The 71785-nt window shown below is 40.1% G+C and overlaps 2 protein-coding genes across 3 annotated transcripts; both read left to right on the top strand.

Annotated features, from left to right (window-relative positions):
- The first annotated feature begins 1438 nt into the window (after positions 1-1438).
- On the top strand, positions 1439-12265 carry ARGLU1 (arginine and glutamate rich 1). Of its 2 annotated transcripts, none has more exons than XR_014619199.1 (4): positions 1439-2038; positions 6144-6369; positions 8206-8780; positions 10065-10130. XR_014619199.1 is itself a non-coding variant. In XM_084303188.1 (4 exons), exons 1-4 carry the CDS (start codon positions 1683-1685, stop codon positions 10227-10229), a joined length of 831 nt encoding a protein of 276 aa, XP_084159314.1. In that variant the 5' UTR covers positions 1439-1682; the 3' UTR covers positions 10230-12265. The 2 variants fall into 2 exon arrangements, 1 of the variants encoding a protein (XP_084159314.1); XM_084303188.1 differs by having other exon boundaries at positions 8697-8780; positions 10065-12265.
- Positions 12266-18107: 5842 nt separating this feature from the next.
- On the top strand, positions 18108-62485 carry EFNB2 (ephrin B2). The gene is made up of 5 exons (XM_084285197.1): positions 18108-18890; positions 39802-40085; positions 56139-56231; positions 56991-57104; positions 58691-62485. The coding sequence occupies exons 1-5, from the start codon at positions 18763-18765 to the stop codon at positions 59071-59073; spliced, it is 1002 nt and encodes a 333-aa protein (XP_084141323.1). The 5' UTR covers positions 18108-18762; the 3' UTR covers positions 59074-62485.
- Positions 62486-71785: the final 9300 nt, after the last annotated feature.

The following is a 71785-nucleotide window of genomic DNA, read 5'->3' as shown; positions in this document are numbered from 1 at the left end:
TTAATAAGAGTTCTTTTCCAGGGGTACTTTCTCACTTACAAAGACTAGATTCTGGTAAGAGGCCTGTCGTTATCCTAGTACAGGTACTTAAATTGTGCTCCTATTAATTCAGAAGTTTAAACAAGCAGACATGGAGCAATATAATAATGATTTAGAGCAATTATTTCATTTTATCATTTAATTCTACTACACAAGCTGACCATAAATTGTATACTGCATCTGTATGCTTCTGAAGGAAAAATCAGTGATTTTAAAAAGGAATAGAATTCTGCAGTTCTAATTAGTATTTCTTCAAAAAGTTAAATACTCTGCTAACACTGCCCTAACAAGGATAAAACTATGCTTACAGTGCTTACTTTTAAAACATATTTATGACCCATAACTGATACTAAAGTAATTACTGGGTCCCATTTTTTCCCCCCTATATTCCAAGCCAGGCCCAGCACATCCAATACTGAAGATAAGAAATTTAGAAAGTTTCTGTAATTACACTTGTTGAAAATTCACCAATTTCATCAGAAATAAAGGACAGTATCAGATGCAAATTTTGTTATGACAGAAAACATTAATGACTTCACGGCAGAACAAGGTTAAAAAAAAACTCATACATGGATGCTCACTGAACCACTAGTTCATACTTTCCACCTGACTTGAACTGGCTTTTGTCAACGTAACTAATTAACAAAAGACAGCAATATATACATGTAGTCACCCCCAAGCAGGTATCAAACCAGACATCCACTGGTGCCAAGCTGGAGATTAGCTGCAGTAAAACAAATCCCAGTAAGTATGCAGTTCACCAGAGAAATGACAAAAATAATTTTCAAAATTTTATTGGGGGGGGGGGGGAGGGTTAAGGGTTTTTTTTTTTTTGTAACTTCTATAATCTGCAGGGGAACAGTACCTCCTATATTGCCATAACGTAAGTTAATTAAAAGAACAATCAGGGCCTGTTAAAGTTTCTGGTAACACAAGCGCAGTAACTCCGCTGCGCAGCACCTCGCCACAGGACGCGGTGGTTGCTGAAGTAAATCCCAACCCCCTGGAGAAGGGGGCGGGGGGGAACACCTGAGGGCGGCTCTGCCACGCTTCCCGCCTGCGGTCGGCACCCAGGACGACGCCCGGGGCCGGGCGGCCCTCCGTGAGGCCGACCGCCCCCCTTATCCCCCTGCCCCCCGCCACACGGCCCCACAGGGCGCCGGCCCCACACGACCGCCCCCGAAACGGGTGGCGATTGCTGCGCAACGGCCGGCAGCCCCGCGCGTGCGCAGAGCGAAACGCTGCCTGCCGGGCTCTCACTCCCGCAGCGCCGCCTCTCATTGGCTACCGAAGGCTGCCGAGCGGCTTCGTGCACCTCCGGAAAGCCGCCGGAGGCGGGGGTGGCGGGGAGGGGGAGCAAACGGCTCGAGCTGCGGCGCGGTGCATTGTGGGGCGGGCGGAGAGTCACCGCTCTGCTAAGGGCCGCCATCTTGTCTGCGCCCGGACTTGCTGCCGCTCTCGGGGCCCGCTCCTCGTCCTCGCCCTCGGCGCGCGGAGCGAGGGGACAGAGAGGGGACGAGGCGCCCGGCCGGGCGGCGCTGATGCGCCCGGAGCCTCCCCGTGCCTTCCACGGGCGCTGCTAGCGAAGGGGGCGGGGGTAGTCGGGCGGCCGCCGGCGCGGCCTTTTCCTCTCCTCGGCCGGGATGGGCCGGTCCCGCAGCCGCAGCTCGTCCCGCTCCAAGCACACCAAGAGCTCCAAGCACAACAAGAAGAACCGGAGCCGCTCGCGGTCCCGCTCGCGGGAGAAGGAGCGGGCGCGGAAGCGCTCCAAGTCCCGGGAGAGCAAACGCAACCGGCGCCGGGAGTCGCGGTCCCGGTCCCGCTCCAACACGGCCCCCTCCTCCCGCCGCGACCGGGAGCGCGAGCGCGAGCGCGCCTCGTCCCCGCCCGACCGCATCGACATCTTCGGGCGCACGGTGAGCAAGCGCAGCAGCCTGGACGAGAAGCAGAAGCGGGAGGAGGAGGAGAAAAAAGCCGAGTTCGAGCGGCAGCGGAAAATGTGAGTGCTGGGCCTGGGCTGGGGGCATCCCGGGGGGGTTGGGCGAGGAAGGGGGTGCGCTGTGCCGCAGGGCCTGTCTCGCCTCGCCTCCCTCCCCCAGGCTGGAGTCGTTTGCTCGTGGGGAGAAGGCGCCTAGGCCCTCGCTGAGGCCTAACTTCTGCCTGTTTTCCCGCCATCCTCCCCTCTCCTAAAGGCTCAAGAGTGCTAAAGCCGCCCACTCAGAGCGAGAGCCTGCTGCACGTCGCCTCCCTGTCACCCAGACGCGCTGCTCACTTCCTATCTGTCGCTCTCCTGTGCTGCTCTTAAACTTCTTTCTGCCTCTGAGGCCTCCGCGCCCCGCAGGCTTTTGTGCTGCACTGCCACACTTTCTGCCCCTCCCCTTCTGTGCGTGGTACTTATTATGCGTCGAGCAAAGGCATTTGGAGCTGCCCATCTTAGGGTTTCAAGAAGTGCTAAGCAACCATTGTTGTAACCTTGTGTTTTACTTTACTTTTTTCGTTCCTCTTCAAATGGGACAGTGAGATCCAGAGATTTGTTTTATATAAAGCTTTTCCTTTTTCAGTTTTCATTGTGGGGAATATAATAAGTTTCTGAAGTCCATAAAGATACGTAAATCATGTTTAATGTTGGGTGTACGTTTTAAAGTGATTGTTGCTGTACATTAAAGATGTCTTGCAATGTCCTTAAGAAAGGACAGTTAGGAAAGAGACCTTCAGCAGAGGTAACAACAGCTGTAAGAGTTGTGCTAAAGTAATTCTTCTTTGATGCAGCCCTCGCTCCTTAGAGCACCAAGTCTAGAGATAGCACTTGTATGTGTGAAGTCAACTAGTTCTGTTAATTTTTCGGTGGAGGTTGGAGTTTTATTTCAGTTGTGCTACTCTAATGAAATACTATTTGTAGTTCAGAAGGTCTGATCACCCTGAATTGTCACTTTTTTTTTTGGATTATTTCCTTTCCTAACTTCAGAATTTGACAGTGATGTCATAGAAACTTAATGTAGCAATACAAATGTACACAAAAACATCACATGCTTTTTGAATCATTAGCCCTAATTTTGCAGTTTACATTTTTTTTCAGAACCAAAATTATTAAAAAAAAAAAAAAAATCCACGCACCTTCGGAATGTGCTTAACAATATGTTTAAAATATTTGATCTGTTTTGCTTCAGTGGAGTGCTTTGATTGAAAGTAGCCTGTTCATTCAATGAATTTGATGTAGCAACATACATTTCAAGTCTATTTTCTGCGATGTTTTCTATGCAAGTCAGAAAACTTTGAAATTATACTCATGAAGTCTCTGCAGCACGAGTGTTTGGTTGATATTGGCAACAGAATAGTAAACTATTGAGTGAGAAACAACATTGGAAAAGATTAGACATAGAATTTTGATGTTTCCAAAATGTACTTCAAATTTCAAAACCAATATCAAACAATAAATCTTAATGCAGCATACAAGTGTGATATCTGAACTCATTTATAAATTGTGTTACATATACTCAGGAAATAAAATAAGTAATTTCTTGCTGACTAAATTAACTAGCAGACAATTTATATATCGAAAGTGACTTTCTTCTTGTGTCTGTTCAAATCTTAACACAGCCTAACTCCTGATTTTACTTGTAATTATAGTTTTCTATAGCAAAGTTTTCATAAAAATGATAAATAAGCGTTGTTGTTGTTGTTTTCCTCAGAAATCTGCCAACTGCTAAGCATTTGCTTTTTTTTCAAATTTTCTAAAATTAGTTTTAGGAATTAAATGGAGCATACTAAAAATATTTTTACATTAATGGCCTCTCTGTTTCTCTGGGGTTCTTGCTCAGTAAGTCAGGGTGATAAACTTAAATCTGTATATAATGTACTATAAGTGATTAAAAAAAAAATAGTTGATATCAACTATTAAATCACTGAGATATGTATCTTTGTTTGTAACTTGATTTTCTTGAGACACCCAGTAAATGGTTAGAAGTATATTGTCATTATCCATAAACATATTCATTATAAATGAATTTTGTAAATAGATTTTGATCTTACTCTGTTTCACTTCTTTTTGTTTCCAGTGCTCCAAGAAATGTAGTCCTGTATATTGAACAGTTATATTTATAAAACTGTCATTGCCTATGCTTGCAAAAAGATGTATTTGCTCAGTTTAGTGGAATACAAATGGAATTTGTGGAGGCGAGAAGAATGAAATTTGTGCAACGCACAGTGCTTGATTTGAATGCATCATTGATTGCTGAGGATATTTGAAAAGTTACTTTAGGCCTGAGCGTTAGGGTTTTTTTATAACTTTGTACTATCATTATTCAATTAGCTAACTTTTATTCTCATTTTCCTTAATATTAAAGGAAAGCTAAAATAATTGAATAAACATTTGATTGTGAGCTTTCTGAAAAACAGATTTCTAGAAAAGACTTATGTATCATTTCAGGACTGTAAAAGTACTTGTGACTGAATAAATAATGCTAAGAGGGAATATTTTTTTCTAAAAAAAGAAAGTTATTTGGTATATAAAGGGTATTAACCAATATATATATGTGTGTATATAAATAAAAAAAACTTTTGACCGTTATCCAACTTCCATCCAAAAAAGGCCTACAAGTTACTGACTTGGCAAAGACATGTCTGATGTATTTTTCTGGATACTGATGGGGACCTTTTTTCCCTTCAGAAAATTACCTCAGGATACTTTGTCACTTTAGAAAAAGTGAGCGCTGGCCCAATGTGTCATTGGAAAAATTTGCTATCTACTGAGAAATGGAAGAATAAATTTAGTCTTCTGGGGTTGAATGTCTAAGTTGGGATTTCCAAAACTTTTCAATAAAGGAGAGGGACTACGCGTTTGGTTGAAAAGATGTGTGAACAATTTCTGAGCCTTTCACCTTGGTATTTCAGCTGACTGTCTAGATTTGCAGTCTATACTTCATAATCTCCTATACATAAAGTTTTTTTTACGTGTCTCGGTATAAATAGAAATATGCAAGAATTATGAAAATTACAGGATATTAGGATACTAACAATGATTGATGTCATTCTAAATTGTGGCTTTCTGGTGCTGACAGGCCACAAGATAGGTTTATAAGATTGTTTTGTATTTTATAGAATATTTAAAATGAAGGTTCAGTTTCAAGGTTTAAAAAGAGCAGCATTCTCCCCCAAAGCCTGTAATAATCCTAAATGAATAGTGCCATCTGAAACATAGCTATACAGTATTCACTCTGTAAAAAGAACATAGTTAATATTTGGATATCTAATTGCTGTACTGTACTAGTGATTACTACCTGGAAGATATTCTTTCTTCATTTCATAATAAACCTGGGAATTGACCTAATCATTCTGTATCCTTTTTAATGAAAACTTAAACAGTGATCAATCTAAGTAATAATGTTGTTGCTAAACATATGTAAAGAAAAGTTGACATTTAAAAATGCTTCAAAATTTCAGGACATGAAAGACCGTAAAGGTTGCAAGTATTTTTTTAGTGCTTGGTGTTGGTATATTGTGTTTTGGATAATTATGGTGGAAACAGAGTGCTGCAGTAGACAAGTTAGAGGAGAGCTGAAGTATTTGAAATTTGATGAGATATTGGATAAGTAGATTGCAGAAACAACACCTAGAATTCTTAATAAATACTCAAATTACAAAATGTATCACTTCTGATTAGCTTGGTGCCACTGAGATGTTTGTTTTAAGACAAGATTTTGCAATATATTATGACTACATTTGAAACCATTTAAATTCCTAAAGGGTGAAGGATGACCAAACGTGGTGGAGAGGTGTTCTTTCCCTAAAAACTATGGGTTTTCGTCTCAAGAAGTAGTATGATAAGCTGTCTTCTTAAGCTTAACAGTCTAGAGATAAGGAGAGATGCTAAATATGGTATGATCTTAATGGTCCCTGTGGTTGAAACACAGGTTGCCTGAACGTTCACTACAATATGTTCTTCAGTGTAGGGAAAAACATTGAAATATCCAACGTATGTGAGAAAAGCATAAAACCATTAGAAGTTGATTCAGTAGTGTGGTTGGTGCTTTGCATTTGCAGGAGTTCATTTTACTGCAACCCTTTTTATTGATTAAAAAGGTAATCTTCATGTTTGCATTTTCTAGCCGTCAACAAGAAATTGAAGAGAAACTAATAGAGGAAGAAACTGCTCGAAGAGTGGAAGAGCTTGTGGCTAAACGCGTAGAAGAAGAGTTGGAGAAACGGAAGGATGAGATTGAGCGAGAGGTTCTCCGCAGGGTGGAAGAGGCTAAGCGCATCATGGAAAAACAGTTGCTCGAAGAACTCGAGCGACAGCGACAAGCTGAACTTGCAGCACAAAAAGCCAGAGAGGTAACGCTCGGTCGTTTGGAAAGTAGAGACAGTCCATGGCAAAACTTTCAGTGTCGGTTTGTGCCTCCTGTTCGGTTCAGAAAGAGATGGAATACTGCAAATCTAATTCCCTTCTCGTACAAACTTGCATTGCTGCGAAACTTAATTTTTAGCCTATTCAGAGGAGCTCACTGATACTTAAACAGTTACTCTCCTAAAACCTGAACAAGGATACTTGATTTTTAATGGAACTGACCTACATATTTCAGAATTGTTTGAAACTTTTGCCATGGCTGCAGGATTTATCAACGGTCCTTTCTTTTTTGGGGAAGGGTATTAAAAATCTGTAATTATGTATCCTTCATTTGTTTCATTTTGTTTACCTAGACTGTAAGAGGCTTTTGCCTTCAGTCAGGCAAAGAGCAGGGTCCAGCACTGAGCTGCAGTACCTGTCTTTAACAAATAGGTTTCTTACTCTCCATTCAAAACAAACATTTTCCTTGAGCATACATTGGACTAATTCTGGGACTTCGAGCATAAGCCCATCCACGTCTTCACGAAGGATCTATGTCCAAATCATTATTTCCATTTTTAATATCTACTAACAATTCCTTTTTTCCCTAGAAGTTATAAAAGAGCAGGTTGCCCATGTCTGAAGTCAAGCTGAACATGTGACTTGGGTTGTGTTTTTTTTAATCAGCAGCTGGAGCAGAAGCTGAAAATGTCTTTCTGTGAGACAGTAATTTGCTACTAAAGGCTTTGCCTGCCTGCCTGCACCAGTCATTCCAGGATCCAGAAATGTCAAGACAAACTTTAAATTGTGTGAAGAAAATTTGCAGTAAACAGTCATGTGTCAAGCACTTTTTTTACTCTGCACTTCATGTACAGTTTATTTTAAATGAATATATTGATTGGCTTACAAAAGGAGAGAGAGTAGCAATGAAGTTTTGCCCTTCGTACTAAATGTGACCTGTCTGTCACAGAGTCTTTGAAATTAAAAAAAAAAAAATTACAACAAATATTAGGGATATTAAATAACATCTGTTTTTTTAAGTTCAAACCTTGACTATAAAAGAATTGAAGTTGAATTTAGATATTTAGATGTGTATATTCAGCAAATGCTTTATATATACAGGTTTTTGTTTGATCAGATTGATGATTTTTTTTTTTTAAGTGTTTTTGCTATAGTCAATATGATGTGGAGACGCCCCATCAGTTCTTTGCAATGCAGAATAAACTTCCATGCCTGGAGTGAAGTGTGCTAGCTAGTAGCTGGTTACTAGTCATAGTAAGAAGTTTTCTCTTCGTTTGCTTGCTTTGTTCATATTAACTTTTTTTTCTTACACAGACACAAACCTCTGGCTAACTTTAAATCTTCCAAATATTCAAATAATTTGGATATATATTATGTGAACTGAAACACCTCAAAATCTTTCACGCAGTCTTCATATTTATGGGTTGCATAAAAGAGTTCCATAAAATTCACCAAGAAAACAACAATTACAAGGCGTTATTTCCTGATCTTGCCTTTCCTGGATTCCAGAATTCCAAGTTCAGACTGCAAATGACAGTTTCATCTGTCTTAAAATTGTCAAAATATTGAATGTTAAGTCCATTCTCCCCATGAAGGAAGCCCATAGCTCCATGAAGTATGGATTACCATTTGTATTTTTCACTAACAGTAAATGTATTTTTCTTATTAATTGTTTGCCTTAGGAATGATTTACATATTTTTGTTCCTTCCTATCATAAACATCTGCATTCCTCAGCTCAGCCTTCCTTGTATGTTGTTTCTTTATAAATGGTTGAGCTGCTGATGCAGGTATTGCCAAGCTAACAGTACAAATCATTTTAAAGAGGAAGCTGGCGCGTATGGCAGCCGAGGAGCACACTCTGCAGGACACTGGACAAGACAGTAAATATTCAACTTTTAATGCTGATTAAAGGAGTATAGGTAAAGAATACGTAGGTATACTTAATTGGTGAGACAAACTATTCACTTTATTTATATTTTATATATTACTTTTTAATTTGGTAAATACTATCGAGTTTTTGTAGTTGTCCTTGTTGATTTGTGTGATATTAAAATTGTAGTAATAAACTGTCAGGATTCTGTGCTTAGGGAGGGTTTAGTTGGTTGCTGTTTGGACTGGGCGGGGATGATTTAAATTTAGTATGAGAGATGAGACCAGTTTTAGTGGCTGCACAATGTACCGTTGTGAGACGAGATTGGTGGCTGTAAAGCTGCCACTTTAAGTCAGTTCACGAAAGAATTCTGAGAAAGATTAGTGAACAAACGGAGTTGAATGTTATACTTTACTAACATCTTGCCCTGTCCTCCCGTTTAGGAAGAAGAGCGTGCAAAGCGTGAGGAACTAGAACGAATACTAGAAGAGAATAATCGAAAAATTGCAGAAGCACAAGCTAAACTGGTATGTAAAGACGTAGTTAACAGTTTTATAGAGGAATACAGGTCTCTCTGCCTGATTTGCAACATAATTAAAATAAGCAAATCAAAGCTTTCTAGAGTTTAACTTCTCTGTTGCCGGTTATGCTAGTAGCATTGCTGTTTCCCTTGAGAATAAGAAACCAGACACTTAGAATAACATTAATTGAAAAAATACTTCTAGCTGTTTATTAATTTGGAGGAAGATTGCTGCCTTCAGTATTTAAAAAATATGTTTTTAACTGTATTTCATGGGGAAGGGTGAAATAAGTTTGCAAACTTACTCAGCTTCTAGAACAGAAGTAACTTACTCTATCTTGTTGAGCAGGACAAGTATAAACTGGATTTGAGACTAGTATGTTGATAATGCAAAGTGCTGAAAGAGAATTTCAATGTGTGCTTAAAACTTCTAAGTTACAGAAGTCCGTTTTATGTTGATCTCCAAAATTATTTAAGCAGGTTGCTTCTTCATGCAGATATTCAGTATCATTTAGCTGATTCTAATCAATTAAACCAAACTCATTAATCAAATTAATCAAACATTAATCAGATAAACCAAACTAAGCTTTTTTTATCCTGTTTGAATGTTATCAGTTTGAATTGCTGAAGTGTTTATAACCTTCTTGAGTAAATATGATGTTTCTTAAAACTGCTTGAGCTATGTCTCGTTCAGATCACACTCTCCACTGGTGTTTGTGCTTTATCCTTTTTCCAACCTTATATGGGGGAAACAGGATAATAAGGAAATTTGTTAAATGGTGTAATTAACAAAGTAAGATTCAGAAGACCATTGGAATAGCTCTAAGAATCTTAAGTCAGTATAAAGACTGACCGTGTTATAAATCAAATAGAAATTGCTTTGAATTAGGAGGGTCTTACAGATAGATCTTGGAGGTGGAGACCTTTGTTTGAAGGTCTGTTACTTTGTTATATTATGACTTCATCTGACATGACAGGTGTCAGGAAGATTTCTCTATTTATACACTGATTTTCATATTTCAAATGTAATGCATTGTTTGCATAGCAATGCTGAAAAACATTGTAAATAAGCATTCAAGATTTTGATAATGTTAGCTATGAATGTTAAAACTTTGAGTGTTTCTTCTAAACTCACTTTGTCACCATTTTATAAATAGTTCCATTGAACCAGCTATGGCATCTAGCTCAAATATGCTTGCAGTATGCAGGATTGGATATTGGATACAGACTTGTAAATTGCTGTTATGACTACAAAATATGTTGGCCTAAATTCTACCATTTTCATATGTAGGCTGAAGAACAATTGAAAATTGTTGAAGAACAAAGAAAGATTCATGAGGAGAGGATGAAACTAGAACAAGAGAGGCAACGTCAGCAAAAGGAAGAGCAAAAAATTATCTTGGGCAAAGGAAAGTCTAGGCCAAAACTGTCCTTCTCACTAAAGAGCCAGGATTAAATTGCAACTCTGAACTCTTACAAGAAAAAAAAAAAAAAGGAAACAAAAAACAACAACAACAAAAACTTTGTATGGTAGCTTCATGTTGAAGTGTTTTTTTTTTCTCTCAATTTTTTTTTTTTGTCTTTTTTTGAAAGTCTGGAAAGTTAGCTTGTTCTAATAGGGGCTGTGCTCTGCAATTCTTAATTTTTTTTTTTTTTTAAATTCCATTAAGTTAAACCCTTATCAGATCATTGTTGCCTTTTAGAGGGAAATCTGTTCTCACATGTTTTGTTTCTGTATTAGTGGTCTGAAAGATTAGGTCACTATGAATTGTGGATGATCTGATAAGGTTTTAATTGACCTACTCATCAGAGTTTGACTCTGATAATTGACAGAACTTTATACTGGGTATTGCTGACTCTTTTTTTTCTTTTTTTTAAGTCAGTAAATACATGAGTAAATTGCCATGGTATTACTGGACCTCTGTGGCTTATTGTTAAATCAGTGTCCTATGATACTGTCCCATTGTTGCGCTTGATGTTCCTGATACAGGTAAGGAAATAGTTTGTCATTTCTGCTATGAATACATAGAGAGAGTTCAGTATTGTCTCTGTTAGATTTGTTTTTATTACATTGACAGCGTTCAACCAGCGTTCCCCATTGTGTAAATAAACCAATTTGCTGAATAAAGTGGAAGTCTTAAATTCATATGTTTAAGTAAATTTTTTTAGTACACTTCTATAAACAGCTGTAAGTGACAATTCACATTATTAAATTCAAGACTATAGTGGTATTTTTTTAATTTTGCTTTAAACTATTGTGGCTTCTCCTACTTAAAATGCAAAATTACACACAGTAAAAAATCCCTGCAGTTGTGAATGTTTTTAATGGCTGCTGCTGTTTTCATGAATGTTGTTTTTTTCTTCTGACAGAGACTTATTTCAGCTGTAGTATCATGTTTAAACAGCTGTATGGCTTACTGCACCCACACCAATACTTCAGTATCTAATCCCCTTCAGTTTGCCTCATAATATAGTATATTGTTATAAGTGAAGATCATTACCATATAATGAATCTGATGGATCCTAAAGGATTTAAAAATTAAATTCCCCCCCCCCAAATGAAAGCAGGAAGTAAGACTTTGTTTAAATGTATTGTTTTAGCCAGAAAGCAACTGTAATGCATATACAAGGTCTTGAATGTTATTCGCTTGTATGTACAGGTTTTATTTTGAAAAATTAAACTACAGATTGAAAACTATATATAAAATCCCCTTTATGTTTACAGTTCTACCAAAACCTGGAATGGTATGTCTTGTCCAGTTTAAAAACTTTTTTTCCTGTTGGTATGGAACATCTGTAGTAAACATAGGATGAAAAATATCAGTAGTTGCCTGAGCATTGGAATGTTGCTGGACAAAGATGGAAATAATTCCTGATATTCCCTACAGATCTGTTTCTGTAGATTTGGCAAATTAAATGTGAGAGCAAGTTGAGTGTGTCACTGACAGCAGTATATTCAACATGCTTTGTGTGAAACCTGGGCTTCGGGGCAGATTGATGTGTATCTCTTTGTCCAGTATGTCAAGAAAAAAATGCAAAGACAGTAAAATACCTACACTATTACTGTATTTAAATTTGTTTCTATATATTGTATTTCAAGAGAAGGTTGAAGGTTGCTTAATGCATAAAAACAAAAACTGAAGCCAAATAAATTGTGTACATGACCTGTTGGTAGGAGCAGGTTGTATTTAAAGCTCAACTGATACCTGTATTTCTAAAACAGAAAACAACCCCTGTTCCCTTAAGAGAAACAAGCTATTAAAAGTCAATACTCAAACAGGTCTACGCATTTTTTGTTTCCTCTCCTCTTCTAAAATTGAGAAGCTACATTCTCATACATGCAGCTGGGGTATTAGGCCTTTATGTCCTACATCACCAACTTGCTGTCAAATAGTAGTAGTTGTTCTTTATACTTAACCTCTCCAAGCTTAAGTCACAATTTTATTTCTGTTCACACTTCTAGGACTACTCCATGGACAAAGTCCACAGTCAGAATTAGCCCCTTCCACAATTCCACAGCTTCTTACCTGTGATTCGTTCTCCCTTCTCTCAAAAAATAAAAACAGCTACATTTTTTTTTTGGTGTGGGGGGAGGTGGGCAGAAATATGTCAGTAAAAACCACTGTCTTTAATGTCTTAAAACACTCTTTAGTTGTTAGCATTTTACAGACCTGGAATGGGTGGATCTTGTATTTGCATTGTTCCGGGGTTTTCTTTCTTTTTTAAATTACTCTGGGACCTCAGGGATATTGTTGATTTCTAGGGAAATAACTCACACTTTGGAAGGAGGGTAAACTGACATTTGATGGTAAGAACTTCAGATGTTCTTGTTTTCCCCTGATACTCATCTAATGCAAAGTATGTTAGAATGTGGACGTGTATTTACGTAATGATTAAACAGTGTAAGCTTGTGTGTGTGTGTCAGTTTCTGTGAAGATATTAGTTTACCCAGAAAACGTACTAAAACTGCTGTTACAGTATGTGTCAGGTGCTTGGTTTTTATATAATTTGTTTTATCTTACAGTTTGAACTTTAAATTTACAATTGTTGGTTACTCTAGCAGGTTTGTTGTACCATTTTTTTAATTTTTTTTCCCACTCTCCACAGTAAGCGCTTTTTTGTTGCCACCTGCCTTGAGCAGTAGTCAGTTTCCGTACCTGATAACAGAGGAGAGCTTAGTTTTTCTTAACCCTGTTCATAAATGTCCTGGAGAATTATTTTAATACCAGACAATGCTGCCATCCGGCAGATGCAGGAAGAAGTAGAAGACATGACAGCATTATCCTAGCATATCTGTATTTCATAATGGAAAGTTACTTTGGAGATTGAACTTCCCATGTGCGTTATCACTGTTATTTTTCCAAGTACATGTGGAAGGCTGACTGCTGTGAAATATATTGGAGAGTTGGTGTCCTTGACACTGCTCAAAGCATTTTGGTTGGTGAGATGTCTTAAGCTGCCAAGCAGTGGCACACCTACATATAGGAAAAGATTCCAGTATTAACTTACTAAAGTATCAATACTTAATTTATCATCTTGCTTTCTAAAAGTGTATGTCTTCATCATCTCTCCTTTTCTCTTAATCTTTGTGCTAGCTCATGAACCTTGACCTTTCTGTTGCCCTTACTGGCTTGAGAATCATAAACCCATCTTCCTGATGCTATTAACGCACCCTCTTAAGATATTTGAGTGTTTCTCTGCTGTTCTAAAAGTGTACCCCAACCATGGAGAGTCTCTTAGAATTGTTTGTGATTTGCTTTTAACGGCATGAAATGTTGTGTTAAACGTTTTCAGAGTATTTGGGATGTGTACTTTGGCAAGTGGAAGGAAAATGATTAGCTGTGCTCTTGTAGGGTCTCAAGTGCAAGTTCAGATGAAATTCAAGTTGATGAATACGTTTCAGTTTGCACTGCAGAGGTGATTTATTTCAGAAGGAGAATTGTAAAGTTGTCTGTGTGCCTAAGGCTCTTTCCAGTAAGGGAAAGAGTAGAAGTGCCCAGGCTCAAACAGTTTGGGACTAACAGTCCTGGCCGAGTGGAACAGAACCATGACTTTTTCATGCATCTCTGTTTCATTTTCATGCTAGTACCACCAAATGCATGCATGTCAGGGTTATCCACTTCTTCCAGTGCCGGCTGAGGAGGGCTCAGTCTATGTTGACATTTCCATACAAAACAAGCTTATTTTTGTTATCACCTTTCCCAGACAGACATGTAGAACCAAGGGCTATGCTGGCTCAGTGGTCAGCAATGTAGAAAGAAACAAACCTTTTATAAAAAGACTGATAAGGTAGCAGAAGTGTGGTCCCTGGTCTTGTTTCCTACCATATACATCTCACTCCAGACTGCAAATAAATAAGAACTTTTGTTGTCACTGAACGTTAGCAAGAATCAGTATAAAAATGCATTAAACAGGACTGAAATGCACTTTTAGGATCTACCAAGTTCTCTGACTTTTATTTCAAGGGTGTTTGAATTCTATGGCTATATTTAGGAGCAGCCAGGCTCATTTTCTAAAAAGCTATGGTTAACCAAAATTGTGGTTATAAAACAGACACCAAGAAGAGAAAACACATCTAGATACACATTAATTCTACCGCAAATACAGAAGATACATTGTAATGGTGTTAATGATATTTTAGGAGCTTATTCAAGTATCTAGCATGCTTGGCCTTTTGTACAGACAATAAAAACTCTATTTAAATCACTTTTTAAAAGTGTCAATAACCCACTTTTGTCATTAGATTTAGCAATGGTATTAAGTTATATCTTTTCCACTTTGACATTGGTGAATTTTCACGTAATGACGAATGAAGGTGGGATTTTCCTCTTAAAAATTTACACTTATAAGAACCTGTCCACGTATCCTCATCCCCGACGCTTAGACTGATGTTTAAAAAAGAATCGAGGATCGCGACCCCAGTCCCGCTCCCGTTCCAATTAGCTGTCTTTTTGTCGCGAATTTCTTAGGATCAGGGCAAATACGTGTATTTAGTAGTGCCCGCATCGCTGCCGGAAAGAAGCCAAAACGAATTATCCCGGGATAAACCCGACTTTTTGCCGTAAGGCTAGCGGAAGTAAAGGAAATAAAGGTTTGCGGAGTGCAAGTGGCAGAGTCCTGATTTATTTTTCTTCCCCTTGAAGGTAACGCTCACCCGGCAGCTCCGTCCGTCCGTCCATCCATCCTTGTCCGCGGACCGCTCCCGCCGGCAAGGGCAGGCCGGGCGCGGAGGGACCTCGGGGTCGCTCCCCACGGCGCCAGCGGGATTTGTTCCCCCCTGCAGCCCGGCCCTCGCCGCTCGGTCTGGCAGCAAACCTTCCCCGCGAATCCCGAAATCCCTCGCCGTGCACCTTCCCCGTCAAACAACCCCCGCAGAAGCCGCCTCTGCGGCCGCAGCTCTACTGCTAACTTCGTGATTTGCCTTTTTTTTTTTTTTTTTCACGGATTATTTCATCTCATCCCCCCTCCCGCCCCAGCCCGCAGTCTCTCCATCCCTCCTTGTCTGCGCCCCGCTCCTGCGAGATGCTCGGCGGCTGGGCACGGCTCCCTCGACCCCCTCTGGCAAAAGGGGGTACCCAAGAAGAGCAACGGCTCTTTCTCTGGGTTTCTTAGCTGCTTCTGGGGTCAGCTCAGGAATAACTTTTGCTCCACTTCCCTACTTCGCGGTGATTTTATTCACGCAGGTTTTTATAGCGAGCATCGTGGGGATGCTGAAGAGTAGATTACAACAGCTGTATTTACGTAAAATGATTAGCCGCTGGACAACAGAAGTCAGGGGATATATTTAGCCCCGGGAGGATATTTTCAGACAATACCAGGGCTCTTCATTTCCTCTGGTTTACTTAAAGCAAGGATACGGCGAGTTAGAGGTCACAGTTTACTCACAGCTTTTACAAAACACCGCCCGTAATCTTTCACTTCAAAACAAACAGAAGCAGCAGCGTTACCAAAAAAAAAAAAAAAAAAAAAAAAGTAAAGCTGTTTTACACCTCTCTGTTGCTAGAAGCGTTTATCAGGCTCCCTGTTTGCCTTGGCTCCCGCCTGGCCGCACACCACCCGTTTGTTTAAAAGTTGAATAATTAAGTTCTTCTCTCTCTCCCTCGCTGACGAAGGTATCCTTTGATGCCCCTCGATGTGCATAGATACGCAAGCCCTGTCTCCCACATGAGTGCTAAGTCTCCCGCCTGGGAATCAGATCCTTTTCCACCAAATTGCGTCGCCGGATCTGCAATTCCTTCCCCGCCGCAAATTAAATTGAATTAGGCAGTTTGCTTAAAACGTATTCGATGTTTTGCGCGAAAAGGAAACTGCTTGCCTTGTTTGCTTGAGTGGTAGATTGCATTAGGGAGCCACCAAACGCAATTAGTACAAAAGCTATGGGGCATCGAGCGCGCCTCAGAAAACCCTTTTCCTTCTGTTGCGGGTGAGGGGAGCGGTTCCTGCCAGCGGTGCTTTGGGGAAAAGAAAGTGGGGAGAGATCGTTTTCTTCCAAATTGATCGGGGAAAGAAAGGATTTGGGCAGCCTTTTCCCTCCTACGGTCTGCTTCACGTTCGCCCCAATGCCGGAGGAGCACCGCCGCTAACCCGGTTTTTAAATAAATGCCAGTGGTACTCCGGGAATGAAATTAGACCAAATTGGCTCTTTATTAGGGTCTTTTGCTGCACGTTCTTTGCCTGCTTGAAATAAAAGGCTGGGAAATGACCGAAAGAGCGCCGTAATTTCCTGGGATTTAACTTTTAATCCTTTCTGCAGATACTGTTTTGGCAAGAAATCCCTGCTGGAAGAAATTCGCTAAGCCCCTCCGTTTTTACGGGAGCGGCCGTGACATTACACACCCAGGATTTACCCGGGGTACGGCTCTGGGCGCGGACCGTTCCCCAGTCCCACAGCCCGGGGCAGCGTTGTGCATCCTTTATCCCCAATTACCGGGCAATTTTTTTTGGGGGGGGCATGAAGGGGACCGCGTGGGCGCCGGCTGAGGACGGGACGCGAGGGCTCTGCGGGCGGGGGCCGGCCGAGGGGACCCCCCGGCCCCCTCCGAGGGCTGCCACCGGCCGCTAGTGGGAGCTGTGGCCCCGTGGAAGTGCCGCGGGAGCCGCAGGGCGCCGGGCACCGAGCGCGGCGGCGGCGGGGGCGCGGCGCCCCCTCCCCGGCTCCCTCCGCACCCCGCCTGGGGACCTCCGGGGGAGCACCTCCAGCGCTGTCCGGGACTAAGAACAAATAAAATAATACTGAAATAAAAAATGATGCCGGCGAGAAGTAAAAGGTCCAGGTGCCGGGGAGGTGTGAAAAGAAGCCGGATCCTAAAATTCCGTCCCCCGTAAGCGTGGCGGGGAGGAAAGCGGCGCTGAGCGGCGGCCGGGGGACGGGAGGGAAGCCGGTGCCGAGCCGGGAGGCTGAGCCGGGGCCAAGTCCTGCGGGCTCCGGGGCGGCCCGGGGCCGATCGCCCCGCACGGCCAAACTTTGCGGACCCGCAGACGGCGGGGGCAGGGCCGGCGGGGCACCGGAGGGGCACGGCAGGGTGAGACCCACAGCCCCGCTCCCCACGGAGCGCCTGGCCCTTAGACGGAAGCGTGCTCAATTTTAGCAAAGACTTTGCTTTTCTTTTTTCTTTTTTTTTTTTCCCCCCAGTCTCTCGTTTTCCTCATTCTCGCCCCACGCAGCTAAAAAGCGACACGAAGCGCGCGGGCTTCTCCCTCTCTCCGCCTGCCGCCCCCAGACCGGGGAGGGGTGTGTGTGTGTGTGTATGTTACGGGGCCGGGGGGGGGGGTGGCTCAGCCGGGGTGGGTGTTACAGCCGGGGGGTGTTACCTGCCGGCTCGGCCCGGCTCGGCACGGCTCAGCACGGCTCGGCTCGGCCCCGCCCGCCGCGGCGGCAGCGGTAAGTGACACGCGCGGCGCCCAACCAGCGCGGCGGCCCGGCGGCGGCCCTATGAGCGGCGGCGGCGGGGCGGCGGGGCCGCGCTTATATGGCTACGGCGGCGCGCTACCGCCGGCCGCGCTCCTGCGCCGGGGACTCGCGGCGGCAGCGGTGGTGGTGGTAGCGGAGCGGTGACGGCAGCAGCGGGGGCTCGGGTGAAAGAAGGCGGCGGGGGAACGGCGGTGGCGGCGGCTGGAGCCGCGTCTGCTCCGCGTTGAGCCCCGCGCCCGGCGCTCTCCTCCTCCTGCCGCCGCGGCGCGCACTGCGGATCTCGTAAGGGAGAGGTTTTGACGCTGCGACCCCCCCCCCCCTCCGCGCTCTGCTTTATTTTTAATTAATTTTATTTCTCGCCCTGCGCCGGCGGCAAGGACAGCGGCGGTGCCCCCCGGGGGAGCCGGAGCCCTGCGGATGCGCCTCCCCGGGACCGGGGGAGGTGACTCTCGGAGTGGATTTATTGACTCGCGGTTGCGCCCGAGCTCCCCGAAACAGCCCGGGCTGGTGCCTGTGTGGATTGCAAACTGCGGGCAGCGCTGAGAGACACGTAGCAGGAGCCTCCTGCCGGGGCTGTGCCCCCTTTGCCCAGCCCTTTTTATTTCTCCCACCACCGTTTGCTGTGTTGTTTTTTTTTTTTTTTTCTACTCCTTTTCACGCGAGCCTTAGACACTGAATGTGTATGGCGCACTGGATCCAAATGGGAGTTGGCAGTTTGAGTGGCATCCTCCAAGGCAGCCGGCAGACCCCGAGTGAGAGGAAGGACTGAGGCGTTTGCTTTTTTTTTTTTCTCCTTATCGCCGTCGTTACTTCGGAGGTGGCTGGGATCTTACCTCGCAGGAGAATCGATGCCCTACGTGCGGCTGGCATACATGACTCAGTAGATCTGTCGCGGCTCTCGCCAAGTGCATCATCGACCCGCCGCCGCCTCGTGTGATATCTTTTTTAAAAATTATTTTGTTATTATTGTATTCTATTTTTTTTTCCCACCCGTCCCGGCCTTGGGGATACCGGGCGCCCGCCCAGGTGCGGCGGAGTTGGCGAGGCGCCGGGCACGGGCTCGGTGCCGCCCGCGACCATGGCAGCGCGGAGGCGCGACGGCTCCGCCTGGAAGTACTGCTGGGGAGTCGCGATGGTTTTATGCAGAACTGCACTGGCCAGGTCCATCGTTTTAGACCCCATCTATTGGAATTCCTCCAACCCCAAGTAAGTCGTCGCCACCGCCACCCTCCTCTACCTCCTCCTCCTCCCTCCGCGGGGGGACGCTGCCGCGGCCCTCAGGAGACGGGACAGGGCGGAGTGGGGAGGGGGGCGTCCCGGCAGGATCCGGCCCTCTCGGGGCCGTGTGGCGGTGGCACCCCGCTGATTGCCCCCACCGGGACGGAGCGGGGCCGGGGGGAGTCGGGCCGGGCCGGGGAGGGGCGGTAGCACCGGGCTGAAGGCTGCGGGAGGGGTGCAGGGCCCCGCGGGGGAGCCGCCGCCATCCCGCGGTGGGAGCGGCGGAGGCCGCGGGGCCGGAGGCACCGGGCGGCGCTGCCGGGAAGGGGCTGGGTGGGTGTGTGGGTGCTCCTCAACTTCTCCGCCCGCAGATGCAAACTCATCCCGCTTGACTCCGGCGGGCTTGCATCTGCGTAGAGCAGGGCTAAATTTGGTGGTGGAGTTGATGGTATCAAGGCACATGTCAGTGAGTAATGAAGTGAGAGCTACCCATCACGCAACCATTTAGTGTCATTCTTCATTAGCAAACCCCGGCAAAAAACTGCATGGGCTCCCAGGGCTTCGCTATCAAAGCCACATCTTAAAATAGCACATCCTTTAAAAACTTAAATAGCATATTCTTTAAAAACTTAAACAGAAGGAACTTGGGCTTTGGGAAAGAAGAGCACTTCGGAAAGTGGGCCGTCTTAACAAATAAAAGTGTATCTGAGGAAAACTTTTCTGTCCCTTTCATTTTTTTTTTGACATATGCAAAATAAAAGTTGGCTTCGTCCGGCTGTGAAACCCTTTGAACTTTTGTGATTAAAAACACCGTAGCAATTTTTTTTTCCTTGGCTAGGAAGGGATAGTCTGTAATAAGTTAAGGAAGTTTTAAACCAGAAATGGATTAAAATAATTTATTCGAACTTACATTACATCTTTAATATATATTTAAAAGCAAACTGTATGCATTGTATTAATTGAATTTAAAATTTCCAATTAAATCCAGGGAGTATCTGTCTCGTTTTCCCAGGGGACTTTTTAGAGGAAATGTTAGGTTGCAATGAAATGAGAAGAATGGAGTATTTCCTGGACTGGGGCTTAATTCTGTGCGGGTGGCAGGATCTCCAAAAAATTGGGGAAGGCTTAAAAATTTGAATTAAAAGTGGCAACTCAAGTTTATCAAGTCTTGTCTTACTGTCATCATTCCCTACCATTGTTCCTGCTGAGGAAAAACTTGCAGGTTTTATGCCAGCAGTTTTCAATAATGAAACTATTTGCTGTATCTCTGTGTGACTTCTTTACAGAGAAGTTTCCTAATCTTTAATTTTAAAAAATGAAAACTGATAGGAAGGCCGTGGAATAGCCATTTCTGTGTTTTTATTCTTAATATTGCGGCAAATGTTCGTTTTATTTACACATACACTAGGTGGGAAGCCAGTTAGGATAACAAAGTTTAGCTCCAGTCTCTGGCTCCACACTTCTATGATGTGTGCAGTTTAAAGCCCTTTCTTTGGTTTAAGAAAGGTGGTATGGCATGACACCTGAGAATAAAGAGAAGTAGGTGATAATAAAGTGGGCTTTGCGGTGCTGTGTGAGTTCTCAAAAGTCACAGGCTGCAAGGTGGGGCTGCATTGCATTAGTGGGCCTACTGTGCGTGTGGAAAACAGGCTTGGCTCAGCCCTGGAGGTTTGCATCGCCAGCCCTATGCTCAGCGTTTTCCTACAGAGGTCACTCTTCCAATGCAGAACAGCTTGCTGCTCTGGCCTCTCCTCTGCTGCTCCTTCAGTTCCAACCTGTTTTGCTTTTTTTTTTTTTTTTTTTTTAAACTTACCTTGTAGCTTTTATTAGCCATCAGTGAAATTAAAGTATCCAAGCAGCAGAATTCAACCCATCTTATAGTGCCTGGGGATATGCTGCCTTTATCAAATACAAGTTGTTTCCATTTGGGTAATTCTAAACTATTTGATTACAAAAAAAAAAAGGTTTCAATGTTGTTAATGGTAGATCTAATGATAATATCTAATTACTTTTTCAACTTAAATGCATGCTTAAAAATAGGTTCTGCTGTTGATGTAATTGAGTTTTCTTGAGTGATTCATTGGGGCTTAATCACCACAGTGAAGAAGTACACTATTAAAATTAGTCTTTTCAATTGCTGGGGATAGTGATTTATAGGCCACTTGGAGGCCCATACTTTGAGGAAGCTTACAAATGTATTACCAATATTGCTGTTGGTGAGACAGCTCCACTTCTCGGAGCAGGATTTCTTACTAATTCTTGTCACAATTGTTTGCCCAAAGGATACTGAATAATTTCTCCTTAGACAAGGTTGTCCTCGCTTGGGATTCAACACGCTTGAGAAGTAAGCTGCTGAAAGGATCTCAGCGTAGTATAATAAAGCTCCTTTCTAGGTTTGAAATAATAACTATCTTTGGTACTGGTTAATTTATTCAGGGAAGCTATTCATTTAACTCCATTGAAAGCCTCAACACATAAATCTGCTGAACAGGTAGGCAATTAAATGCTGGGAGAAGTTATTAGTCAGGTTAATATAAAGTAAGAAATAATAAATTTTAGGTTAAGGTGAACATATAAACTGAATTGGTTTTGCACTGAAGTTTAGAGGTTGTAATTTTTAGCAGGTGGCTGGGATTGAGAGTACACGGTAGCTGTCTGAACACAGACTTCTCTGCCCTGCTCAGCTCCTTTCTCCCTTCCTTGAGCTCTACTTTCATTGCCTCCACCGAGTCACAAGAGGTGTATTTTAAGTGACATAAGATAATTATACCTCTGACTTTATAGCTTGGGAGGTTAAATGTCATCATTGCAGATGTTTTTGTAGATGTTACAGACTTCTTATTTGAAGAAAGTTAGTTATCATGATCTTGAAAATGCAGTGAGAAATTATTCTGTAGACTTAACTCCTGTTGACGCTTTTTAATCAGGGACTTTCTGCCTGTGCTGTTTCTGCCAAGATAAACAATATATATAGATATCATGGATTACCTCAGTTTCACCTCCCAAGCACTCAACACTGCCTCTGAAATGTATGACAGAGCATAGTGTCGTGGAGTGCATTTCAGTCAAACCTTCGCAAAATCTCATTCAAAACCCATTGTTTCTGTCTGAGCGTCTCTATGCCTTGTGTGCTATAGGCTGGTGAGCAAGGCAGTTCTCCTTGGTAACATGTGGAAGCGTATCCTCAAAACTGCTGCATTTGACACTGATTAAGTTAGATTACATAGCTGTTTCTCTCTATCTCTTATAACCAATTATATATGGGATATTTCACAGCCCATCTCTGAATGAATGCTCACATGTCAGAAACTGATAAAATAAACTACAATTGATGACCCTGTTAAATGGGCTATTCAGTGGCATATAGACTAGTCTGCTTCTCATTATTTCTGAAATTCTTATTTTTGTAGGTAAACAAATGCACATTCACTACCGATTGAATAGCCCCTTGAACTATGCTCTGCAGTTTGCATTTGGGTTAATCTTGTCGGTTTTAATATAGAGAGAAAAAAGGGGAAAGCACCAGGGGTGGAATTGTTAGTGCTTTCACATCCACATTCCTCACATTTTGTCAGGATGATAAACTGTAGGTAATGGACAGTCCTTGTTTCACAGGACAAGTGAGCCTGCCGAAGCACAAAGAGCTTGCTAAAACGATACCTCACAACATGTTTGGTAGCCTCTTGCTAGACAAGAATTTATATAGGAGTCCGGTGTCATGGGAGCGCACTTTCTAACCTCAACAATTGCAGCTTCAAGCTGAAGAAACAGGAGTGGAAGGTTAAAATGATTTAAACACATGCTTCTAAATTGTACCCAAAACATAGCTGTTGACACTTGGCATGCTTATACAAGAAGTGAGTGGTGTCTTCCAGTCCATTTCCAAACATCTCCGGTGTTTATAGCCAGGTCTTAACACAAGTGAATTAGCAAAATGAATTCAGAATGAAGTAATGTCCAGATTTTTCAGTTGGTTATTTTCCCCTAGCCTTTTACAGGGGGAGTATAACTGATATATTATTTATCGTAATTATCATAAAGCATGTTATCTGTAAGCTGTGCCATGTTGTTTCACTTTGTTTAACGAAGTAATTGCTTTTAGAAAAGCAGTGACTAAAAGTCAAGCTAAAATCAGTATGTCCCCCCCCTCTTTCCACACACAAGAATTCCTCCCTCCCTCTCTTTTTTTCTTCCTTTTTCCTGTTTTGTTGTAAGGCGATTGCATTGCTTGAGGTGTGACAATTAAGATTGTTGCAAATTTGGTGAAGGTTCTTGTAATGGAAAGGCAGCAAAGGGCCTGAGGTGACTGCAGTGGCATGTCAGCCAGGACAGGCCTTGGAGACTTGCACAGCAGCCAGAACCAGGGCCTTTTTGAGGATCTGGTCTTCATGTGTCGTGCAACCTGCGGTACTAGAAATTGCTTGTTGCAAATGAGAAGAAAGTGTTCTTCTGAGAAAAAAGTAGTGATTAAAATGTTATTCATGTGTGCCTAATGTCTGCCTTCCTTGACTGCTGACATAAAGAAACCTGTTTTTCAGGTCATTTATCATACATCTACATGGATTTGCTTATGAGCTCATTCTTTGTGAGGCGTTGTGGAAACTTAAATAGGAATGTTACGCTGCTTGAAATATTTTGATTAAAATATGCAGTGCCATAGAACTATAAACTTTTAACCAGAGCACTCTTCTCTCGAGTGAGGCTTTTTCTAGGGTGGAGGGGGAAGGGAGCGGCAAGGGAGAAGAGTTTGGGAGGGAGTTGCCTGAAAAGCAGAGGAAGGGAGGATGGCAAATAGACAGTGTTAGAAGAGCTTGGAAAAACTCCTGTGGCTTCATTGTCTCTTTAAAGCTGGAGAACACAAAGACAAATGCAGTTCAGCCTTTCTCCCATGATGGAAAATGTAAACCGTTGACACAGCTCCCATGTTTAACTTGTTTAATTCTCATTTTAAATTCAGTACTATACCAGCCGTGTGAACTCTGAAGATTTCTTTAGTAATCCATTTTGTAGTTCCGAATCAAAAACAAAGTGAAAAGGTCTGACACAATTTGCTTTTATTTTTAGGCAAATCAACCCTGGTCATAGTTAATAAGGGGATTACAACCCAGACTAGGTCTTTACAGATGTAATGTAAATCAAGGGCAGAGTATAAAGAAACTGATCCCTTTTGATTGAAGTATGGTAAAAAGGCATAGAGAAACTAGCAGCAGTAATCTGATTGTATGGCAATAAAACCACCATTTTCTGTCTTTCAGATAAAAATAATGTGGTAAATCCATGCAGTTCATAAGATGTAAAGGCAGATAAAGGGTGATGCCATGGCAACATATAGATTAGCTTGATGTTAGAAATGACACGTCTCTGAAAGGGGTGCTGGAGACTAAGGGCCTTGCTCCGGGCTGCGAGGCATTATGTGAGAGCTGCACAAAACTCGGGGCCGGGATTAGGCTGTATGAAAGGCCTACTTGTGGCTCAGGCTGGTTAAAGCAGCGAAGAAAAGCTGCTCAGTTCTTGCTCATTGGTGGTGTATAATATGGTAAAGATAGATTTCATTTGCTGCTCCGTCTGGAGCAAGGGCCGGCTGAAGCTTGAGGCTGTGGTGAGGCAGGGATGGCTCTCCTTGTCCAGGCCTGGCCCTGCAGCAGCTGTGCTGTTGGGTGGGCTGCTTGCAGGCCTGGCTGTCTTTCACGGGGGGCAGGGGGGGACAGGTGGGGCTGGGGTTGGGTGGAAGGAGAACAGAGACCAGGAGAACAGATTTTGGTTCTGTTTCGGGCCAAGGTCTCGATCCCTCACTCCACGGGAGCAGCACTGACAAACATACTGCATTGTCCGCACCCCAGCCAGGTGTTTCAGCGTTTCTTGTTTCCCACTCTGCAGAAATATAAAAGAAGGGGAAAAACAACAACAACAACCCAAACCAGAATTAATTCCTATTTGCCAGTAAAACTGCAGATAATCAAATTGATTGGCTTAGTCTCTAGGTGGTATTTATTTCTGAGTGGCTGGCTGAAATCTAGAAATGAACGAGATAAGCATCTGCCTCTTCCCCCCCACCCCATCATTGGGATGAGTTTGCTGTCAGCCTCTTGCGTTCAGCCAGCCGAGATTGTAGCCATTGCTTTGTCATTTATTTTAAGCGATCTGCAGCTGTAAAGGTAGTAAAATACCTCTCCCAGTGCAGCTGCCTGTTTTTTTTTTCCCCTGCCTTTTCTCTTAAAGAGCTTTCCAAGTAGTTACGGCTTGCTTTTCTACCCAAATGACAACCATAAACACCCAGAGCTTAAAGTCAGCATTACGTTGCAAATCGGGGTACCATTCAAATGAGAAGTATTTACTTTATTGCCTGCTCATTTGACTGCTGAGGGAAAAAGAAAGCATTCTGCATTTGTTAGGCAGAGTCTAGACATAAGGGAAAAAAACCACCGAAGTCTACAATAACAGTTGTGTCTTTCTTTAGTGGGAACGAGCCTCGGATGAGCTCGGCAAAATGGGATTCATGCTGTTTTTTTGGCAGTGGCTTGGACACTTTTTAAGGTTCTTTCCCCCCCCCCCCCCTTTTCTATTTTTTTATGAAGATGTTAATTACATGCTTAAATTTATCATTCTTATCCTACCCCATAGTAGGCTGGAAAGCTTCACAATCTGACTGAAAAGGCAACTCCAGAACCCAAACTGTCAAGCTGCTGATGCGATTTAACAAACGAAAAATAAACAAGTGCATATAGGGAGCCGAACAGATTGGTGAAAGTCTGAAGTACTCAGATATGTTTCCTCTCTTGCAGCTTAACCTTCAGAAATCTATATTCAAAAGATCCAATTCATTTGCTGAAATTCTCCAAAGCACAGGGGCACCCTCATCTAATTTACAGGCCGGTCACATCCAAGCACCTTGCATTCTGCATTTGACAATGATTGCTAATGGGCCATTCAACTAAAGTATTTGCTTGTTAACAGGGAACAGAGCATGATAAATGTCCAGCAAGCTTGCGGCCTCCTTCAGCTTTTCAAATGCAGACTGGTGCATATTTATGGCAGGCAAATGACAAAGGGAGAAGCTGAATTACTCTGGCCTTATGCTTTCTGTTAGAACAAGGGTTAAAGTAATTAAAGAAATAATGCAAAAACCGATGTCCTTTGTTTGCCAACCATTATCCAACATTTAGCTTTCGAACCTGCCTGTCATGTCACATTTCAGAAATGTGCGAGATAAGACTCGGTGCGTTTGGCAAGGCACAGAAAGGAATAGGTGGTGCTGCTGTATGGAGGGGGCTCCCTGTGCTGCGTGTGCCAGGACTGTGTGCTCCCACACAAAATCATTTGCAGGTGCCACTTCCCTGAAATAGTATTTATTCGCAGAGGTTGATTCAGAGATGGACTTAAGACGGGGCTTGTGCAGTCTGCACTGAGTTTCCCTAAAGGGGGAGAGCGAGGGGGCACGATTTAAGAAAACAAGCACATTTTCAGTGAGTCTGTTTCTGAACGCCAAGTATGAAAACAAAATGGCAGAACGAAAAACAGTTCTGCCGTTGCTCCTCTGCCCTCGAGGACAGCTCCATCTTCAAAAATGAAATGACAAAGCACACACAGACATTCCTTAAACTGGTGCTTAGACTTGTAGTGTCTTCAGTGTCGTTCTGAATTAGTTGTTAGTTTTGTTATTTTTTGTGCTTATAAATTAATGTTTAAGGTTAGCCAGATTTTCAGAAGTCTTCGAGAAGTCTTAAGTACAGGTTTGCAAATATATAATTTTAAATTCCATATTTGAAAATGTCCTTAAGTATTTTGTATTTTCAGCTGCAAGTAGGTAAACATGTTTAAGGCTTCCATCTAGGTCCTGTTCAACTCCATGAAAATACTTCCAGTGCCTTTAGTGAGTATTACATTAGCCTTCAGGGGCTCTACATTGTAATTGTTTTTCTCATTATAGGCAAAACTTTTATTGTAATGAACAAAAATCTATCATTTACTCAAGGAAAGAGAACATCCAGATCTTTTTTTTCTGCTAACTGTGATGGAGAGAACTTTCCTTTGATGTGATTATATACACTGTCAAAGACAGTGAATAAGGGCAGGACCTCTATCTTTTTTGGCAATCCTGGCCAGCCAACACCCAGTGTTTATTGCGGTATCAGCACGATAATTATAATGCAGCTGATTTAAACTTTGATGTAATAGTCTATGCTTTCTTCTGGTTTTAAAAGCAGGTCCCAGGCCAAAAAAGATAAAGGCTGGTAGAGGATTATGTTGCTAGGTGAATCATTCCTGATGCATAGCATATACATAACTATAAGATGGTTTTTCAACCTACAGCATTCTTTTTAAATGTCTTGTGATTAATGGCTAAAATAGAATTTGCAAAACTTTATTTAGTAGCATTTGGAACTGTGTACACTTCAAAGGATAAAGAATGCACAGGAGGATAGGCTAAATGCTGTAATGATACATTAGCCTGAAAAATCTGTGATGCTGTCAATTGCTTCTGACTGTTTTGTTAGTGTTTATTTGAATAGTGTATTTGCTTAGGTACCCAAACCAAAGAACAGTGGTGGGAAAGGTGAACAATGCGCTGTAAAGGGAAGTGCATGTTAAAGCTAATAAGAGGGATTTAAAATTTATTATTATTATTATTAGTTAAAGCCTAGTTGCAATTGAATGCTATTTTATTTTGGATTGGGAGGTCTGCCAGACTCCAGCCTGTCAGAGCTGAGAAGACTCAAATCAAGTCCAGGCCTATTTCTGCAGCAAACGGGAATCCTGGCTCCTTGCCTGTGGATTCATTCAGGAAGGCCCATCTGGCTTTTGATGTTCTGCAAGTTTGAAGCAGTTTGTTTAAGGAACCTATGCAGTGAGCACTGGTGAAAGCACACATAACTACAGTTCTAACTCTTCAAGTGGTGCATCACTTTGCATTTTCATTTTTTTTGGTGCTTGCCATCTGCTTACTTACCTTCTGAGCAGCAGTTGCTTTCTATACCTGACAGGATGAAAGTGCAAGTTTGGAGTTAGGCATATCTTGACTCCTTTTGAGGTTTTGCAGTCCCATAGCATTCACTGTCCACACTTCAGTTGCTTTCTTCATGTTTAATTAATTTCTGTTTAGTTCAGAAGCAGTCTAGCTTAATCACTGCACAACACTTGACCTTTATTTTTTTTGGTTCTTTTTTTCTTTTTTCTTTTTTTCCAAGGTATTTCCAGGCTACATGGATTAGCTGAACAAGGAAGGTCACACTGGCAGGCAAGATTACTGGTCTGTGTGATAAATATTCTAAAATCCATGATTTTTGGTGGTAATTGTTGTTCCTTCTAATTTTATTGGACATTTTAGACAGTTTTTGAAGAGAAAAGGTAAATTTTCATAAATGTATTTCTTAATGTAATCTTTTCAGTTCTGTGGATCAGTGTGTGACAGCAAGATGAGCACGACTGAACTCTGCTCCGTGAGCCTGACTCAGGAAACTATCCTCATTCAGAAGAGCTCATGTTGAGCTCTTCCGCTTATGTTGAGCATGTGCTGAATGCTGAATATTTTTGCTGAAGCGGGACGAATTTAAGCATGAGCTGTCTTGAACCAAGGCCAGAGTGAAAAGGTTTTTTGGGGTTGGACAAATACACGTCTCTCTGAAGCTTCATTACATTTCTTTCTATCAGAAAATGATGTCAGAAGCTACAGCCCTGTCTGCACTTGGAGTGAGTCTTAATTTCCACGTAGCTTGCCAGCTACCAGCACAGCTGTGCTGGTGGTGATCCCTCATGCTGGCTGGGACAGTTCGAGCAGGTCCATCACCTTTGTTCCTAGACTTCTGTCTGCACTGGTAGCTCTGCCTGTACCCAATTTTCTGTGCTTTTGTTTGCAGTTCAGTGTGATGCCAATGCATTTCCACAGATGACTGGTTGATATGAGAAGTTCAGTTGATCCCCAGAGCAGATCAGGTTAACCCCTGAAGGATAATCTGGTTTGTGACTAACTGACCATGCTGAGCCTCCCTGTGGTAGAGGCTGAGACACAGGCACAGGGCAGCAAGCAGATCAAAATGGAGTGGCTGAGGCTCCTGCGGTCTCCAGCCGCTTGGTGAAACCTTCTGATGGACTTTTCCACCTGGGTAGGGATGTCCAATCTAGTGATGAGTACACCTCTGGGCATTTTTAAACTACTCCACTGGCAGCTTATCTTAATTCGAGAGGCTCAGCACTGCAGTAGGGCAAGAGCTGTTTTTTGGTAGTTCAGATATTACTGCTGTCTTGGAGGTAGCAGAGGCGGTCATGCTTGATTCTGCTTCTGCAAGTTAGTCAGACTTTGGAAAGGTTGGTAATTAACATAGGATCTCCACGCTTACCAGTGGCTGAATCTTGGGTTTAATGTGAGATGCAACTGCAGGCCAATTGTAGGTGTCTCATCTGGGTTTTTGCTCATTTGTTGTTGTTTTTGTTTTTTGTTTTTTTCCCTTTTCCATCTGAAAACTGTCCTTTTTATATAAAGAGAAAAAGGATGCAGTATAGGTAGGAGTGAAAGTGAGTTGCAGCTGGATTCTGAAAATCTTTGCATAACAAAGGTTTGCCAAAATACGTTTGGTTTGTCTTATGATGACACCATCATAGTTGATTTGGCATAACTTTTCCTGAAAGTTGTGAGTTAACAACTTGTTCAGCTTCCAAATGTTTCCTTATGCAGGCAAATGGTATGCAGTAATATCTTTTCTAACAACTGCAAAGCAGCTGAATTTTTTTCTTTGAATTTGAGATATCATCACTGATTATTAATGTCTCATTGAGTAAGAAGACAGACCCCGCCCTCTTTTATAGACTTTGCTTGGAGCATGTCTTGGAACAAGACTGTACAGGTGTGAACAAATTGTAGTTAAGGAAGACTGAAAACTTTGGTTTGTATCCTTGCGTTGTGGCTGACATGAGATTTGTTTCTGTAATAGAAATGGAGAAGAGCACGGAACGGCACAGCAATAGAACAATCTGTTTTCATTGTTTCTTTCTTCCATCCATAGCTTGTGATTTACAGTGCCCTTTTTGAAAAGTAGTTCTTTTGCAAATGACAGCTGGTCTCTGTTAGCTTTCTAACAGCAAAGACTTCAGTGACTTGTGTAAGAAGCACACATGGTTTGGTTTGACTTTCCGTTCCATGCTAACTACTGCTCTGCATCTTTTCAACAAAGCGCCATGTTTCTTGGTTTTGGCACACCCTGCCTCTGCGAGCGCAAGTAGAGCGGTGGTTTTGTGTTTCACTGAATCCATGGCACAGACTTTCTTTATTTTTTCAAAAACCCAAACCATATAAATACCTGATTATCTTTGCTGCGAGAGCAAAGAACTACTTTAATATTCCCAGTAGCATATTTTGAACAACAATTCTTTAATTAAAACAACATTGGTCTCTTCCTGTATTTCATGGGTAGCAAATGAGAGAAAACACCAGTGTTAATATCAAAGGGAGTCAGTTTTCATTACAGTAATGGTTCAATTGTGCAATGCTGTAGGCTGTGAAATTTAATATTATTGTGACTTGTATTGTAATTGTAGGATGACAGAGGAAAATGGATTAAGTTTAAATATAAGTGTACACAGCAGCACATGGACTTTGTCAAATGGAAGCTGAGGGCAGGGGCAGGACGAGTCCCCCTCTGGCTCTGTCATAATGAATTAGTATTTTGTAAATAACTGGCCACTAGACTGTAGATTTATTACCTTTTGTAGATATATATGGACACACACAGACACACATGAATTCTGCACTGACTGTAATTGCAATGCGGAGTTGCAGAACGGGTTTATGCCTGTAGGCTTGCAGGGTATTTGAATGTCTAGGCTTCTTGTCTTCACCTTTCATGAAAATATCCTTGCCTGCCAGTTTGTGAAGTTTTCTTCTGAAGGCTACACCCATCCTTTCAGTTAGGAGATTGCTAACACATGAATGGCCTCAGACTGGAAAGCCCTTTGTCATTCTTTTCTTCCTGTTGAATAAAACGAAATTCAAGTTGCAGATGATCTTTGCTTTAGAAAATTGTGATAGACAACTAGCGTTAATGAGCAGTACCCCTTTCTTTCTCCATTGCCCATATACATGCAGATTAAAATGGAAAATGGTCATTTAAACCATCCATTGCTGATCTCTTCCATGGAAAATTAAGGGCAATGAAAGCTAGATGTTTCATTTGTTTACAGCTTAGGTAAGTGGAATATGTCTCCAGAGCAGTGCCTGGTAGTTTCTTAGTGTGTAAACTCAATGTTCTGTCTTTTTAGCCCATTTCTTAGCAGTGTTTCACAGAAGTATACTCATGTTGAAACCTGTTCTAATGTTAAAGTGCAAAAGGGGGCAGTAAAGTGCTATCCAAAAAAATGTTTATTTTTAAGGTTATTTTTTTTGGTGGTAAAACTTGTATTTCTGTATCTCTTGTATTTAAAATAGTGATCACATGAATGTCTTACGTTTGAAAGGCTTGCAAATGTTGTAAATGTGTATCTTTAAGCATTGTGGGAACAGTGCTGAGAGTGAGTTTCCATGTTCTCTCCTTTAACCCAGTCCTGAAACATGCTACATATTTGGAATGAATTGAAGGCGGAAAGCTGTCCTCAGATATATTTAGGGCACAGCTATATGAAGCATTTCCGAAAGAATTCCAATGTTGCTAATCATGTCTAGTTCTCATTTTGTGCATTACCAATGCTGCCTTTCTGGAAAAAAGAAAATTAAATTAAAAGAGTGCTGAGGTTAGGGGGTTCTGCTTGAAGTACTGAAGTGTGTAGTGGTGGCATGGGTCAAGAGTTGGGCTCTCATCCAGACCCGCATGCATCATTTGTCAAGAGGTAAGTAGAAAGAGCAACTAATTACAATGTACCTACTGAGTGTTTTCTCTTTCAGAAATTCCCCAGAATAAGCTATTTATACAGATTGGCTTCTGCTTTCCACTGCAGCCACTTGCAGTTTTTAAACTCTAGGTAGAAAGCATGTTTCTGTTGAAATGCAGTAAAAAAGAGAGCGTGCTTATGTGTGCTCACAGGCTTGTGTGTGAGAGATAGCAAGTGATGATTGGAGGAGTAATTCCCTCATTGTTAAAACTAAGTAAGTCCAGCCCTGTTGTGATGGTTCATATTTCTGTAAATGCTGATGAAATTATAATACAATACACTTAAAATAGAATGTTGGTCATATCCATCCTTTTTTCTTAGTTAGTGGACCATCCTAAGCACATTAGTGGTTCTTTTGTGGTAACCAGCATTGATTTAGTAAGTGGATCAGAATTGTCTAGTGCTCTGTGTGCTTCTTGCAAAGCAGTAATTGCTTTCTGCACAATAAAACAAAAAGTTAATTGCTGATAATAATGCTTTATGTGGAGGTCATGTATAAAAACCAAATATCAAATCTAAAATTGTTTTTGAAAATAATCCTTTGCTATCCTTGTTAAAAAAAAAAAAAAAAATCATACGTATTTTCAGCATTTTGGGCCTTATCTGTGCAGTAAATATTCTAAGCCAGGCTACACTGCCTTGTGCAAAACACTCAGAGCTTGTTTCCCATCCTACAGAAAAAAGGAAAAAAAAGATAGGTGTTTGCTCTCAGGGGAATTTTTAAGGCAGAAGAAAATGTGCTTTCCTTTTACGGGAGGAAAACTGCACATTCATTTCACACCCTGGATTCATGTTGAGGGCTGAGGGGTAAAGCACAACTTAGTCTGAAGATTTTAGTTATATAACTGGGTGGTAGGTTGTGTTTTTCTCTCTTTTTTTTTTTTTTTTTTTTTCTCTGCTTTATTTTGTGAACAAGAGCCAAGCAGTGAGGGAAGGGCAGCTTTCCAGCAAAATGAACGCATCTCTGGGAAGGAGGAATGGCACCCAGTTGAAACAGCCACTCTGTCATACAGCAAAGCCCCCATGGCAGCTGTGGTCCAGCAGCCCAAAGGCCGGCGCTGCTGCTGTTCAGTGGGGTAAGGTGGGAGCAGGGTCCCATGCCTCTGGTCACCCTGAGGGCAGGAGCTATGCAGTCAGCTGCCTCTGCCCAAGCCCAGAATTGGGGTGGCCCCTCAGGGGTATGCTACATCTCCTTTGACTTACCCACATTTTCCCTGGAACGAGGTCTGGAATCTCGTGACAGTTTTTAAGGGACCAGATTTTATTTTGAAGAGAGTGTCTCCAACAAAATGTATCTGATTCCAGGTGACCTCCTTCCATATACACAAAGGGTTAAAGGGGTACGGTTCTCACCAAACATCATGCCACAGCTACATGTTTGGGGCTCTCTCAATGCAGGGCTGCTTGAGGCTTGCAGCCATCTTCAACGGAATGGAAAGAAGTGAGTGTACATATCTCTGCAACAGCACTAGTCATAAGAGTTGTTTGGTGAAGGAAACTTATGACACATCTTTCTAGGAGGCTGGACAGGGCACTTCTTGATGTGTTTGAAGAGCCCTGGTGTCTGAGGGTGTCCCTCCACACACTGCATGCTCTGTGCCTTCAGGAAGTTTCGCAACTGATTTCGGTAAGGATAGGCTCAGGAAGAGGTACCAAGAATGGGGTTCATTTGCATGGCTACTTGAGACATATAAAATGGTGGCACTTTTTGCCCTATTTGTGGCCAGCGTAGTGATAAAAAACAAAATAAACCCTTGACCATTGCCATTTTGAGTGCATTGTGAGCTTTTTCCCTCCAGCAGTCCAAAAGATGATGACTTTCTGGGAAGGTAAGAAAGAGGGGGAGGACAAGGAGGTACCACAAAACCAAGGGTGGAGATGGGTTATGGTTTCAGGGGACTGTTTCGATGCATTTATGGGCCTTCTGCAGGTTTTATTATAGGAGAGCCCAAGCCCTCCAATGAGGATGTTCTTCTCTTCCCATGGAAGTGAGAAACACGAGGGCTGTAGCTTTAGAAACCTCTGTTATGGCATTTAATGATCTGTGTTTGTATAATGTGGTGCTTACCATTAAAGATCCTGAAGGATGTGAATGAGAATATATTTGCTTATGTATTTCTTTGAATTCCATTTAGTTTCCATTCTGCAATTCCTATAAAAGCAAGTACCCATTGCTTACATGAATAATTTCATTAACTGCCTGGAAAAATGTTACATATAAATAAAGGTTAGCAGATTAAACTTCTTAAATTTTATTGAAATTCAAAAAGATACCTGTTTAACATATTTTGTAAAACCTTGTTATAGTATTAAAATAATTTAATAATACCATGCTGGCAAAGAAAAGTAGCTTCCAAAACTCGCTTAAAAGAATGTTAATAACATTAAATGCTGAGCCTCTGTTGTTTTCAAAGTTTCATTTGGTAGTCTGTGCATAATGCCAGTTCTGTCATCTTGCTGTGTCAAAACTATGGTAATTTTTCTTGCAGAAAGCTCATGTAAGAGTACTGCCTTTCTTTTTAACCAAATTCCTTACTCATTTTGAGACAGGGACTCCACATTAATCTTTTTTGATGAAGCTTGTTTTTCTGTCTGTTCCATAGCAGTTACTGATCCTGTTTTCATTGAATTCCTGTTCACTTAATCCATTTAAACTGGCGTGAGATCAGTCCTATACAATCACTGCTTTTGGAAAAAAGCATTTGGGGTTTAGAGCTATGTGTATACCTCATATCCACATGGCATATCTTTGTGTGTGATATTGAATATGACAGAAACTAATGTAAAAGCTCTGTAAGGAGCAAAGGACTCTTTTTATAGAGAGTTTTAGTCTATGTTTCTGGATTATTATTTTTTTTTCAGTTCAAAGTCTTTGGGAGTCAGTAAACTGATTTTCATCTCATTCAGCAGGCTATGATTAGGCCCCTGCTACTTCAGTGAAATCAGTAGGACCTTTGCCTGTAACTTTTATGAGCTTTGCATCAAGGTATTTAGGACTTTTGCCTTGCTTAAATATTTCTACCAAGGACAAAATAATACTCAAAATATTGTTTCTTTTCCTAAAAAGCCAGTTGATGAATACATATACTATTTAATAACCATTCTTTTTAAACAAGAAGGAGTTGTGTGTGGCATGCTGTTCTGTATTCTGTTTGCATTTGTGCAAGTAACGGGCTAACGTACTGTGTTATTAGTATTCATGACAGTTCCTTAATAAAACTTTTTCAATGAATAACTTTATAGTCATGCTGGTAGTTAAACTTCATGAAGTTAAGTGGGTAGGATTCCCCAACAGAAGGTTTCAGGCTGTATTTTAAGAAACATCTTGATTGTTCGCATTTTTAGGGTTATTTTTGTTACATTAATTTAAAACTAAGTGCCTACACCAATTAGTTCAGGTAAGGTATTAAAGCACAGAAATTTGGCACTGTTTCCCCAGTTAAATATATAAGATTCTCAACAAGTAGTGACATGCTCTAAAATTGCATTTATTTTATAATTACTAGGGTATAGTTAAAAGGTTAGTGTTTGTGTGCATATATAGAGAGAGTGAGTGAGTTTTGCAAGTTGGTAGGAGTGTGACAACACGTTTTTTACATCAGTGTTGATTAATAAAATCTTTTCAAGAATTTATTTCCCTAAGACTTTTTTCTGTTGATATTTGTACAGTTTAAGAAATGGCTGTGTGGAATAGTAGAATATTAGGAATAGTAGAATACTCTTAATGAAAAAATCTGCTGGTATATAAAGCTTTGATTTTTTATTTTTATTTTTTTTTTAATTTAATATTGTGCAGTTAGGTAAGTTTGAGTGGTCATCATTAACGAAAACTCCTTTATAATTTAGTATGTGTGAATGTGCTAAGTTTCTGTAAAACAAAAGTTATATTCTTAAGAAATTACTTTGGAATTGTAAATAGATAGGTATTAATGGCAAAATCAAATTTAAATTTTCTAGGACTTTGACAAGTTAGTGTACATTAAAACATGGAACTGTGGGACCTCAGAATAAGTGCAGTACTGAAAATTACTGTAACATTGGTGGGAGTGGGGAAGAGATTTTTTTTTTTCTATTCCTGTGACGTGAATTTTTGATCTAATTTAAAACTGTTTTAAAAAATAAAAAACTTTGGGAACTCTGCATGTTGCTGTTACTTGCTCTAAGCTGCATGGCTAGTTAGACTTGTGGGAGGGATTCACATCCATGGGCTTTGCACAGATGTCAAATGTCACCCACAACACACCAATTTGGGGCTGCCAGCAAAAATGCCCTCTGTATCCTAAAGTGGTTTCATTTCATCGTACAGCTTGTACTACACTTCATGTACCTTTCTGTGCTTTCTCACAGAAAACACTGTGATTATTAATTATGGGTAAAATTCTTCAAATGCCCTTGTCTCGCTTTATCGGAGTTCTGGAAGAAATGAGTCAGGAAACTGGCTAAGCTTTTCTCCTATGTTTCTGTTCGGTTACAGGGACCTATATTGTTACGTAAGTTTCCCAGTAAAGAACATTTATATCTGAAAAGCATAAAATTAGGAAGTCAGCTTTTTTATGTAAAGCAATGGCTCCAGTCCTGTCACTGCCCCGACTTCTCAAAGAGCCAGGTTAGTATCCTAAACAACCATTGATGTAACACAGCCTCCCTCAATATCATGCATAGGACTCTTGAAACCTCTTGATCTATCCTTATTGTATTTCTGTTTGGGGGGAAAAAAAAGTTTTCAATTAATTAAAGGCACATTCCCTTCAGGCTTAAAACCAGGTTATTGGCTTCTTTTTTACAGATGCAATCTTACAAACGTTTCATAAGTTTTGCTGCTATCCCAAAATGCTTAAAACTACATAAGCACTTGCAGAAATAAAGATTCAAGATACATTCAGCCGTGCTGAAATTTTTGTTAGCCTCTACCAAGTGTTTTTTTTTTTAGATCTAAAGTTTGCAGAAATAAGGTCATAAAACAATAGTCTTAATCCCCTTCATTGACATTAAATAGTTTCAGAAAGTACTTATTGCCCAGCAAGTGATTTATTTAAAGTCTCTGTGAAAATGCAGTAGCAGAAATATTACACAAATGGGAGAATAAAGATCCTGCCTAGTTCTGGGTCACTAAGTTATTGTGGTTGAACTGAAATGCATGAGTGGAACTGAAACTTTTGTATTCTCTCCATCCATATTTATGCTTTATAGTTGTAAGAAAATAAGGAAAGTAAACTGCAAAAATATCTTTCTTGCAAAGGTCACAGAAAAAAGAAATCAATACAATCTAGTTCTCAGATTAATCCTTTCATCCTTTTTTCTTTCCTAATCCCATCAGCATTAGATCCTAAAAGTTCAGAAACTGAAGTGGAAGCAGATTTACCGAGTTTAATGCTCAAACTGTACAGACTGCAGACACAGAGCAAGAGTATTCCCCTGCCATAAAGCCTAACGAGTGCCTGGGTTAAAGCTCTTGTAAAATGTGCTTTAGCTGTCTGTTGGGGGTGGTTCTGTCCTTTGCTTTTTATGGGGCAATTCCTGGCTGCTTAATCAAGGCACACAAATATGCTTTCTGTCTGGTCACTGTTTCCGAGAAACAGCCGGCTGTCCCTGAACCTGTCTTGTTTGTACTCAGAATTTGCATGGAGAAACATATACCACTCCTACTTAATTACACACATGTATACATGAAATCCAAAGTTAGATTCAGTGTTTTTGTTTTTTCAGGCTAGCTTTAGGGTTGTACAATTGATAATAACAGGTGCATGTTTCTAACATTATGAATTTTGATTTTTTGAAGCATGCACACTTAAATTGATCTAAATGATCTAAATTTGAAAACAAAGATCCTCTCCTGAGGGAAGTCCTGTGTCTTCTTACACATTCCCATGATGTGAAGAAGAGCTGCAGCAGCAGGATCATGGCCTTTGTCCTGGGACACGAGTAACGTTCATCTCCTGATACAACGCTGCTGCACAGAAGCAATGCAGGCTGGGGCTGTGGCCAGACAAGACGATACAGTTAGTTGCAAGTGACCTGGGTTGGCCCAGAGATGCTGTCACTTTGCCTTTGCGTTTGTCTGGTCAGAATTTTTCCCAGAGGAGGGGCTGAGTCAGGATCCGTGCTGTTCTCTTGGAAACATATGCCGGCTGCGGTATTTCTTTCCGCATTTCCTATGCACTCTTGCAGGGTTGGCCACTCCCTAGGTAGCTTCTCACGAGGCTGGCAGCTCCAAGGAGTATGTATTTCCACCTTTGCACTTGGATTACCGTTCTGGCTTCATGGACGCGGTAGTCACTGCATTCCTATGGTGTGTCTGAGAACTGGAGGAGGAGGCGCAGCTTCGCCCCGTCTCCAGTGCACCTCTATTTGCACAGCCGTGGCCAAGCCTAGTTTCTATAGTCTAGAAATTACACTGCGTGACACAAAGGAGCGCAGTGATTTATGCATCAACAGTCGCTTTTCTTGCCACAACATTTCATTGTTCTTTTTCCCTAAATCTGTAATTACATGTCTTTGTCCTGCTACGTGCTGCTTCACAACAAATATAATTCTTACACAGGCTTTGTGAGTGAAAATAATCCCACTCAATTAGCACAGATCATAAACTTGCATTGTGCAGGAGCAGTTGCAAATGATGGATTCAAAATTTGGGGCATCACATCTTCCTTTTTTTTCCCCATTCCTTAAGTTCTCATCCAGTTCTGCTCCTGGCTGGTGGGCTCCTTTCGCAAAGGAAAAGGCTGGGGGTGATCTACGCCTACAGCTTTGTTCCTGGGCCTTAATATTCTAATAAGCTTCCAGGAAGGCTGCCTGTGAATAAGCTAGATTTACTACATGTGCTGTTTAGCACTAGCGCTTGCAGAAGGGTGTTCATTAGGCAGCAATTGTTTCAGTCAGTTTTTCAGGCCGATTCTCCATTAAAGAAGCTCTTTCGAAAAGGCTGGCAGGCAGGAGAAAGAGGAAAGAAAGTCGGGCTTTTAGGTCGGTGCATTAGACGACATTGTATCGTTGGCTGTAGTTCTAAAACTGCACTCTTAGCTTTAAATGAAACAAATATATCTTAAGGAGAATGGAAACAAACAAACAAACCTGCTGTAGCTTTTGTCCTTGTAAGAATAAGGCTCCTCATTTTGTGGATAAATCAATGCTCTAAGTAATTATTTATATTTTCCTTTCATGAAGAAGTGCTGATGTTTGACTGGTAATTAATACCAACGGGAATGATACAATAAGATCAAGTCTGACCCCAAACACTAAAGCTCACTGCCAGTCTAAGAAGTCTCCATCTATCTCTATCTATACAAAGACAAAAGCACACCTGTGTTTCATTTGTAGCACCGGGGGGGGGGGGGGGGGGGGGGGGGGGGAGATAAAATAACGATGTAATATTGGAGTTTACAAAGAAATCACTGTGGTGTGGTAATCATCGTGTCTTGGAAGAGTGTTTTATCAGAAGCATGTGCATCCTTGGGTTGAGTAGATCTCCAGTTGATCCTAGGTCTGTAAGCATCATCCTGACGAGTGACTGATGTTCCTTTGTGCTATACTAGTAACATTAATCAACGTCGCAATATGTTGTTAAGTCTGAAAGTCTAAGTTGTTTCCTTTCCCACATTTGTGCTCCAAATGAACAATCATTCTTGTCATTCTCCCATGTCCAAAATTAGCAAAATATGTGCAAGAATAGTAGAAATGTTACCAACATGTAAAAACAGTATTGTAGCCCCTCATACGTTGCACTGGCTCCCGTGAATGGCCAAATGTGGAACAAACCGCAGTTCCTGCCAAAGACATAAAACGTTCCAGAGTTCCCAAAACTGGGATGAAGACTGTAAAACTCAATCCATCTGTAATTTCCAAGATCTAAATAAACATCTTGTTGATATTAAATTGAGTCAGGCCTAAACTATTAAGATCTGGTTTGTTCACTCTGTCATTTTGGTTTTGGAAACCGTGTGTTTTTTCCTTTCTGTCCATTGCAATTGCTACTTTTCTGAATGAGATTTTATCAAGTGTTTCACATTTACCTTTTTTTTTTTTTTTTTTTTTTCTTTCTTTTTAGATTCCTTCCTGGACAAGGATTGGTACTATATCCACAGATAGGAGACAAACTGGATATTATATGCCCAAAGGTGGACTCTAAAACTGTTGGCCAGTATGAATATTATAAGGTCTACATGGTTGATAAAGACCAAGCAGATAGCTGTGCTATTAGAAAGGACAATACACCTCTACTCAACTGTGCCAAGCCAGATCAAGATGTTAAGTTTACCATCAAGTTTCAAGAGTTCAGCCCTAATCTCTGGGGCCTGGAATTTCAGAAGAACAAAGATTATTACGTCATATGTAAGTGCAAAATAACAGTTGTTCATTCTTTTAAATATAGTTGTTTGTTTCTTTGTATTTTGTGTCATACATGAAAAGCAAACCAAGAAGACTCTGAATGGGTTTGTATTTCTTTTTCCTCCAACAATATTTTCTCAACAGCACATTTTTGACATTATTGCTGATTTCTGTAGGGCCTTTGTATCTTTTTTTCCTTGATTCATGTACACCAAAATAGATTGTACTACTGTGCCTGCACGGAGCTTCTCCTTTTGTGCACGATTTTTTGTTCTATATTCATATTGAAAGGCTGTGCACAGCTAAAGCATGGTGTGTTTCCTGCTTGCAGCTCTGCTAATGCACCATGCTGTTGGCCTTGCCCATGGGTACCCTTAACGCCAGGAGTAGGGCTAGAGTGGTCCAGCTGAGGTAACCTGTTGGTTGGCCTTTGTTCCAAGTGATCCAGGGGTTCTTTCAGGAAACATGTTCTTGGGCAAATCCCAGATGCAGCATGATCTTGAGTTTTTCATGGTCTTGGACTTGCTGAATGGATGTGCATGACACAGGGCCTGTGTCCAGCAATTTAAGCTCTGTGAGCTTCAGGCTGATCAGGAATCTATACCTGAAAGCTAATCTGGAGGTAACCTGAGTTTCGTGATTCAAATTACTTATGATTTGTAAAGTTAATGTTGTACATCAGGGGTTAGCATAAGCTGAGATTTCAGCAGTGCAACAACAATTTGCATTAGTTTAGGTTTTGTCATTTTAATACTGTGGCCTGCAGATCTCATTTAGCCCCATGGGGATTTCTGAAGTCTTGAGCAATGATCGCCTTTTAGTAGGAGCTAGACAAAGTCTATGCATTGGTTTATCTGCAGTTACAATGAAGTTACATACTGGTGTGTCTTATTTCTCCCATCTCCTTGAAATTACAGTGTTCAAAGGGCCTGGTAACTATGTAATGTCTGCCACAGTAAATATTTCTTAATTTCTTAGTTTAAAATATTGCTAATTTTACATGTTCTCTAAGCAAGTACTTTTAAAATGGGAACAGAAATTACATTTAATATGAATTAATGATCGCTACCCAGTTATAACCATAATGGTACACACTGTATCGTTATGTATAAAACAGATTGTATATCACAGAAATTAAGTAAGAATTAGCAGTAATAAATATATACAGAAATGACATATTTTTCTAAATAACAGTCTGAGAAGACATAAAACACTATTTATTGTTTTTAAAGTCTGACAAAAACATCACTTAGTACAAGTACTTTCTCACTTCAGTCAGTGAGTATATAAAAACCTGATCCCACTCACAGAACATTTAACTTTGTCAGAGTTCCCACTGAAATACGGTGAGATTTACTGGGGTGAAAGCTGCAAGGTTAGATGCTGAGAGATAGTTGTCTGTAACAACAAGGAGGATGTAGAACATAAAAACAACCATGCTCAAATAGTTGGCTTTAATGACATTCATTATTTAGTGCTGCTTAAAAAAAAAAAAATCAACAGCAGAGCAGCTATAATGGAGCAAATGGCATTGTTACTATTACTTGAAAAACATGGGCACAAATGGAGCTTACTGATACGCTGTCAGTTCTGTCGTATCCACGTCATGGATTTACCTGGAGAATTTTTAAGTCCAGCTCATTTTCATTAGTTTTGTATAATTATTTCATTACAACAATAAGACATAACAGATGTTGCATTTCCTGGAAGATTACAGGGTAGTTTCATTGATAGAACTTGCTCAGCCTTCAGCCTAATGCCTCAAAAATGACACTGGCCTTGCAGTAATACTGGAGTGCACGGATATTACTTTCCATGCTCGTTCTTGCATGAACAAATGGCTGATTTATCACTGTATTGCTAGCGTATTAACCCAGCTGCAGCAGCTTATATATTTTAATAGGCTGGACAAAAAAACCACCCTGATAACCCGGCCATCCTGAAGCTAAAACGCTCGTTTTTGTGTCATTCATGAAGAAGACAATGCAGTCAGTGATGCTGGCCTCAGAAACACCAAGAGGGGCAGGAAACTAGGCCAAGGCTCAGCTAGGACACCATTTTACAGAGACACTGGAGCTAGATAGCATTTTAACAGTTTGCGTTCAAAAGCATAAGACGTCATGCAGCCTTGTCAGACACAAGTTCTGGTAGTCAGGATGTTTACTGTCATTTCTGAATGTAATACAATACATCTTAATCATGTACGCAAATTGGACCATAAGTCATTTGCATAAATCCCTGTTCCTAGGCCTGTAATTTAACAGGTGTGCTGAGGCCTGAACGAGTATACTGGGTCTCTCTCCCACTGTCTCAGACACGCAAACATTGCTCCTTTTTTCTTTCTTTCCTTTCAGTTTGCTTGGGAAATGTGTGTGTTTTTTTTTGGTGGTGGTGGTGTTTTTTGAGTCGTGTGTGTGTGCTTTGAAGTGAATGTACCCACGTACTTTATATGTCAGCTTTTAAATTTGAGATATTTTAAATTTGCGATATATTCCCTCGAGTGAGGGGCATCAAACAACCTGAGACAAGAGTTCACTGAGCCCAGCGTTTCTGCAGTGCTGTCTGTGGCTGGATCTACAGACTAAGCTCGTGCTGCTTATTCAGACAGGTTGCTGTCAGCCCTTAACATGTTTTCTGTATCGTCATGTACCCTTATTGTCTTGCCATTATTTGAAAACATCATATGTTTTTCTAAGGTAATAATATGTGGTTTGTGGAGCTGTATTAAACAGTAAAATCTTTATTTAGATTTGGGGGTTAGTCATTTTAGGAGCCTTTGAGTAATAGAGTTAGTTGAAGAGTTATAACACAGGATGAAGAAGCTTCCTGAGCCCTGTGTACCCTTAGGAAATGTGATTGTACATGAATTCTTCAAGCCATAATTTTTATATCATTCAGATGTATTCATGATAGATACAGCAGATCTTTTCTATTCACTCCTTCCCTGGCTATAAGCAGATAAAAACATAATTTTTCCCATTCCTTAATTCACTTTTTTTTTTTAAAGTAGAAATGTTGAGGAGTTTCTGATATACCCACTTTCATATTTAATGGTACTATAATCCAACAATAATCTAAATCTAATCCATTTTTTGGAACAACAGCAGCACAAGATATTCCTCAATGTACAAGTATCAGGATTCAATTCTGTGAAGGGCAGTACTTGGAAAGATGATACTGAATGGTGTCATAAAAGTGAATAAATGATGTAACAATGTCCTTGCTTTTCTGTTCTTGGCCATCATCAATTTTTGGTTCATCGAAAACTAATAGATTCATTTCCTATAGCTACCTGATTTCTTTTCAGCAGAACTGGGGAAGGTCAAATGTACTTGAGATCACAGACATATTAAGGTTAAATTATCCTAAAATATGCAACCATTTAGCTAACATATCATAAGTCTCTAAGGAAATCCTTAATCAAATGCATGAAGATACATCATGCCCAACAACATAAATACCTGTGTGAAGGGCAAAGTTAAGGAGAAGAAGGGTGTGTAAATTTGCAACTCTAATGTTTGCATCAAAAAGTCCTTTTATGTCTTTGCGTGCTTTGGGAATGAAGTATAATTTTCTGCTGTTGTGGATGGCTTAGAATGAATGGGAATCTCCTTGACTGTAAGAGAAAGATCTGCAAGTGCTTGGGTTATCATGTATCTTGTAGCTTCTGTAGCTTCAGTATTTCTCTCAGATGCAGCATTTCTTGTACAGGAGGGAGACGTGGTAGTATAGTATAGGCATATATACTATGCTAAAAATGTTTACTTTTGGTGAATGGGAGTTGTCCTGAACCCTTCCCAGCAAACTTGGCCTTTAGTCACAGGGCATAGAGAGTGCTGGAGTACATTGAGTTTGCACTGAAGGAGTGCCTAAGGGAAGCCAGTAGGAAGCTACCTTGCCAGAGGGAAGGGAGCAGTGCTGCTAGTTTTCAAACCACCATCACACTCCTGAGATAGTTTGGCTAAGTAAATCCATACTCTGCTCGCTTCATCTCTTCTTTTGCATAAAAAAGAGGCTTATACACAGACATTATCAGTGTAAAAGAATACATCACCTACGATGAAATTTTACCTGCTTGAAATGTGTAAATAATATTTATATGGTTCTTGTTTTGTTTTGTGGGTGTGTGTTTTTTTGCCTTTTTTTTTTTTTTTAAGTGAAAAATACTTCGGACTTGGGGAGGGGCTGCAGAATGGTCCTGGAAAAGGTTCCTCTAAAGTGCTTTCTCTGCCTGTGACCTCATTAGCTGAGCAAGCTTGCCTAATGATGCTCATTGGCTTTGACATTGGCAAAATGCAATATGCAGCTTTCCTTAAACGTTTTTTGTCAACTTTTTTCAAGTGACCCACATACATAATTGGCCTCTGGCTTAAATTAAAAAATGTATGTATTTAATCTCTGTCTGATTTAAAGGGTTATACTGGCTAGCAGTGCTGTATTTTAGATAAATGCTAGTAATAGTCTGGTGGCTTTTAAAATGGAAACAGTTGTTCTGAAACTTTAGCATTAGCTGGGTTTAAAAAAAAAATCCCAAGGCTTTTATGTTTTCACTTTGTCATCCTGCTACAATTAAAGGGCAATAACTGTCTGAGGAAGAACACATTAAAGGACAATATAGATTGTGCCCTGAAATACGGCCCAATTGGGAAGAATAAATTTATTTGCTTGGCCAAATAGATTTACATTAAAATGCTATTTTAGTATTCTGACCAAACACTAGCTAATCTGCCTGGCTGGACATTCTGACACATCTTTGACACAGGATTCAGTCTGCAGTACCCTGCAAACACCTAGCAAGCGCACCCAAAAGAAAACTAGATTTTTCTTTGTTTTGTGGTTAATTCTGAACTAGCCAAAACCAGGAGAAAACTGTATCAAAATTTCAGTGCCATTTCTTTGCAACATAGATATTATTGATGCTTTTTAATAAAGACTGCACAGCTCAGCAATCTAGTGTTATTTATTTTTGGTGGTGTTAATGAAAGCCTATGTGATAATAGCCACCCTGATTCCTCTTGCACAAAGATCCTATTTTTTTCTTTCCTTTCTCCTCCTCCTCCTTCAGAAAATTAAACGATTTCTTCTTAGTGTAAAATGATACCCAGAGGTCAATCTTTGACATTGCTGAGAGTCTTTTAAGGGATATATCAGCAATACCACTTAGCTCTTGTTGAATTAAATATAAATACTGCTCATACAAATAATATTATTGGAGAAAAAAAAATCAGTGTCTGTGCAGCTTCAGATTTCTAACAGAGTCTAAGACCTACAGGATTAATGGAGTCATCGTCCTTTGGGGTTTTGTCCCAGACCACACAGGTCTTGTAAGGCTACTTTAGATTGATGGACTTTGTTCATATTCAGTGCCATTACCTAGGCAATACTGACCGTTTATCTCCTTTAAAGCAGACAGAGATAGTTCAGCAGGAAATCTGTTATTATTTCTCAATTCCTAAGGGAAGGAAATGAAAGATAGGAATGCTCAGATTGTTAATTGATGGCATCTTGTGAAAAAAACACATTTACCCTCCCTCACACTCCCCACATATTCCAAATAGATATGGAATCAGGTGAAAATGAAGTCAAATTGTTCACTTAGAATTATTTAGGAAATGCTCAGGAATTAAACAGGATTTAAAATTTCATAGGAGACTGTTTAATATTTTTAGTCACTTCTCTCACTTTGTTATTTTTATTAGTTCTTAATTTATACATACTGAAAATACATTACATTCACAAAGGAGAATACAGTATTCTCACTTAAAAGTCTTTTTATATATATATGTATTACACATATCAAGTACTTTGCAAAAAACAGTTTGTCTTGATCTTCTGCAAGTTGTATATATTCCTGCATTTACATATACACATTTTTAATAGGACTACGTGCAGAAGAGGGTTGGGTTGAGCAAGTACTTTTTATGCATTATACATGGGTTATGAGTAACTTTAAATAGAGGAGGTTTATACTGGGGAGATGCATTACACTATATGAGGAAAGTAGTCTGAACTAAAACTTAGAATGACACCAGCATGTTGAAACACATTTAACTTTCATTTTGTACATAAGTTTGATGATGAGCATATACCTGTCAAAGTGTGATGACTGGTCTTTATTTTATGCAGTTGCTTATATCTGCTATATACTATAGCATTTTAATTCCTGAAATAAAAGACCAAGAACTGTATAAGCATTTATAAAAGCTTTAATGAAACTGTTTTTGAATATTTGAAGTTGTTTTTCACATTAAAGTCTTTACATAGTTGAATTGGTGGGAAATGTACTTTTGTCTAAGAACTGCATTAGTTAGCTAAAGCACAGGATTGAAATGTCTGGAAAACAGGGTTAAATGTCAGTTTATACGTTATTTCCTGATTTTAGTCAATCCTGGAAACTTTGGAGGAAGAATATTTCACAATTTTTTTCTGATAAATCTAACTATAAGACTAAGCCCTAATGGCAATATCCAGTTGCTTTTTTGCAGTTCCAAGGAAATCACAGAAATATTTTTGTGAGTAAAAGCAGGATTAGGCTTAAGGTAGTTATAGTAGTTCTCAGAGAAGAGTTCCTACTAAGCTGATAAGGCTGGTTTTAAAAAGCATGTTCAGGCCTTTGTTAGCATGATTTGTTGATTTTTTATTCTGTAGATGAAGACAGCAAAAATAACTAAACTGCAACAGCAGACTTTTTCTCATATGCTCAGAGAGCTTCTGTGAGAGAAACAACTCTGAATCCAAACCCTGCCAGGGAAGCTGAGAAGGAATTGTTCTTCGAGTATTACACATTAGCACATAAATGTATTAGACCACAATAGTGTAGCTGTTCACAGAATCACAGGAAGGTTACTCAGCCGTTTGGATTGCACCTCTGGAGCTGGCCTAGTCCCATGCTCAAACAGGATCGGCTACAGCGGGTTAACTGTCCAGGACCATGTCCAGCCAGGTTTTGAGTTTCTCCAACTATGGAGACTTCATCATCTTCATGGGCATTTGCTGGGTTTGCTCTGGTATGTCCAATCTCTTTCACAGTGGGGAGCCCAGACCTGGACACAGCTCTCCAGATGTGTCTCACCAGTGCTGAGTGGTGGAGAGGGATCACCTCCCTCAACCCATCGCTGGCTTGTGGTCAACTTGGGGTCCACCAGGACCCCCACAGCCTTTTCTGCAAAGATGCTTTCCAGGCAGTTGCCTCAGCCTGTGCTGCAATTCTGATTCCACCTGCGTTCCAGAGTCTGCCATAGCAGGTTTCATAGCAGAATCATGATACTATTAAATAATTTGTGTTGTCAAACAAATATCCCTGCTTTATAATGTTATCCTATTACGATAGTTCTGAAATATTAAAATCTCTATGAACACCATTATTAGAAGTAAAAGTATCCATTCTCCCGTCTAGTTACGACTTTTCAACATTCTAAATGCTGGAGGATTAACATACGCATCCCATTTGAGTTTCTTCAGATGAACCAAGATAGGCTTATGTGATAACTTCCAAAGAAGCTGAATCCCTTAATTTCTTATGTCAACTAGTAGGACTAAAGGTCCTGTAACACCTTGGAAATTCAGATTGCTTTCTTTTAGCAGTGTTTCCTCATTAAGTTTTTACTCTGTGGGCATTTTAAAGTTCTAAACACAAACATAAGCATGCAGAAATCAAAACAGTGCTTAACTTCTGATTATCTTTGGCAAGTGCATAGTCATCCAATAGCATCATAACTGATCTTAGAACTAAGGTGCCAAACTCTGTGTCGCTGAAGGATAGTTAAATGATGTAAATAGCTTTTGTGTTTTGCAATAAAGCACACTTTTGTTGTGCTTGATGTAAAAGCAGGAGATGAAGGTATTCTTTTATTGAGGCAAACATGTGGAAAATTGCTCTAGATTGTTATAGTACAGAGCATCTCCCCTGAAAGGAATGAGGTTCATCTATAGGGCAAACTGTGACTGTGGCAGTTTATTGGGGTTACTCCTGGACTCTCTGTGGTCAAAGCAAATAATGTCATGTCCATCTAAACTGTTATAACCAACAGACTGGCACATTTTCTCATCTACAGTGTTATATTCTGAACTGTCACTCGGCATTAACTCAGTCAGTAGTGAAGTCCTACCACCTAGAGATGAACTCTGCCTCAGAATGATGTTTTCCACTTCAGTGCTACTCGTATGGCAATTACTGGGTCATTAATATCATTGCATGCAATTAGTGACAGTAGAATGAGCAAGAGGTTTGTTATTTATTTAATATGAACTTTCACTATAACCCTTTATTTTCCAAGTGCTACAGACAGAAACCAGAGAGATTTTCAAGACAGATGAATATCTTTGAAAAGTGATGTTGAGTTCCTGTGATACAGGTCCTCATTCATTTAATGTTAAAGCTTCTGCTTTTGTTTCCAGCAAGGCCACTTGTCATTAGCGACAATCAGTGTAACTTGAATGCTAACTAATTGTATTAGTTCTGTTCAGCTGGACTGTTAAGCAAAGCTCACTGTTGTAGGAGGAAGTTATTTCTTCTCATCCATGAGAGGCTTTTGCCAGTAGTATGCCAGGAGAAAGGATAAACTATGTAAAATATCTGCTTATGGCTGGTGAAATTAACTAGCTAGTAATCTGTTTTAGATGCATACATTCTGATATACACTGAATACATCATAATTAGTGGGCTTACATCTGCCACAGTTACTTCAGCACTCACAAATATATAATTTGTTTATGTAAACTAGAAGCAACCATGTGTGCAGTAGATCATTATCTGAAAACATTTCTCAGAGTATGTGAAATACAGAACTGAAATACTTTTAGAAAAGCTTAACTGTAATGAAAGAGATAAATTGTCATTCACAGTGGTGCAACATTGAGATGTGGTTGTTTTTTTTTATCATCTCTAAATCTTTCTAAAAGAATTTTAGAAAAGGGACACAGTAACAGTGAAGCAAGTAGGCTTTTGACACAGTAGGTGGATATTATGACCTTATGTTTTGGATAATAATGCAGCAAATAATGTACTGTTTAGTACACTTAAGCTGTGGCATTCCTTAACCAAGAGATAAAGTGGTGCTGTTTTTAAAATGATAGGCAGAAGAAACCAGTTGGAACTCACAGCCTGTTTGGTACATCCCAGCTCCATGTTGCTTACTGTGTCTCTTTACCTTAATTGAAAGTCTTTTGTTTAAAAAATAACATAAATAAAGGGCATGTATTTTACCACATTTACTCTTGTTGTGTGATGTCATGTCTCCTTGGAATTAATAGAATCATTCTGAATATACAAAAAGGGGAAAACTCTACAAGTACTCTCTCCCTATTTTGTGTTTAACGCTTTGGTGATCCTTCTTTGGCCAAGTGATATGAGACACAGGAATACCTATGGATTTCCAGAGGTATCCCTGGAATTAAAAAGTTGATATTTGCAAGGTATATACCAAGGCATTTTACAGTACGGAACTGATTGGCTCTGTCTTGGTTGTGTCCTCCATGTTGCACTCCTCCAGAAATTAAACAGTAGAAAAAACTGTCCCTCTTTTGACATACGAATATAAGTAGAGAATTTTATAGGGAATTTTATAAAGACCCCTATTACCGTAAGTCTGTTTTAAGTACCACAAGTCACACCATTCACATTTGGACAAGAGTACACATTTCAGAGTAGTGGTTAAAAAAGTGAATCACAAAATTCCACTGCAGAGCCTTTGCCTTCTTCCAGAGGCCTGCTTTTTATTTTACTTCAATTTGTTCTGGTTTTAGCTTGACTGGGGAGGGCATTGCTGCTTACTTGCTGTGCAGAATATAATTTGTGGATCCTGTTTAGATATAAATCCTGAGACATATAGCATAGGATATAATTTAAGAAATGACAAGGATGAGAACTGAAAAAGAATGGAGTCTTTTTGTCCTTTCCTTCAGTCGCATAGGAGTTCCCCTTGTATGGATACAGGAAAAAAAAAAAAAAGCTGGCTATAAGAGTATTTAAAAACACTATAAACTTCAGTTTAAGAGAAGTTCTATGTTAATTTGAATAAATTATGAAATAAGATTGAGTCAGCAGGAATTTCTGAATGGTTTTCAGTTCATGGAGCTCAAGACATTAATTCTGCTGCCACCTTGACTTTGCAAATAGGACAAACAAACAAACTAAACGTTAGAAAAATACAAAATGATTGGTAAAGCGTGTTTTGTTTATACATGTTTAATGACTGTTTTTCTTTGTTTCTATAAGATCAGTAGAAAAGGTAGGATGGGATTATATTGTTCAAGCACAAATTGGAGAGGAAGTCTCCAGCCTTCAGACAGGAACAAAAACAACATGTCGACTGTACTCGGTGCAACTATTCATAATGCATTTAAGTATTAGCACCTGCAGTCCAGGTTTGGGACTGCTGAGTTACACTTTTGAAGACAGTTTCATGCTAAAATAAAATAATGAAGGTTTTGGTATCAATCTGAATTTTTGTAACTACAAACAAGCATAAATGGTTAGTTATTAGTAGTTGAAATTTGTATCTTTGTCTTCTCTCAAAACTTTCTGCAGCTCACCCAACACCAAGTGTTTGCCAAGCTACCTGCTCTTTGGTGAGTGGCCTGAGCAATTTTTTTTGGTTGTTTCAGATCTCCATGCAGATCTAGCATTGCTAGTAAGTTGAGGGGGGAGGTTGGGGAGGGGGAATTTAATTGCATTTAATTAAAACACTCTTCCTATTACCTCAGCTGCCTTGTTCTTCATCCTGGCTGGTCTAGAAACAACCACCATGTTGTGATCTGTGATTTGTGGTTTCTCAGTGTGTGATTTCTGGTCTTCTTAAACCTGTCACATAAATTTAGATAATTTATGGGAAAGAAGAATTTTTTATTTGGTGCTTTACTAAGAAAGTCATTAAAAAGACCAAAAGCAGATGAAAGCAGTCAGAGCATAAACACATGATGCCTGGCCAAAATAGTGTACTGTTACTTAATAAAATTCAAAAAAAAAAAAAAAAATCAAAAGCTTTACATGTGCTTACTAATCCTTGACTGCATATTAGATCAAGAGCAGCTTTGTATTAAGAATAACTTACTACTGTTGGATCTAAAGCTTTTGTGGATTTTTGCTGCTGCATTGTGTAGGCTTTTCCATTCTGTTTCTAAGCACAGAAACAGCACAGCTGTGGAAAAGTAGAGATGGATAGGGTTATTTGATTTTATTTAGCTCTGCTTTTGAGCAACCTGTTTTCTGATGCTGACTTCAAGGAGTGTTTAAGAAAAAAAGATGTTGAACTTCACTACTCTTGGACAGTACTGATCTGCCCCAAAGAAACCTGTAGTTCTCTTCTTCCTTCTTAATGGATCCACACCAGCAGCAATTAATTCTTGATGTGTCTTGTGTGTAATTCTTTGATTGTCCACACATGCAAAGCCAATTTTGCCCTCGCCCATTAGTTGAGATCACTCACTCATTCTTGTAATCTGCGTCTTAAAGTCTGTATAGTTTTCAGAGGAAAACCAAGAATGATGTTCATAATTTCCCTCTTCAGGCATGTAGTCCATTTCATATTCAGGGTCCAGAAATGCATGTGTAATAAAATTATGTTAGTTCAAAGGATGTGACATTTAATTTGGCAAGTAGGTAATGTTTCTCAAAATCTCTAAACATAAACGTATGGGTAATAATTGCAACAGAATTAAGAGGTTGAGATTTTAGTCTACTTGTGTTTCCTTTTAAGTAATTGTGATGGTGTTTTTTAATTTTGTAATATGTATTTTTAAGAGTGAGGGAAGCTGAATTTTTGTGACTGTGCCTTCATTTCTAATCTCTTTGTGAATGAAAAGCTATATACAGGCACAAATCCAGCAGCTTAATTCTCTTTCTGATTAGAGCAGTGTTACCAACCTGATAGGTTGAAAACAGCCAAGATCCATGCAGTGGCTTAGCCTCCTGGGAGGCAGGGTAATAACAATCAAATGAAGACATATTAAAATGTAATATTACTTCCTCTCCATGGGGACTGTATAAGAATCATAGCCAGAAACTATTCTTGTCAGCTGATTCTGTTTCGTTCACTGATTCCCTGCCTCTGCATTTATGACTAATGCATTTCGTACAATAAACAGATCTTGTGAAGTTTTAAAAGCAAATAAATGTAAAGCATCATACATTGATTTAGTTCCTTTTTTTTTTTTTCCTAGGAAAAACCAACCAACCAACCAATTCCATATATGTATCTTAAAAGGCAAGAGCTAGCATGAAATTCTTTGGTCTGAATAATTTAATTTTTGCTTGTGTAAATGAGATGGTATGTTAAGAGAGTGTTTCATGAAACTGAAAATGTATACTATCTTCTCCAAAGTAAGGATGTATCAGCAGACTTTTAACCATAATTTCTTAAGAATTCATTTTTAGTGAAAGTTAAAAACCCAAACTTGTACTCCTTATAAAATGACAGCTGCTGTTGCATTCAAGGAATGCAGGCACATGATGCTTATATAGAGCTCAAGCAGCAGTTTTGACTTACTGCTGACAAACTTTGGCTATAAATTATTATGATTTTGTCCGAAAGTCTTAAAATTAATAGAGATTTTAGGTTAATTATATGCATTTATTTGTAGGTGTGGATAAACTCTAAGCTGAATAATCTAATCTGCTTTTGACTGTAAGTTTCATTTTTGTAAATGTTACTTTTCACCAGTGGAACAGGACAGATCTCAGAAAATCAGAGGTATCTATCCATCAAAGAATTTAAAAGCATTTCCTTAGCTGTTTAGCAGCATTATACTTTTAGTTTCCTATGGGTTGCTGTATTAACAAAAAGTGTGAGATCCTGAGAACATTTAATACTTCTGAGAAACTTTATAGTTATCATTAGTTACATTTATTAATATTAATAAATGTTAATATTTAAGTAGTTTCTAGTCTTAGCGCAGGGTCATATATGATAGTTTATGTGTGAGTAAATTCCTCTCAAGTATATCCATATTTAGACCTAAAATGTAAAAGAATGCTCTTATATATAAATATATATATGTATATAAAATAAACTAAATGGAGGTTCTAAAATTTGACCATATAAACAACCAGAGAGTAGTGTTTCCCTTTCCATAGCACAAGGAATTTGTGTTATGTTTCTCTGTTTATACCCAAAGCCATATTACAGATACTTTTTTTTTTTTTTTTTTTTTTAAATATCACATCAATATAAGCACAGGTCCAGGTCCAGGGTTACTTTTCTGCAGAAATGTCAGTGTAACGGAGGAGCTTGGATGGATTATACTGGGTATAATTTTCAGTTGGAGATCAATATAAAAAGACAGCAGTGAGTGTTTGAGGAATATTTTGTACTTACTCCCTTGTTTGACTTCTGCACACTAAACCGTCAAGGGGTATTAGCTGTATGAAACTGTTTTCTCTGATGTCCCAGATTACTTCTCTCTCTCTGTGCTGATTTTCAAAGCTTAAAACTATGTGTTTAAACTTCGTACTTTCTCCCTGGTACGCTGGGGATATGTGAGGTTATATTTCGATAGTCTTAATGAATTTTGAGAAATAATTTCCTCCAATGGCCTTGGGTAATTGTCGGTTTAATTACAGAGAGAAGCTGAAATTGAAACTTTGCTTTGTCACAGAAATGCTCCTCTTTGAAAATTCTCCGTTCCTCAGGATGTAGCACTCTACTCTGAGCTATATAACGTAGGCTTTCAGAAAACCCTTGAAGAACTGTGGAAAAAGTGAATACTTCTGCAAATTCATTCATCTGACATCAAAGCTATGAAAGCATTCTTTTAGCAAGCAAGCGAGGCAGATTGAACTCGCACAGGCACACAACCAGACTCATTGTACGTTTGGTCCCCCTCATTTGGAGACTGTATTTGAAGTAATTTTACATTCTTTTTGCCGTCTTACTTTCTTATTCTGTACTGAGGTCAGACTGCATCCTCTGCATCTTATTGAGGTCTCCTGCTCTGTAGGTTAAATGGATAGGCCTTTAAAGAATAAAAAGGCATTGATGTTGAGAAGAAGCAACACTATTCAATTAAAATTAAGTAGAAGGTGCTTAAAGAGCTGTGAACCCCCATAGCCTAGATTAAAAAGCAAAGGAAGAATAACAAAAAAGCAAGACAAAGTCAGTGTTTATTAGTTGCACTTTCAGTTGATGCTCAGCTTTGGTATTTCTATTTACTGCTTTTTTCCCTTGTCCTTGTGCTCTGGTACATTGGCAAATAGGTCATAAAAAACACTTTCAGCAAAGACACATTTGATTTATGTCCAGAACTGGTTCTTAGTATTGATTTTTTTTCCCTCTGGAAAAAAAAAAAAAAAAAAAAAAAAAAAGAAAACAAAACTATATGTCTCCATTATTTTCTGAGCCTGGCAATGCAGTGGCACATTTCAGATCTGCTTTTATCTTAAATTACTCATTGTGCTCTTTTATATTTTAAAAAGTCTTTTTGCAAGTCCGAAAAAAGCAGTAGTTTCACATACTTCCATTGCCATGTTTTTACAGCGGGGAGAGAACAAGAGGAGGAACTGGGAGGGCCTGTGTACAGGGAAACGGGAATTTTAGGAAAGGAAAGCACAGTTTGGGAAGTTCGTACGGTGGCTGCAATTTGAGTTAGTCACAAAAGAGGCAGGAGTGGAACAAAAACAAGAAGTAGATCAAAGGCTAGGAAGCAGGGTTCAGCGGTATGGGGTTTATATCTTTACAGCTAGAGAGAAGATTAGAGCAAGAAAAATACTGCCATGGGGCTAGGAAGACATTGTGAAGGAATAAGGAAATATACATTGCTCGCATTTGAAAGAAAATCCCCAAGGAAGCAGAAAGAGAAGGAGTGAGAATTAAAAACAAAGATCTGAGCAGTGTGAAGTCCTTGTTGAATGAGATCCCTAGCCTGAAAAGGGGGAGGCACACGTAGAAAAGTGCTGCTTAAGCAGTTTGCCAGAACCGCGGCAAGCTCTGCACTGTCTCATTTTCTGTTTGTTTTCTCTAGTCAATGGCCCGGTATCGGCGCTTAAGCATGCATCTGCTTGTCTGTGCTTTTGGGGCCTTGGATACATAGACCCAATAAACACCCAGGGTGCGAGACCACGTGCATTGGTGGGGGCTACCGAGGCAGCGTTCCCCTGCCTGTTTCATTTGCAGTGTCCCAGTTGTGTGACTGGGCCTTGTCTTTGGGAAGCCATGGCTCCAGGACCTGCTGCGCCACGGCCAGGGCCCGGTGTGGAGCACAGGGTGGCAGAGGTGTCCCACGCCCAAGAGCAGCCGAAGGGTTTTTACCAGCAGCCGTCGGGGTGTGTAGCCCTTGTGGAGGTGACTCAAGGCTTTTGGACTCTTCCCCTGGAGCTGTGCTTCACACACACACGTTGACTTGTGGTGGCGGGATTTTGCGGGGGTGTGCAGTCCCAGCAAGCGTGGAGAGATAAGCGAGAATAATATAAACACAGGGGAAAGCACCCGTTTGTTTGCATGAGCTGGAAGGTTTCTGTGAGAAGAGAGCATGTCCCCCCCACCAGCCCGCCCCCGCAGAGGCTCCTCAATGCTGAGAAAAGTGAGATTGTACTTTCAAATATTAAATGGTTTTCCAATCAGTGCAGAATCTCAGCTTTCACCTGGGTCTTTTGTATGCCTTTGCTTCTTCCAGCAGGAGATTTGTAATAGAGGAAGCAGATGTAATGTGGTGATTATAAAGATATTGTTGGGAAAAAAAAAAAAAAAAAAAAAGAAAGGTAAATTTCCAGTGCTTTGCTCCTTTGAGGCTTCCCTTTCAGCTGACTCCATCACCTTTTAGCAAGGTGCCGTGTTTTCGTCCCAGTCAGTCAGTCAGTCAATTGTGTGTAGAAAAAAAGCTGCTGGGTAAATTTGAAACCTTGATAACACATTCCTCCATTTGTATGTATTGTACAGCTTACCGATGTATTCATTCCTTTGGCTTTCAACATTTCACAACTTTCCATAGGTCAGCCTGAGCAACAAGGACAGGTCCTGGTAGATGAAAGATTTCTGCTTTCAGACACTCATGTCACATCACTTTGCCTGTTGATTTCCTGATTTTATTTTTATTTTTATTTATTTTATTTTTTTTTTTAATCAGCAACATCAAATGGGTCTTTGGAGGGCCTGGATAACCAGGAGGGAGGGGTGTGCCAGACAAAAACCATGAAGATCCTCATGAAAGTTGGACAAGGTAAAGACCATCTGCTGTTTCATGAAATCACTTTGATCAGTCTCAGTGTCCTTTTAGTTTTCAGGCTTCTTTTGCTAGCATAGCGCAGAGAGCCAGCCGAATCTAGTGTGGTTGTTCCTCCGTAACAGTCTGAAAGTAAAGCCTGTTTTCTGCTCCTCAGCTACTGACAGATTTCTCCAGGAGGAGGGTTGGTGTAATAAGATCTCTTCATTGGAGAGCTCCCTAGAACGAAAGGTCACCTGGGAGTTACGTGTTTCAGTCATTTTTATTTTCATTTTAAAAACAAAAGCCACAACTACATTGTTCAAAATTATTTTAAATACATGAAAGGAGGGAAGCTAATATTTCTATAGTTTACTTGTTATGAATTGTGGTTACAGAGAGGTTTTTGTTCATTGTCTCTTTTCATATATAGATAACCTATTGTGCAGAAAGAAAGAATTATTCTTCTAAGTAGAAGTTGGTTTAGTAGTCAATCAACTTCCTCAGTTAAACTGAAATGTCATCTGCAAAGCTTTTCTTGCCAATTACAGGAGTCCCTATAGTTTCTGCAGATGGCCTCACAATTTAAACCTCTGAAATAACTAATATAACCATTTTGCTTTAAAAGGAAAATTACAGTCTTGTATCTCCTAGTCCTTTGCATAAAGATTCTTCTGTTCAAAGCTATCCGTGTTTCACAAGATACCTATAGCCGGCCTATAAGGCTTAATATCATCAGATGCCTAAGCTACAGTGAGTCATTTTTCTCTTCCACAGATCCCAATTCTGCAGGGTTACCTCGGAGCACAGACCCGACCAAGCGCCCTGAGCAGGAAGCTGGTACCAACGGGAAGAGCTCCACCACCAGTCCCTTTGTGAAGGACCACTCAGGTAGGTATTATGGAGTTTCACGTGAGAAGTGAAGGGCTCTGGCAGACCATCCTTTGTCCCCAGACACATTTCTATTTTAGCATTAAAACGTCAGAAAATCAAATGTTTTCATACTGAGATGATGCAAAAGCCAGTTCTGATGCTCCATTGGATAGGATTTTGGAGCTCTGAGTTTTGGCAACAGCTGCTCTTTCCCCTCTTTTACACTGCAGTAGAAGTTAATTACATCTTGTAAGAATATCACTCATTTACAGGAAAGTTTTTGGATAGAACATCCTGTAAGCAGCTTTACGATGGTAAATGCTCCTTACATTTAGTACTCTGGCAGATGAACAAGTCTTTCTGTCTTTCTCTTCCCGTATAATACATTATCAAGTGGTTCTCGACAGCCATTTATAAAGTTCATTTCAAGGCATCTATAATTAATGTCCTGATCTTTTAACTGACCATGCGAAGTCTATACATGATTGGCTGGTCTTTTACTAAATTTAAATTTGTTTAAAAAATATTTATCTAAATAAGATGAAGAGATCTGATGGTTCCAAACAAAAATCTTGAGGATGCATTTCAAACACTGTGAGCAAGAAAAAAGTTAACTTCTAAAACACAAGTTCTCTGGAGGAAAACTCAATAAAGTGGGAGTGTAACAAAGCAAAGCTTGCTGACTGTTGATGTTGACGTTCCCAAAAATGGCTGCACATTTTCTGTGCTAGTTGTGTAATTTGGTACCTTCAATATGACAGTCACAGGGCAGGCTTCAGCCATTTCCTGCTAAGGTTCCAGTAGTTCACAGTTATGTGGACGTAACATCTGAAGCATTGTTCTGCATGTAAGGGAGCATCAAGAGAGGGAAGTCAGCTCAAATTCTGAAATGAGAAAAGTGTCAAGTGAACATTAATTTAATTTTTGTGATGAATAATGTGACAATATTCAACAGGCTATTCAGCATGTGAGCTTTCTATGACTACCTGATATGTGTAGTTGTTTTCTTTTAAATAAGTGACAGTTATATAATGCAAACAGATACACTCCATAATCATTTTGCCCATCTCCCACACTGCCTCAAGCTCTTTTGTTTCATTCGTAAGCATGAGGAGTCCACATAAAGAGACACTAAGGACAGTTTCACTTAAATCAATATCTGATGGATAAAATAGAAGAAGAACTATGTGACATTAAATAGTACCAGTTGTTCTGAGAATTGTCATTTCCCTGTGTTATTTTCCCCGTGCAGTCCTATCCCACCCCTCTCTGCTGCCCTGAGCTGGTCAGCATCTGTTAAAAGATGCAGTGTGCATCAAAGGCTGCCTTGTCAGTGCCAGTCCTTGCTGCTGATGGATGATGATGTATGAAACAGGGTGATTTGGGAGCAGCACAAAAGTGAGACCAACAGACACAAAGTCTTGTTTAATATTGATTGCTGACTTCGGCTGTTTGCATTTAGCTATCTAACAGGGTAATTGGTTTGTCAAAGTTTAGCTGTCAGTTAATTCTTCCAGTCTTGCTTACTCTACACATTTTTAAGCAGTGTAAACGGGTCACAGGACGGCAATAACTTTTGTCTGTTGTATTTCCATTCTTTCCAGGATCTAGCACAGATGGCAGTAAGGCTGGGCATTCCAGTATACTGGGTTCAGAGGTGGCCTTATTTGCAGGGATTGCATCAGGGTGCATCATTTTCATCGTCATCATCATCACTTTGGTGGTTCTATTATTGAAGTACCGGAGAAGACACAGGAAGCATTCCCCGCAACACACTACAACTCTCTCACTTAGTACATTAGCCACCCCAAAACGCAGTGGCAACAACAATGGTTCCGAGCCCAGTGACATTATCATTCCTCTAAGGACTGCAGACAGTGTCTTTTGCCCCCACTATGAAAAGGTCAGCGGCGACTATGGACATCCGGTGTACATAGTTCAAGAGATGCCTCCTCAGAGTCCAGCAAACATTTACTACAAGGTTTGAGAAACACACAACCAATTCTGTGGTACAGTTGAGGCGTAGAGGACACTCACTGGTCAAATGCTTTCTGTTGGGGTTTGTGATGACGCCTTGTGCGCTAGGATTGACTCAAGCACAGGGGAGAGAAGGCGACAGCTCTTTCTCCGAGAGCCGACTCGAGCTGGACAGCTTACCTAGTCTGTAGAATTCCTCTCTCGGTGAATCAGTATTCACTAAAAGCTGGAAGACTTTTATGTAGAAGATGCCCATTCTGATTGCTGTACTCTTGTTACATTCATCATCCTCAAAGCCATGTGCTGCAGGCGTTCAGGCATGTACAAAAGCCAAGGGAAGATGGAGTGATCCGTGGATGTTAATAGCTCTAGGCATCCTGGGAAGGTGCTCTAGGATATCAAGCTTGAAATGCAATCTTCTGACTTTTGTGTGTCTCTCTCAGTGCATACTGGATTTGTCACACAGACCTTGATGTCTAAGACTTGTTAAAGTTCTCTTGCTTTAGTCCGTCACTGTTCCATTTATTTCTGTTATCCAGGGCTCTGCCATCCTTCACATAAGATTTCCTTTCACTCCACCTCCTGAATCACTAATGGAACATTAATGTTTGGAGATCTGTGCTCCATCCATCTGCTACAGCAGCCTCACTCGAATGGGTAATGCATTTATAGAAATTGTGTTTGATAGTAAGGAGCCTTCCAGCCAAAAAGTTAGGCTGTCAACAAGTCAAGAGCAGGACTGGGTGGTGGAGGGAAGGGCTGGCTGCAGTTGAAATTAAATACTGCTGCCTCAAAAATAGAAGCTGGGAAGAAAAAAACATTTAGGTAGCACAGCACTTTGGTATGCTAAGTTTAAGAGGCAAATAGGAGACACAATAACAAGTGCAGTGGCTTAGGGCTGCATTTGAAGGAATTCACGGTTATCAAATACCAGTGTGCAGAAAAAATAGTACCTTCAATACAGTAGAACAAAGGGGTATTGTCAGGAAGTGAACAAGCTTGGAGCGGACAAGACAATAGCAGGCCGCTGAGGATATATTAGGGCAGGGCTATTGCGGTACTGGCAATAAAATGTACAGCTTTGAAGCTGTAGCAAAAACGCAGTCTGCTTCGGAAGACTTTTAAGCAGACTCAGCTGCTATACTGTCACATTATACTAAACACAGGGAAAGCATTTAAGAAAATAGCGGAGAGCCAAATCTGACCAAGATGATTATAAGCCAACAGGTCAAATGAGCTGTAATTCTATCACTGGTAAAGTTGGAAAAATAAAAAATAAAAAAGAAAAAAAAAAAGGAAAGAAAAAAAGCCTTTCTCATCTCTACAAGTAAAACAGAATTTTTTTCTGACTGAGCCTTTTGACGCTTTGGTTTATCTTAGTGCTGTACCTGCACAGTACATGTAAGTACTGTAATGGGCACAGCAGTTCATTGGTGCTCTGTTGCAAAGTTAAAGCACATACGGCAAACCTGCAGTCCATAAGAATAAAATAAATTATGACACTGAGATGGAGAAGGAAGATATGTCTTATTTATAATAGGTGTATAGAACACAAGGGATATAAAATGATAGCTTTTCTTTTTCTTTCTTTCTTTTTTGTTTTGTTGTTTTTGTTTTGTTTTTTACTAATATATATTTTGAGATTGCACAGAATCTACACCAGAAGATGTGAAATTCATTTGCGGCAATTAAATAGTCTTAACTTGTCATCGTTCTACATATATATGTGTGTGTGTGTGTATACATATATATGTATTTATGTATGCATATATATGCATACATTAAGAAATGCAGAAACTGCTTCTGGGAAAAACAACAACCATCCAAAAATAATGGTAATGAGAGCATATACAAACAGAATCCAAATCCCTTTAAAAGTATCTCATCAGAGAAAATGAGGAAATAAGCCCAAAGAATCAGGAAATCGATGTTACTGCATCACATATTTAACAATGACAAGGTGTGCCGGCATTTATTTTCTGTGTTGTATTTTCCCTTGCCTTACGAGCTGAAGTGTTCTGTAGATTTCATGGAGATTTTTAGAGAGGGGGTTCAGGTTAAAGTTTTCTCTTTAGCGTGGCTATTCCCCTGAAGCTCCCACCCTGGAGAGGAAATAAGAAAACTCTACTTTTATATGTGCTATGCAAATAGACATTTCTAACATAATCATGTTACTATGGTAACACTTTCCTTTCTGATTTGGAAGGAAAATGTAGCAACAGCATTTTGGGGTTCTCAGACCTCCAGTGAGTACCTGCAAGAAAAGGAAAAAAAAATCTGTCACAGAAATTATCACTCTCTCTGTTTCCTGAACCTGAAAATGACATTGGGATGTTGGTCCAAATGAGAGAAACAAAACAAAAAATCCCAACCCATGGTTCTGTGGAAGGTTACCATGGTGACTAACTACAGTACATATGTAATTCTTTTCAACAACCCTTCCTTTCTGTGAATCCATCCATACAAGGTTCTCTTGTAAGTCATTAAGATTTTATTTTGGGGGAGGGGAAGGAAGGGAAAAGATGCGTTTGCTGATCCTGATTTTTATCAAATCAAACCTATGCTTCATCACTTGGCTACATTCTAGTTATGTACTAAACTGTGAAAAAAATCAGATGAATTGCTTAAGAGCAACCTGCAACCAATCAGAAAAATAAAATAAAATGTACTGTGCGTCTGTTTTGTGTCTGGTGCAGAATTATGACAATCTACCAACTGTTCCTTTATTTGACGTTGGTTCAGCTTTGAAAAGTTACTGTAAATGCCTTGCTTGTATGATCATCCCTAGTCACCTGACTTGGAATTTGCACCATCATGTCTAAGTGAAGATGCTGTAAATAGGTTCAGATTTACTGTATATGGATTTGGGGTGTTACAGTAGCCTTATTCACCTTTTTAAGTAAAAAAAGAAAAAAAAAAAGAAAAAAAAAAAAACATGTGAAAACAAGACAAAAATGGCTTTTCTTAACCAGATTGTGTATATAGAGCAATGTTGTTTTTTTATAAAGTCCGAGCAAGATGTTTTGTATAAAATTTGAATTTTGCAATGTATTTAGCTACAGCTTGTTTAAAGGCAGTGTCATTCCCCTTTGCACTGTATTAAGGAAAAAATGGTATAAAGGTTGCCAAATTGCCGCATATTTGTGCTGAAATTGTGTACCATGAATATTTATTTAAGAATTTCTTTGTCCAGTTTGTAACACAGTATTATGCTTGAGTTATAAATAATTTCTTTTTTGTTTTGTTTTGTTTTGTTTTGTTTGTTTGTTTTGTTCTGTTTTTAAACTAGCCGGTAATAAGTTTGAAATCTGCTTTAGTTCCACATTGCAATTAGCTCCCAGAAAATGAAAATTATGAAAATCACATTCCACGTCTGTTTCAAACTGAATTTGTTCTTAAAAAAATAAAATATTTTTTTCCTATGGAAACCTTGCCTTCTAAGTATTTTCTTTTTTTTTTTTTCTTTTTTTTTGTCATTTTTTTCTTTTTATTTTTTAAAAGAAATAATAAATAAGAAAGCCACCAAGTCTGCCTCTATCTGCCCCTCCCTCCTTCCCTTTCTGTCTCCCTGTTCCCTTGTCTCCCCCTATCTCTCCACCCAGATTGCTTCTGGTTCATAAGCAAAGCAAGCTCCTTGTAACACACTGACTTCTGTTAACCTAATTTCCCAGAGAGGAAATCATACAGATAGGGCACATCAGCAGATTCGGGGAGAAAAAAAATAAAATAAAGTGGGTATCTTACGCCCTTGGAGGTCAGTGAGTTGTAGCAGCTTCAAGTTGCCTGGATCATCTAGGAGGTGAGATTTTAACCACGTGGATAATTCCCAGCAATTATGGGGTGATTTTTGTACTGAGTAGAGCCAGAGAAAAAATTATACCTGAAGCCTTTTGGGCACTGTTGCTGTTGCTGCTGCTTCTGAGGAGGAGGAGCAAGCTTGGGGCAGCAGGGCTGAGCAAGAAGGGGCAGGAGATGAAAGAAACTGAAGAATGGTAAAGCATTTGAAGGACCACCATGTCAAAGCATCTCAGCATGCCTCTTTTCAGTGAGGCCATGCAATGTCCTGTCCTGGCTTTACTGCTATGAATAAGGCACTCTGAAATCACCTGTTGTGAAAGCCATGTTAAAGAAGACCAGTGCCAATGTGTGCAGGTGACACAAGCAGTAACAAGGTCTGTGCTTGTGTCGCTTTGATTTTCACTTGGTTAACTGATTCTCACATTTAACAAATACTTTCATTTTTGAGAAAGTCCAGCCACCTTGAAAGCAAAGCATCTATCAGCCTGTTAGCAGTGCATAAACGTCAGGGTCATCCACGGACTAGCAGGTGGGAAAGGTCTACAAAGGGGAAAGATGCATTCATCACTGTAATAACTGATGCCAATTTGTCACAGTTTTCACCGAAGAAAGGCAGCTAGTTTATTATAGTATTGGTCATGCAATTCCCATTTGTCAAGAGGGATTTTTGTTTTGTTTTTATGACTGGTCAAGGCAAAAATGAGTGACAGGTGAAGGTAAACTTTGAGATACTGTATGTGTTGCTGTGGTACAGGTATTGTGAAGGTGGATTTATTTAAAGAAACCTTAGACTATCGAACCATTGAGCTAGCATGGCTTCTTGCTGGTGGAGCTCATTTAATCAGCGCAGCTTACAGAATCAGCTGTGGGGGTTGGCCTTAGAAGGCAGTTCACTCAGGTTTCCCTCTTGCCTCTGCTACAGATATCCTTGGGACAGTTCAGTGGTCCAGCAGAACACGTGGGTGCCCAAGGTGGAGCGTGTGAGCATACACCGACTGCCTGAGTAGCTCACTTGGCCCTAATCCTGCATTTACTGCTCTGAGTTGCTTCAAAGGAAGTACTCCTGCGCACTCAGAGGCACATACACACTTGGCTGGATTGAGACTTTACTCCCTGCTCTGTGACTTGCACATGTGGGATTTCACTTGCTTGTCTTGGTGGGTTGTGATGAGGGCCGCCACACTGTTAATGTCTGTGAGGTGCTCATTAACACTGTGGTCTGTTCTAAAAGCTTTTCTGATGCAGCTGCCTGTTAGAATTGTGGCTCTTTAGCTTTGTTAAGGCTTTAATTTATTGCTTTATTTTAGGCTGTGGTAAACACCGGAGAATAGAGATAAAAGTAATTTGACAGAGTCAAGCTTATGTGGCATTTTCATTTCTGTGCCTCTTTTGCCCATCCATGATAAACATTATTATATAATTATTATATTTATAGATGGCATGTTTACAGACAGCCACCACATACCAATTTTTGTCACAGTTTAAGCAATAAGGCAAAGCAGTGTTGCTATAAATGGTGTCTCCATGGGGGGGTGTGGGGAAAAGAATGGTTGGTGGTGTAACTGTATGGGTGCGTTTGGGGAAAAGGATGCTAGATTAATGGGAGGGCCTTGCACACTCATTCACACACATAACTGAACCTTCACAGAGTCTGTTAAACTCATCCTAGTAAATAATATGTGCCTTAGACACTCGGCATCAAGCTGTTAACTTATAACCCATCTTTTATAACTTGCAGAGGAAAAAAAAATCATACTTGCATTTTGCACTGCTGCTGACACTGCACTATTAATTATCAAACAAGCACAAAATCAGAATTTACTGCCTTTATTGTGAAACTGGTTCCCTGGTAAGAACTAGTCCAAGTCAATAGGCTCTGCTAAGTGGAAAATAAAATTATAATTCACAGTTGTTATCCACCTAGATTGGAATAAGAATCTATTACATAAAATAGTGCCTCACAGAGTAAGCATAACAATGCTACTACCTATATTTAAAACGTTGTACCTCTTTCTTTAGCTTTTCTGTGATGCATTGATCAAATGCTTACTCACTCAGCAGCATGCTCATTTTGTTCTGTAGGCACTGTAAATTCCCTTTTTGCAGAAAAGTTTAAAATTGTGTAGTAGTTAGCAAAATAAAAGAAAATGAAACTTAGTCTTTGGAAGAGATGTTCTCCATCTTTGTAGCCATAATAGAAATTTTAGTGGGAAAAAGCACAGGGCTTAAAAAACACCAAATATACTCATTATACAGTTGGCATGTCATCACATGAAGCATCGGATCAGAAATCAAGTAATATTTGTTTTGGAAAAAGAAGAAGGTTGGAGAATATACCACAGTGTATTCATAGTTGTGCCATTCATAATCCATATTATGAATGCTGGATTCAGCTGACTGAGCCATAATCTCTTAAAAAAACAATATCTCTCTTTCATATGACTCACAGAAATACTTTGATGCTTAATTAAGGCATAATGCAATCCATACGAATCACCCTAAAGATAAAATCATGGGGCTGACGGTAGAACTGGAGTTACAATTGGAAATGTAGTGTGCAGATGAGATCCTTGCTTATGCTTGGATCTGGCAATAAGAGGTGAGGTGCTGGCAAAGCGGGACTGGCAAGCCTTATAAAATATGGGCAGGAGTCTGCCCACACCTCTCCAGGTGAGGATGCAGAATAGAAGCTACAGGTGGTTCTTCCTGGAGAAAGGCTTCATGTGGAGAAGAGAGAGGAGGAAAGGAGGGGGAAGGCCAGTGACAGGGCAGTGACTGCCCATGGAGGAGGCTTGGGGAAATCTGTAATGATGTCCTGGGCAAAAATCAGATTGAGAAGACAAGCCCAGCTGTGGAGGGAGTTAGAGGGACACACAGGTAAAGGCTTCAGTGGAAAACAGGTAACAGCAAGTAGAAGAAAAATGTTGACAGAGAAAAGGGAAATAAAAATAGTGATTCAATACTGTTGGCTCTTGTTATGAAAATGTGAGGAGACCAGCCCAGGTTGTTCTGCTAGACATTGAGAGGAAAAAGAGGCTACATGGGATGGAGAATGGAGACCAAAATTCAGTGCTTTCTGCAAGTGGGGATCCTGTGAAAAAGGGATCAAAGGTCTGCAAAAAAGTGAGTAAATGTAGGACTATTAAAAGTCTAAACAGCATAGAACTTTGTGCATAGCTCTTGAAACCTATGGAAAAAATCTGTGTTTTCGTTAAGTACATGAATAGAACCTCATATGCTTAGGGTGCTGAAGAAGTGCAATTAATTTACTAACACAAGGAATCCATTGGGGGTGGTGGTGGTGGTAATTGTTTCTAGATCAGACCTTCAACAGATATAAATTAGTGTAGCTTCGTTTGGTATATGATCCTACTTATCACAATTGAGAATTGCACATGCATAAGCAATATTGATACAGATTTTATTATACCTCTTATGCTATGAGAAAGTGCTTTATAAGAGTGTAGTCCTGAATATTATAAAGACTGCACTCAAAAACATACCAACAATGACATGCTTTTATAAGAGACTGCTATTAAATGCCATAACAATTGTAATTTGTACAGTACTGAACATCTTCAGCAATTTGCTGTATCCGTTCATTAAAACTAGATTGCATTACTAGCAAATGTATAATAAAAAATATTTCACATTTTAATGTGTCTTTGTCATTTCTTGTAATACTTAAACTCATTCCTTTCTATTCAACTCTATTCCAAATGTGTAAATGGCAGGTCAGCTGTCTGCTGTTCCTGTTTTCCATTCATCCCCACAGGCCGCTATCGTAGTATTTCCAAATATCATAATTAGATCAAAATACCGAATGTTGGCTTTCTTTAAACTCAGCTGTTGGAAGTACATGATCACATGAGCAATTCAGTAATTATTCAGAATAAATAGCATTTTATCCTTCATCACTGTGAAGCATAGCAGAGGATGTGAAGCCAGAAAGCTCAGGACCCAGAATATGATGCAAAAGAACTCTTCATATGTCACGCTGGAAAAAATCTCAAGATTTGGGGAAACCCAAGTGATGATGCACAAGTTAAAATAATTGCATGTGCTGCCTTTGCTTCATATTCTCTCCTTCATGCTATGTATTCTTTTTGTATATAACCAACAAAGCAAATGTGAGCTTTCTAGACCTCAAAACAGGGTACAAGCTGTAAAGATTCATAATTCTGGAGGCTTTCTACTGACTTTCCAATATTGAGAAAATGGTGGCTGCATTCCTTCAACCCCTGATGCCATGCCCTGATCACCTGCGCAGTACACCAGCCCTGTCAGTCCCAAAGGCCTTTATCTTCCAATATAAGGTTTCACTTCTGGACAAAGCTTTTGTTGCTCACCATGAAAGACTCTTTTATAAATGTTACCCTAGACTTTCCTTCTTTTATGTGACTGGGTCTGGATTTGAGGTGGTGACAACTTTTTCATGAAGAAAACATTTTGATGGAACACAGGAACAGTTCCAGAAACTGTGTTCTTGTTCCAAAAGCATGTTTTCTGCTAAGCCTCACCCCCCCCCCCTTTTTTTTTTTCTAATGAGCTTTGGTGTGTATTTTTACATGGCTTTATATCTTCCTTTTGTATTTACTCAATTGCAACTTAAAGAAAATAGCGTACAGCGAAATTCCTAAATACAATTTAAATATAGCTCATTTCTATCCAGTTGTTCTTACATCCCTATTCATCAGTATAATAAGCTAAAAATATCTGAGGTCATTTATTGTGATTTTAGATAAAATGTTAGATCTTTTAAGATCTCTTTTCAGAAAAGAGTGATCAGTTCACTTCGGAAGCCGTCATTTAAGAAGAATTCATTTAAGAACAGTGGTTGGTGTGATGCTCAAAACTGAGTGAACATATTTGAAAGACAGAATGACTTTTGGCAATAACCAATATTTGGTTTTATTTGTTTGCTTAAATTAGCTTAACACTGAGAAGCAGAAAGTGCTGTTGGTTTTATTGTCTGTGTACCAGCCAGCTTGGGGCTTGTTTATGTAGCTTTCTCTTTTCAGTCTCTTATGATGAGTGGTGATGAAACCGAAGTCTGGATGCTTTGGCCACTGGTAGGTGTAACCTATGTGATCACACACAATACAAAGGATTTATACCAAAGCATTTTTCCTGCAAGAGAAATATAAATCCCTTTTGCTGGCTCCCCCCCTCCATCCTTTCCAATGTTGTGTTTTAAAACAGCAGTCATTTTTCCTTTATATATTTTTCCCCAGGCTAAATATTTCAAAGATAGGATCAGAACTATATTTGTCAAGTTATACAACACTTCTGTCTTTTTATGTATCTGGCTGATGATTGCAAAGTTTCCACAGAGTCTCTTCACTGAAGGCACCATTCATTAATAAAGCAGTGCCTACAAATATGTAGATGAGCCTCAGGAGAACATATTTTTGTGTCAATTTTATATCAAGGATTTGAGGAATATCTTACTGTCGTGTTTCACTTGTGCCACAACACAGACAGATTGAAGCACCTTGGTTCAGGAATGCCTTGTCCCTGCTTGCAGAAGCTGTAAGGACTGATTTTATTTTCTCTCTTTCAGTCACCAGCTCTGAGGAATTGCACTGGGTTGCCTAGGCTTTTGTAGGGAGGCGGATAGGAGGTGGAGAGGCCTCAGTGCTGAGTGCTTTGATCATTCTTTCGCAAAGCAAAGAGCTGCTCTGCATTGCACAAGACTGGAGTTTCTCACAGCCGTCGTGGTTGCACTAAGCACATGATAAACACAGGGCCTAGCAGTGGTGCTCCACAGCTCAGCTTTCGGCAGACAGTTGTGACAGAGCAACTACTTGGAAATCAAAGGATTTCTCAGAAGCAGCCGACCATCTGAGGAGTGCAGGTGGGGGCCAATACAGGGCTTTCAGCATGCCATAATTTATCTGACTTGTCCCTCTGTACCACTATGCCAGCAGCATTTTGCCAGAAATGATCAATAAGGAGGAGGATCTTGCTTAACTGAAATGGTGGAACCAGCCTGCATGGTGAAAACCATGGAGGCAGGAAGAAGCAGCTGCAAGTGTCATGGCAGGGCCTTCTGCAGACCTGGAGGTAGGCACCAGCTTCTCAGGACAGGCTTCTTTTGGGTTACAGAGGGAGGTGTGGTAAGGCTTATATTCCCTGTTCACTGTGTGCAGAAACCACTCAACATTTCCACTGGCTCCTGTTTGACGTAGAAGTGATTTCTTAAAGCTGAAGCAGAATTTCTCACTGATGAGATTGGCTGATTTCAGTGCCATGAAGAGTTTGGCCCATGTTTATTAATCCATCAACTGCCATGAATTGGGTGGCAATTAGATCATTGTAAAATATAAGACTGATCTAGTAACATCTTTAAGTCTCTTACAAATATGACTCTTGTAAAAATCCTGCATGTTACAAGCTATTTTAAGATAAACGTAATTGTTGAGTGTAGCAAGTTCTTTTTTTTTAATCTTGCTCCATTCTAGGCTACCGTGGTTTTCTGTGGAGGTGAGTTTTATAGTTCAGTGACACATCATATGAAAGAGTGATTTCTTTGATCAGTTTTTAGCTTTCCAGCTTTAATGTGTTTAAGTTCCCTCTATTTGTGTCTTTTGAGACAGAGAAATCAACTCCTAAATTCTATAACTTCTTAGTACATATATATATATATATATATATTTTTTTTTTTTTTTTGTAAATTTTCATTCATCTCATTCTCATTCTTATGGTACCCTTGCTCTGCAATCTATTCCCATTTACAGAATTTCCCATGCCCTAAACATTTTTTTTTTCTGTACTTTGAACTCTTTCTTACTTCTGCTATAACCTTACAAAGCAAAGAGACCAGGAATATATACAATTTTCTAGTAGAGACTGTGTGGCTTTTTTCAATAGAGTAATCTTAAAAAGAGTGAGAAGGAACTGCATATGAAACAGTTTGGATGCCATCATGGCCAATTACTATGTTCACAGAATTGTGGCAGACTGCTCCTGTAAAACATCTGTATCTTGAGTGGTGATAAGCACTTTCAGCTTGCCTTAATAGTTGTAGGATTTGAAACTGCTCAGCACCTCTTAAGCATCTTATCCAGGGAGGATTATATTTTTGGCTGCAGTCAAAAAGATTAAATGGTTTCTACCTATGAAATCACAATGTTTCCTTAACAATACATTGGTGAGAAATATTTTTCTCAATAATCTTTTGTTGCATAGTCCAACCTGATGCACAAAACTTATTTTTCAAAGATCTCCTTTAATCCATTTTCTTCCTCATAAACCAAATGAATCATCCACATACTAACAGTTTGCCTTACTAATCCATCTTTTGTAGACGGACCATGCTTGAAGCAAAGGTTGAGTCCTTTCCCAGGTATTAAGGGTCCCTGCTAGCAGCCAGAATGTCTCCATCTCCACTTCTAAAAACACGCATTTGTCTTCCAGTTTGGATTATTCACTAGGGGAGTAGGAGTCCGAGGTTTACTAAATATGGCCAGCATGATTCAGAGCAGGGATATGAGTATAGGATTTCATGTCAGTGCCCTACCAAGTATTTTGAGTTTCCTCATTTTGTGTTAGTTTCCTCATTTTTGATAGCTGAACAGTTAGGTAGGGCACAGAGTCTCCAACATACTACAGTTTATGAACCAGTGGTCTAGGGAGTCAGGTTTATACCCTGCTCATCAAGCCTCACCACTTAAATGCAGTGGCATTATCCTGTTGCTATTCAGTAAGAGAGATCAACCCCAAACCTGACATTTAGGGAAATCCCCTTTAATACAGAGGGCAAAGCTCACGTCACAACAGAGGTTGCAAACACACCTAAGCAGTCCAAATTGTGTCTGAGGGCTCTGACCTTTAACTTATCCTGATTCAGTACATGTCATAAGTGGGAGATCGGGTCTTACTGGCAGGGTGCCTATTTGCAAGGTCTTCTGGCTTGAGCTGCAACCCCAATCACTTCATTCATGGTGGACAGTGAATTCCATTAGGAGTTTTTTCATCAGTCAAGGCACCCACTGGGTTCAGTGGCAGTGGTAGGTGTCAGTAGTGCCCATCTGAAGGGTTTAGATGAGTAGAGGCACAGCTGAGAGCCTGACTGCTTCTGAAGATCTGGAAAAGATGAATCTGTCAGTTTTCTCTCTAAATGAGAAGCTGAACTTTAAGTCATGGCTTAACCAAAGGGCAGCATATGGCAGTACTACAGCTGTTTGAAACCCACTTGCACTTCACGCTGGCATTTTGACAAATGCTATTGTGTTACGAATACTTGATGACACAGTAAATCTAGGGCCATATTCAGCTCTGGCATATGCAAGCATAATTCCCACTGACTTAGTACACGTCTGCACCAAAAAATGTATAGACTTGCGTAGGACTGAAACAAACATACAGACCTTATAAGCGATCCTTCTGGCAGACTGAAAACATTTTGCTGCAGTTAGTCTCCTGTAGCAGGAAGTGTGAATGCTATAAGTAGAAACCGAGGAAAAAATAGGGAATCCATGAGGTCTAGGAGACACCTGGTGATTTGAAAGACAAAACTTGAATTTTTGCACTGGAGCAAGAGTCTGCTCATTATAAGTGAAGAGAGGCTCCCCCTCCATCACATTCCCCCAAGATCCATTTGCTATCTTTCATACTTTGTTTCTTATATCTTTGCCAATTTCTGCAAGGAAAGAAAGAACTCAGAGGGATTGTTTTCTGAAGCTAGAGCCTACAGGAGGCCTAAAAAAAGCATTAGACAAATATATCAGAGGATAGATCATGTTGCAGGACTGTGGCTGCCAGTGATGAGATCTCCAGTTTCTTAGTCACTTTAGGTCAGAAACCAGGTGTTATGTTGTTGATCCCACAGCTGCTTGCCATCCACTGCCTCCTCCTGTAACGAACAATCTCATCCGTGCAGTTTCACAGCTCCAGATGTTTAAAAATACACTTTTAAAGTA

This window comes from Netta rufina, assembly GCF_964035555.1.
Source record: "Netta rufina genome assembly, chromosome: 1".
Classification (NCBI taxonomy): domain Eukaryota; kingdom Metazoa; phylum Chordata; class Aves; order Anseriformes; family Anatidae; genus Netta; species Netta rufina.
This window is presented reverse-complemented; position numbering and strand designations above follow the sequence as displayed.

Bases quoted from the DNA above. Each gene is read 5' to 3' on its own strand.
- EFNB2 (XM_084285197.1), top strand. From the start codon at position 18,763: ATGGCAGCGCGGAGGCGCGACGGCTCCGCCTGGAAGTACTGCTGGGGA. The intron at 18,891-39,801 runs GTAAGTCGTCGC...CTTTCTTTTTAG, and splicing joins TGGAATTCCTCCAACCCCAA to ATTCCTTCCTGGACAAGGAT. The intron at 40,086-56,138 runs GTAAGTGCAAAA...TTTTTTAATCAG, and splicing joins CAAAGATTATTACGTCATAT to CAACATCAAATGGGTCTTTG.
- ARGLU1 (XM_084303188.1), top strand. From the start codon at position 1,683: ATGGGCCGGTCCCGCAGCCGCAGCTCGTCCCGCTCCAAGCACACCAAG. The intron at 2,039-6,143 runs GTGAGTGCTGGG...TGCATTTTCTAG, and splicing joins TTCGAGCGGCAGCGGAAAAT to CCGTCAACAAGAAATTGAAG. The intron at 6,370-8,696 runs GTAACGCTCGGT...CCTCCCGTTTAG, and splicing joins CAGCACAAAAAGCCAGAGAG to GAAGAAGAGCGTGCAAAGCG.